The following is a 72,089-nucleotide window of genomic DNA, read 5'->3' on the forward strand; positions in this document are numbered from 1 at the left end:
TTGAGTATCAGCCAGCTTTGTGATAAAGGCAACTCAGTAAACTTCAACAAAGAAACCTGTGTTGTGATTAATAATCAAAACAACAAAGTGGTTCTGTGAGAAGAGGAAATGTGTATCTAGCTGACTTCAACTCAACTAAAGCAGAATCTGTAACTTGTCTTCTTAGTAAAGCAAGTCAAGATGAAAGTTGGCTATGGCACAAGAAGCTATCCCATTTGAACTTCAAGACCATGAATGAGCTGATAAAGAAAGAGCTAGTTAGAGGCATTCCTATGGTGGAGTTTACAAAGGATGGACTGTGTGATGCCTTCCAAAAAGGGAAGCAGATTAAAGCATCATTCAGGAAGAAACTTGATTCAGCAATTGAAGAGACTCTACAACTGCTTCACATGGATTTGTTTGGACCAGTCAATATATTATCAATCTCAAAGAAAAGATTTTGCCTAGTAATTGTAGATGATTTCTCAAAGTTCTCTTGGACATATTTCCTAAAGTCCAAAGATGAGGCTAGTGAAATCATCATCAATCACATAAGGCAAGTTAACAATCATCCTGATTTCAAAGTTAGAAGAATCAGGAGTGATAATGGAACTGAGTTCAAGAACTATGTCATAAGAGCATTTTGTGAGGAAAATGGAATCTTGCATGAGTTTTCAGCAGCAAGGACTCCATAACAGAATGGAGTAGTGAAAAGAAAGAATAGATCTCTTATTGAAGCTGCAAGGACAATGCTTGAAGAATCAAAACTACCAACATACTTCTGGGCTGAAGCTGTAAACACTGCATGCTACACTCAGAACATCTCTCTGATTAATCAAGCAAGATGCATGACACCTTATCAATTATTCAAGAACAAGAAGCCAACTCTGAACTTTCTTCATATCTTTGGCTGTAAATGCTATATTCTGAGAAATCAAACTGATCAAAATGGGAAGTTTGTTGCTAAAGCAGATGAAGGAATTTTTGTTGGATATGCTGTTGGTAAAGCATATAGAGTCTACAATCTAAGAACCAACATTGTTGTTGAATCTATACATGTTGTGTTTGATGATAAAAAGATTGAAGGACTAATAGATGGAGATTACCATGAGAGCCTCAAATTCGACAATGTTGAGATGGTCAGTGATGAAAGTGATGATGAGAGTGATCAAGAAACAGTGTCTAAGGATAATGCAGACAAATGTACTACAAATGAAGCACTTATGGTTTAGATAACCAAAAAGATACCTCTAGCTCTGGCAATGAGAGCTCTGGTGGCAACAACACTCTTGCCTTGTCTTTAACGCGGTCTTCCAACGCCTTCCACACTAAACTCAACATCCGTCGAGTTACATAACGCTTCATCCGTCGGAAGACAATCTGTATTATCCATCGGAAGACAACCTGCCTCATCCGTCGGTACTCAAAATTCACCATCCGTCGGGTTATCAAAAGGAGCAGGAAGTCAAGGAAGATCACCCATAGAAAGCACTCTAATCTCAAATCAAAGATCCACAAACTCAGGGGGAGTTTCTAGCAATCAAAACTCAATCACACATCAAGACAACATTGAGGTCTCTTCATCTAGGGCTAATCTACCTCAACCAAGAAAATGGACAAAAGATCACCCCTTTGAACTGATTATTGGTGATGTTTGTTCCAGAGTTCAAACCAGGAGAGCAACTCAAGAAGAATGTCTATACAGTAGCTTCCTGTCTAAGGAAGAACTAAAGAAGGTAGAAGAAGCCTTGTTAGATCCTGATTGGATTTTAGCTATGCAGGAGGAGCTAAACCAATTTGAAAGGAATAAAGTATGGAAGCTGGTACCCAAGCCTACAGGAAAGAATCCAATAGACACCAAATGGGTATTCAGAAACAAGATGGATGAAAATGGCATAGTAGTAAGGAACAAAGCAAGATTGGTTGCTAAAGGCTATTGTCAGCAAGAAGGAATAGATTTTGATGAAATATTTGCTCCTGTTGCAAGACTTGAAGCCATCAGAATCTTCTTAGCCTATGCAGCCCATGCCAATTTCAAGGTCTATCAAATGGATGTCAAAAGTGCCTTTTTGAATGGAGATTTGGAGGAAGAAGTGTATGTAAGTCAACGTCCTGGCTTTGAAGATCCAAATTTCCCAGAGTATGTCTATTATCTACTGAAAGCTCTTTATGGACTGAAGCAAGCACCTAGAGACTGGTATGATACTTTATCAAAGTTCCTTTTGGAAAATCACTTCACAAGAGGTACTGTAGATAAAACTTTATTTTTCAGAAATGTGAATGGCTCTAGCATACTTGTTCAAATTTATGTAGATGATATTATTTTTGGCTCTACAGATGAGAAACTTTGTAAAAAGTTTGCCAAACTGATGCAAAGCAAGTATGAAATGAGTATGATGGGAGAACTAACTTACTTTCTTGGTTTACAAGTTAAGCAAGTTAGTGATGGAATATTCATTAGTCAAACTAAATATATTTTTGATCTTTTAAAGAAGTTTGATCTAATAGATTGTACATCTGCAAAAACTCCCATGGCCACTGCAACTAAGCTTGAACTAAACACTACTGAAAAGTCTGTGGATATTTCAAGTTATAGAGGCATGGTTGACTCACTTCTGTACTTAACAGCTAGTAGGCCAGATATAATGTTTGCTACATGTTTGTGTGCTAGATTTTAGGATGATCCTAGAGAGTCTCATTTGATAGCTATTAAGAGAATCTTCAGATATCTCAAAGGAACACCAAACCTTGGCATTTGGTATCCTAGAGATTCTGGCTTTGATCTAACTGGTTATTCAGATGCAGATTATGCAGGTTGCAGAATTGATAGAAAAAGCACAACAGGAACCTGTCAATTTTTAGGAGACAAGCTTGTGTCCTGGTTTAGTAAAAAGCAAAATTCAGTTTCTACTTCTACAGCTGAAGCTGAATATATTGCTGCTGGCAGTTACTGTGCACAGATTTTATGGATGAAAAATCAATTGCTAGACTATGGTTTGCAAGTTGAAAGGATTCCTATTTTCTGTGACAACACAAGTGCAATTGCCATCACTGAAAATCCAGTGCAACATTCAAGGACAAAGCATATAGACATCAAGTACCATTTCATAAGGGAACATGTAATGAATGGTATTGTAGAGTTACATTTTGTTCCAAGTGAGAAGCAACTTGCAGATATTTTTACCAAGCCACTCGATGAATCCACCTTTTCTAGGTTGGTAAGTGAGTTAGGTATGCTTAATTACTCTTGAATTTATCTGAATTATTTTGCAAGTTGAAAAGTAGCCAGAAATTTAACTGATTTTTAGTCTTGGATGAAAATTTTGGCTAAGTCAAAATTTGCATCTCGACGGATGACCATTATCCATCGAGTTGAGTCATCCGTCGATATACAAATTGTAAATAAAAATCAATTACTTTTCTGGAGTACTTTAAAGCTCGACGGATATCAACTTATCCTCATCCGTCGAAGTGTCTAAATCTTAACCGTTAATTCCCTGAACATTATCCATCGAGTATATTTATAGTTTGTAAGCATTACACGACGGATAATGGGTGGAATTTTTACAGTTTATTTTAAAACGGCTATTTTAGACAATTTCTATTGGGTAATTTACTTCTCTTTATTATTTTTATCAGTTGATTTTGAGTAAAGTATAAAAGCTTATTTCATTCTAATCATTTTCTTTTATCATTCTCAAATTCAACTGTGTTACTTCATTCTCTCTCAAGCAAAAAAAAAATCCTCTTTCTCTTCAAGCTTTTCTTCTCTAACAATGACACCCGTAGTTAAGATCATGTCACAGACTGGGTTCATCTATGAGAATAACAACTTCACTGCCTTGGTCAATAAGGGGATTCAGCAATCTGAAGACTATCATAAGATGATGGACTTCGTGAACAACTGCAAGTTAAGTTTTGCCATGCTGGAATCACCCACAATTTATTGTGAAGTTGTTGAGGAGATGTGGACAACAACAATCTATAACTCTACTGACAAAACCATCACTCTAACCATCAAAGGTAATGATTTATGTATCAATAGTGATGTCATAAAAGCATGTTTCAAGATTCCTGATGATAATGTAACTGCACCATACACTGACACTGATATTGTCAATATGCTCAATTCCATTCATTATGCACTTCCTACTACAAAACTAAGTGAAATTAGAAGACTAGGTCTTAGGAAGGAATGGAGTTACTTGTGTGATGTAGTAACTAAAGTCTTTTCTGGGAAAATCAGTAATTTTGATTCTGTGAACATTGATAAGTGGCATTTTATACCACTTAGAACGTCTTAAAATGGCTTAAATTGGTGTCTTGAAATCAAGTATTTTGTGTATTTGATGCGTTTTTCTAGTGTTTATGCATTTCAGGGTATTAGTTGCATTTCGGGGGAGGAATCATCAAGAATAAGCCTTGGCATGTGTTCACCATTGCGAGAGGAAAGGAATGGGCAGATTACGGCAAAGAAACGGAGCAAACTTGGATTTTTTCCAGTGGAGGCCTGCGCGCCCGCGCAGCTATGCTGAGCGGCCGCGCAGGGTCGGGAATTTTGCTGAATTATTTTAGACTTCTACTTCTGTTTGGCTTCCAACTTCTATGTAATCTGAGTTTTATGGGACTATTATATAAGTAGATTTGAGACGTTTTCACAGAGAGGATTAAGAAGAAGAAGATTGTGTTTTACGCAAGAAGCGAAGGAGATAAGGAAGAAGACCGATTTAGCACACCGCAACGAAGAGGAAGCATATTTTCTTGTGATTCTTGTTTCGTTGTAACGTTGGATGCTAGTTTTCTTGCTTTGACTTATTTACTCTTGTGACGTACTCTGTTTTAATATAATTAGTTTAGTTATTATTTTCTTGTGTTTGTTTATCATGATTTCATATGAACCCATGATGGCGATAAGTTCTATTATGGGCTAATCGTGATCATGGGGTTGCAACGGATTTATTATGGAATTCTTTAGTTAATTGTTTAATACTTTAGTGTGTGATGATTGCTTGATATCTAGTATTGGTTGTGCGTATTCGTCTTATGTGCGTCGCGAACATATAAGATAGGGTGTTAATCTCTTGTGAAGCGACGGTGGATCTTGAGATTTAGAACTTGCCATGCTAGCATAGGTTCATGTACGTTGTGCATGATTAGTGGGTAACTCTAACAGTTTTATTTGCCCTATGTAATCAAAAAGGAATAACTTGTGCTTAAATCGTTGTGTTGTCAATTTCTGTAGACATATAGGGACTCAACATAATTGATGACTATTCGACTTCTATCTTAATTGTGGATGCTTGGTAGAATGGTATTAGTACAATGAAAGTTGGCTTTTATCAGTTTCGTGTTATTCGATTAATATCATCACTGTCACATGCTAAAGGTAATAACAATGGCTATAGAAGGAAGTAATAATGAAGTTGTGATCTCATGAGTGTTTTATTATTGATAAATTGAAGTGTTAGTTAAGTGGTTAATTAAGTAGTTAATTATAGTTAATATTTAATCAACAATTTTAAGTGTTATTATCTTAACATTGAGAAGTAATCATACATTGGTGAGTGAGTTTAATTAGACAATAATTTAGTCTGAGTCTCTGAGGGAACGAACTAGAAAATATTCTATATTACTTGCGAACGCGTATACTTGCATGAATATTAGCGCGTGTTTTCGCCCTAACAAACATTTCCATGCTTAACATGCTATACATGCTAGTTACAGACAAATATTACAATTTCAGTGACCTTGTTGTGTATGAGTTAGGTTTTAAACTAGGTGACTTAGCCAAAAGAGGAAAGAATATTTACTATGCTAGATTTTTTATTCTTTTGGCTAACCATCTTTGTCAAGAGATTGAACTTGAGAACCCAAACAACAAATTAGCTTGTTGGGTTCAAGAGAGAAGAATCATTGCAGACTTGAACAGAGCCAACCATCACAAGGATGTGCCAATGTTCTATTTTCCTGTAATGCTGACACCTCAGGTAAGTGAGGTAAGTTCATCCAGACCCTCAACTATTCCAATCTCTTCTATTTCTTTGACTTTAGGCATAGCTATGGCAACTATGATAATGACCAAACAGTTTCCTACCAAAGCTGCCAAAACAACTGCAATTTCTAAATCCAAATCAAAGAAAACCCCCTCTGGTATCTCTCAAAAGGTACCAGTTCAAAAATCTACCAAAACCAAAGAGCGGAGTGTGAAGGAGGGTAAGATAGGTGAGGGAAGGGGTGAACATCAAAGAAACCCCAAGGATAAGGTTGGAGAGTTGAGTGAATCCCAGCCTAGCCACACTGCAGTTTCCCAACAAACTGTAGTGCTTAAAAAGGACAAAAGCTCACTTCTAGCTGCATCCTCCCAAAAGGATGTGGCTATTGAACAAAGCTCTCATCCAAGAGAACAGGCCAAGAGGGTTAGGGACACAAGCTCACACCAAACCTACACTAGAAAGAAGAAATCCAAAACAACTGGGGATGCACAGGGCACACACTTAGTGCAAACTGGTGCTAAAGACACAGTCCTTGCACCTTCTCAAATTCAGATTGATGTGGCTCCAATAAATATGGAGTCACAGCCAAAATCTCTCATAATAGAAGCCACAGAAACACAATACTCACCAACTAACTCACTGGAAGTCGACATGATAAACACTTCAATTCCTGATTCCCCTTCTTTAACTCTGTTGGGGAAGTCAAAATCTAGTGCAAGTGAGCATCATCTTTTAGATGATTTGTTGGCTCACTTGCCAATTCTTTCTGATTCTATTGTGACATTTGTGCCTCAAATAACTTCAATCAACACAGAGTCAACAATAGTTTATCTTCCCACCTCATTCATTTCTACTCTCTCGATGGATATTGCTCATCCATCGAGTAGTGATTGTATCCCGATAGATAAGCTTGACAGCAGTTATCCATCGGATAGCTTTACCACTCACCCGACGGATATCACTTATCCGTCGAGTTTCTCTACACAACTTCAAACTTCAATAATTTCAAGTGCAGAAGATTTGGTGGTAATACAATCACTCTTAGGACTAAGAGAGGAGAGTGCATTGAGTGAGAGGCTGGGTTGCTCCCAGGCAAAAGGAGAGGAAAAGAGTGAATCTCAGCAATCCATTCATTCAGGATTGGCAAAAGTGAGTGAGAGGAGTCCCACCTTAGTAGGTGAAGGTGAGGGTGTGAGGGTGGGGAGCCAGGGTGAGACCCTGATGCAACAAAAGAGAGAATATGAGAGAAAGGCAGGTACTGGAGAAATAAGGATGAAACCAGCCATTGCTAGTGAGTCAATGATTGTGGATGATGCTGAAAAGGAAAGACAATTTCAGCAACATTACAAAGCTGTAATTGATAACATTTCCTTGGATGCTGACACTTTTACTCACCCTGTTTCAGCCTATCAACTGTTGGCTGCTCAGGGCAATGTGGAGGCAGAGCAGACTTTGAATTTAGTGCACACCACAGAATCTCTTCAAAGAGATAAAGCTGCTGTGAACAGAATGCCTTCTCAAGCTGGAGAGCTATCTGAAGAATTTGGAGTAAATTCTGATGATGATGACTCTGGTTCTTTGGATGGAAGCATGAACTTAGGGGGAGCTGAAGGCCCAAGTTCTGCTTTCAGTTTACCTAAATGGGCATGGGCAAAGGAATTTTCACCAGGGCAATTTGAGGTGTCTTTGGTAAACCAAGTAATAGCTATTCAGCAGGCCCTTCAGGAAGCTTCAGATGCTGGTACCAAGGCTGTTCTTCAAGCTCACCTAGACTCTTTACATTTAATGAAGATCCAACATTCAAGACAGAATCTCAGTGTGGATGAATTGAAAAAGGAGATAGCTGACTTAAAGACATATAACTCTGAGAAGCTGGATTCAATAATGCCATATGGTACCATGCATGATCTATTACTAAGATTAAGGAGAGAATCAGATTCTGACAAGAAGATAGCCAAGCTGGAGAATAGAGTTCAGGTTATTGAGAATTCAGTGGCTCTACTTCTTCAAAATCAACAGACTCAGACAAATCTTCTTATGCAACTGGCTAAAGCACAAGGCCTAACTCCTCCACTTGATGATAACAAAAAGGGGGAGAGAGAATCAAGTAAGGGGGAGAAAGGACCAACTGAGGGGGAGAAACTTCTAGTTCAAATCAGCAAAGTAATTGTACCTTCAATTACTATCTCCAAGCCACCAGTTGCAGATGGTATAGATCTTATAAATGCAGCAGCAGCAAATTTGAAAGATGCTGATAAAGGAGAGTTGACTCTGATCAACTGGAAAAAGATTGATGAGGAAATACAGAAAAAGTCTCAATTAGTCAAGGAACCAGATCAGTCAGCCATCCATCACTCTCATGTCAAGCCAATCAATGTGAATGAGATGAGCATGAACTATCTGGAGAAAGGACAATCTTCCTGCATCAAGACTACAAAGGCTGAGATAATTCTTAAACCAATGGAAAACTATCCAAAGTTATCTTTTAAGAACCCTATGGATTTTATGTATGAGACACCTAAGCCTGATGAAAAGAAGCTTCTGTCAAGATCTATTCTCCTCTACAAAGATCCAGCTGATTCAACCTCAAGAAAGAGAATTGCAAAGATATTCAGAAATGGGAAGGAAATTTGTGTGGTAGCTGGACATCCACAATTTGCTCATGCAAAAGAAGAAGAAAAATCCAGATTGAAGAAGGAAAAGAGGCAAGCTGCTCTAGATGCAAAGAAGTCTAAACAAAAGAAAGAACAGTTTGCTATCTTGGCCAAGCTACATGCTGTGAATTCTTCTCAACAAATTCCCTCTCAACCATCTCAAGCTACTGAATCAGAGAAGAAGATTGAAAAACAGAAGAAATCCCCAAGAAAGAAAGAACTGGCTAAAAGAACAAAAAGAAAGTTGGATGTTGTTGACAAGGAATTGGAAGATCAATTTCCAAAGGAATCCACTCAAGCTGAAACTCAAGCATCAAAGCCTTCTGTGGTGTTTGAAGACATAAGGGTGGTGGACCCCTACAGGAACATACATGGAGAGCCTATTGTGCCAAAGGATGAGCCAATAGAGTGGGATAAATTACCAATTCCTGACTTCAACTTGCCAATTCTTACTAAGCCAAGAAGGAAAAAATCAAGGGAAGTCAAGAAAGTGAAGCTGTCACCTCTCAAATCCAAGTCAGTAGTCAAAGCTCAACCCAAGGTCAACAGGGGAGACTACTTGTACTTTTGTGACATCAAAGAATTCTCAGATCTAAACCTTTATCTGGAGGAGCTGGATGAGGTAAGGGCAATTGATGAATACAGAAACCTACCTGAAAGGTTGGTGTTCAAGTACAAAGGGGGAAGGGAGATTCAGTGGCCTCTTCATAGGATACTTCAAGAAAGCCAAGCTGTGTTGATCAAAGTCTATTCATCCTTCAAGAAAAACTTTGGGTTCAATGTAACTGCAAGAAGATTAGTATTGAAGAATATTGAAGAGCTAAGGAGTGTTAGAGCCAAAGATGCACTACCCAAAACTCTTATCATCCCATACACAGGGAGAAGAGTGCATCTAAGGCCCTACTGGCTGATGGAATTCATGGATGACAAGGGTGTGAGAAGATTCTTCAAATTAGAAGACCAATTGAGTATCTCTAGCAATGAGACTCTCTTGGAAATGCAAGAAATGTTAGATCTCTCAAAATCTGATGAATTAGAATTCCACAGACAGCTCCAGAATCAAATTGAAGAAAATAACAGAAAGCTTGGAAGAAGATCCAGACCTTCAAGAATCTAGAAAAATCTGCTCAGACTAGAGGAGCATCTTGAACTGACTGTGAGCTAAACCTTGTACATTTTTGTTTAAATTGAAGCACTTTCAGTTTTATCTACTTATCTTTAAAGATATATGTTTAGGATGTTTTGTTATCATCAAGTATCTCTTAATTTATGGCTACAATTCCAGTAGAAATAAATTGGGGGAGATTGTTGTGAATATGTTGTGTACTTGATGATTACCTAAACAAAACATCTAAGTAGATTTTACTTAGTGAAATAATGTAGCACTCGACGGATAAGAATTATAGTCCCGACGGATAACTCATTATAGTCCCGACGGATGATTAACTTATTATCCATCGAGTGAGTAGCTTATGTAATAATAAGTTTGTAGCACAATGTTGTATGCACCTTTGTATAGAATCTGGAGTAGCATATAAGTCATGTTGACTTTAACTAGATATGCAGAATAGGTTGATTAACTGTACATAAGCAATGTCTTGTAATTCTGTTTAAGTGAAATGAAGTCAAGTGCCAAAATAGCTACCAACGGATGATTAACAAAGCTTCGACGGATGACCAAAATAGCTACCAACGGATGCTTAACAAAGCTTCGACGGATGATCAAATGACTATCAACGGATGTTTAACATAGCAGTCGACGGATGATCAATTAAGTCATCGACGGATGATCTGAAAGTCGACAGATGATCATATCAAGATTCAAACATCAGTTGAACAGTGAAAGCTGACACACAGCCGTTGAGTTGGATACAAGTACACTGTGGAAGCCCATTAACTGGGTAATAGAGGACGAAAAGCAGCAAAGATCAAGACTGTTAGATTTTATACTTGTTCAGTTCTTTTGACTTTGTAATCTTGGTAATATATAAACCAAGAGAGTAGCAAATAGAAAAATAACTGAGACATCTAAGAAACAACAACAGAGAAATCTTTGTAAGCACTATCTTTAGCATTTCCTGTGTTCTTAGCAGTTCTATTTGTGTAAGCAGCTGTGAGCATTTCTGCACACAGAGTCCTCTCGATATATTAAATATGTCTCTGGTGGAATTGTTTAAATCCACCAGAAAGTTTTTAAAGACTCTTGTTTTTAATTACTTATGTTTTGATTCATTCAAGTTTACATTCCGCATTGTGCTAATCAAAACAAATATATCCATAATCGAGTTGAACATTTTTATTTCAAGAAAAAGGTTCAAGAATTCCATTCAACCCCCCTTCTGTAATTCTTGCTATATTGTTAAGGGACTAACAATCATTATCGACCGACACGTCACTAGGACGCAATACTTCATTTAAATATTCATTTCACACAATCATACATATTTCACATTTTATATACTTTAAATCCTTATTAGGACGGCTTCCGTTCTACCTGACGGCCCGACAACACAGCTTAACTCCTAAGCTGACTCTTTAAATTGGAACGCTTTTACTTACGCTCCTAGATTCTAATATACAGTAACGACAATTAACCATCACTTAATCACAAAATCATAATCACTTCACATAAATCATATTTTATTGACTTAATTACGTCACAAACTTCTCAGTCGTCACAATCTACCCTCCTTAAAAGGATTCTGTCCCCAAAATCTAGTCTAGGCAAATAGACGGGGATACTTTTCTTTCATTTCACTTTCTAATTCCCAAGTTGATTCTCCTACTAGTGGATTTCTCCACAACACTCTAACTAGAGGTATAACTTTATTTCTAAGTGTCCTCTCCTTTCGGTCTAAGATTCGAACTTGTTGTTCCACATAAGACAAATTCGGTTGAATTTCCACTAGTTCCAATTCGATCACATGGCTCGCATCAGCATTATACTTCTTCAGAAGAGATACATGGAATACATTGTGTAGATGTTACATTTGCGGAGGTAGCGCTAATTCATATGCCACCTTCCCAACTCGTCACAGTACCTCGAATGGTCCAATATACCTAGGACTCAATTTCCCATTCTTCACGAATCGAGTTAAACCTTTCCAAGGAGATATCTTTAGCAAGACTTTGTCTCCAGATTCAAATTGCACATCTTTTCGTTCTCGATTTGCATACTTCGTTTGTCGATCTTGAGCTGCAACTAATCTTTTTCGAATCATTTCTACCTTTTCCTTTGTTTATTGAACTAGCTCTGGGCCAATTAATTTGTGCTCGCCAACCTCATCCCAATATGTAGGGGACCTACATTTTCTTCCATACAACGCTTCATAAGGCAGCATGCCAATACTCGCGTGATAACTGTTGTTGTAGGAAAACTCAATTAACGGCAAATGATCGTCCCAATTTCCTTTAAAATCTATTGCACAGGTTCGCAACATATCTTCAATCGTCTGAATTGTCCTTTCACTTTGTCCGTCAGTCTATGGATGATATGCCGTACTCATTCTCATCTTAGTTCCCAAATGATCATGGAATTGTCTCCAAAATCTCGAGTTAAACCTTGGATCTCTATCGGACACGATAGATACAGGGACTCCGTGACTCATCACAATCTCATCCAAATATAATTTGACCAACTTTTCCAACGAAAATCTTTCATTTATCGACAAGAAATGTGCTGACTTCATCACCCGATCGATTACCACCCAAATCGCATCATGATTGGACTTGGTTTTAGGTAATCCTACCACGAAATCCATCGCTATATGTTCTCATTTCCATTCTGGTATATCCAGTGGCTGAAGCAATCCTCTTGGCCTCTGATGTTACGCTTTGACTATTTGACACGTATAACACTTACTTATCCATTTCGTAATTTCCTTTTTCATGCTTGGCCACCAATAATTTTCTTTTAAATCCTGGTACATTTTCGTACTTCCACGGTGAATTGAAAATCTCGAGTTATGCGCTTCTTACAAAATCTCGTGCTTTAGTTCCACGACATTAGGTATCCAAATACGTGAGTTAAAAAGGTATATTCCTTTTCCATCCTTTTGAGCTTTAATTCTTTTCCTGTCAACTTATCCTTTTCACGACTCATCACTTGCTCTTGACATCATCAAATCTTTTCCAAAATTTCGGGTTGAAATGACATCGCATATATAGCTTCACCTCCAAATTCTGGAGTCTGCACTTCTATTTCCATATTTTCAAAATCCTTGATCAATTCTTCCGATGACATTAACATATTTAACCTTTCCTTGCGACTTGGAGCGTCTCCTACCACATCTGCCTTTCCAGGATGATAGTTCATCGCACAATCATAATCTTTGATCAATTCTAACCACCTTCTTTCTCTCATATTCAATTCCTTTTGAGTGAAGATATAATTTAAACTCTTATGATCTGTATAAATCTCGCACTTTTCCCCTTATAAATAATGCCTCCAAATCTTAAGGGCAAACACAATTGCTGCCAATTCCAAATCATGCGTTGGATACTTTTGCTCGTGCGGCTTAAGTTGCCTTGACGCATATGCTATTACCTTCCCGTGTTGCATTAACACACATCCAAGTCCTTTATACGAAGCATCACTGAATATTACAAATCCTCCTTTTTTATCAGGTAACACCAACACTGGGGCAGTTACCAGTCTCTTCTTTAACTCTTGAAAGCTTTCCTCGCACTTTTCCGTCCATATAAACTTCTCGTTCTTCCTTGTCAACTTTGTTAATGGAACAACAATCTTAGAGAAATCTTGCACAAACCTTTTGGTAGTATCCGGCTAATACCAAAAAACTTCAGACTTCCGTAGGAGTCTTGGGCCTTTCCTAATTCATTACAGCTTCTATCTTGGCTGGGTCCACTTTGATTTCTTCTTTATTAACTACATGACCAACAAATTGCACTTCCTTTAGCCAAAATTCACACTTCGAAAACTTAGCGTATAGCTTCTCTTTCCTCAGAGTTTCCAAAAAAATCCTCAAATGCTCCTTATGATCTTCTTCCATCTTGGAGTAAATCAGTATATCGTCAATAAACACAATAATGAACTTATCCAAATATTGCTTGAACACTCTGTTCATAAGATCTACAAATGCGGCTGGCGCATTCGTCAAACCAAATGCCATTACCAAAAACTTGTAGTGTCCATATCTCGTTCGAAACGCGGTCTTGGGTATATCTTCTGCTTTAATCTTTAATTGATGATACTAAGATTTTAAATTAATCTTGGAGAAATACGAAGTTCCTTTTAACTGATCGAACAAGTCATCGATTCGCGGTAGAGGGTACTTATTCTTAATCGTCAACTTATTCAATTCGCGATAATCAATGCACAACCTCATACTTCCATCTTTTTTCTTTACAAACAACACCGGTGTGCCCCACGGGGATACACTCATCCGAATTACTCCTTTATCCAACAATTCTTGCAACTGAGCGACCAGTTCCTTCATCTGGACTACCGCCATACGATAGGGAGCTTTCGATACTGGTTCCGTTCCAGGAGCCAAATCAATCGTAAACTCGATCTCTCTATCTGGAGGTAGTCCAGGCAATTCATCAGGAGATACATCCAGAAAATCTCTTACTATTGGGATATCTTCTATCCTCACAGATTCTTTCTCCACATCCATAACATGAGCCAAATAAACTTCGCATCCCTGACGTATTAATCTCCTCGTCTTGATCGCCGTTAGGAATTTCTTCTCTTGCCTCTTTCCTTTAAATATCATTTCCTCACCATCCTTAGTTCTTAACTTCACCTTCTTACTTTTACATTCTATTTGCGCCTCATGGTTTGACAACCAATCCATTCCTAGTATAACCTCAAACTCTCCTAACTTAAAGGGAATTAAGTCAACAGAAAAGTGTCGACCTTCTATAATCACATCACAATCGGGACAAATCTTATTAACAATAACTTTCTCTTGATTTGCTACCTTTATAATCAAATTAGGTTCCAGAGGGTACGCAACACAATTTAACTTATCAAGAATACTTTCAGGGATAAAAGATCTAGTTGCTCCAGAATCCATCAATACTTTTACTTCTACTGAGTTAATAACAAGCATACCTGCCATCACATCCACATCTTGCACCGTATCTTTCATTGTCATATTAAAGGTCCTAGCTCTGGGTTGAGCTGATGGTGCTGGGAGAGATGGCGGTCCAGCAATCCTAAGAACATTGGCCTTTTGAACAGGCTCCTTGTAATTCCTTGCCATATGGCCCACCTTTTCACACTTAAAACAAGCCAAGTATGGCTTCCTTGCTCCATTAGGACATTATGAAGAATAATACCCTTTTTGTTGCACTTAAAATAGGTCACATCCAACTTATTACACCTTCCCAGGTGTCTCTTCCCATAATTCTTGCACTCTTGAATCTGAGGTCTGTTATCCTTCCCCGGTTGTCCTGCTTTCTGGAAACGGTTCTTCTGAGCTCCGTTACCGGGTTTAAACTTCTGAAACTTTTGGTGCTGACCTCCACCATTCCTTCCAAACTTTCCTCTAAACTTCGAGCTTCCTTGCTCTTGCTCCGAGCTTTCAAATTTCCTTTTCCTTCCTTCATTTTCTCTCCTTGCAGCTTCACGCTCACCTTCCACTATCATTGCCTTTTAAACCAAGGCAGCATAATTCTTGATCTCCAACAACGCTACTTGACTCCTAATCCATGGCTTAAGTCCCTGTTGGAAACTTTTAGCCTTCTTTGTCTCCGTATTTACATACTCAGGTACGAACCTAGACAGCTCCAAAAATTTCACTTCATACTTCGCTACCGACATATCTTTTTGTCTAAGGTCCAGAAATTTCATCTCCAACTGATCTTGCATATAACTCGACAAATACTTCTCCAGAAACATCTCAGTGAACTTCTCCCATGTTAAGTCCTTCCCTTCCAACAACGCTTTCGAAGATTCCCACCAGAAACTCGCTTCATCCTTCAGATAATAACTCGCATACTAGGCTTTCTTGTCGTCCTTAACTTTTGCTAACTCAGAAGCTTTTTCCATTTCTCTTAACCACGAATGTGCTTTAATCGAGTTTGGAAAACCTAAGAATTCTGGGGGATGAACAGATTAAAAGTGTTTGAAGTTTCCATCTTTAGGGGCCACAGGTTGTTGCAAAAGCTGAGCAAGTCTGCTCATCATGGTAGTTTATGGGTTTACTTCTGGGTTTTGGGTTGGTATTTCTTCTTCTTGGTGATCTGGTGAGTTGGCCATTTCTTACAAACCTGATCGAGCAATTATTTAGCAATACGATAGCATGGCATATATACAACAACATTTTATTATGAAATCTTTTTGCGGGTTCTAAGTTTTACCCAATTTTGCACATGCGATCCTATTACTACATAATTCTCATATCATTGTTGATTTATCATGGCACAGAATAGGGTATTACGAATTTTAAACATGGTTGTACGGAAACATGATATTTAGAACAGTTTGTGAGATATTTAGGGTGCACAATGGAAAATAAGATAATGGATTTATTTAAGCAAAGGGGTACATAAAGAAAAGTCTGGTTACCATAAGTTCTGAAATAAGGTACAATAATATAGCAGGGTTAAACAGAGGAAAAACTGGAAAATATCCCCCTATCTACCCCTAACTTCTAACAACCACTTCTACAATGTTCCGAAATACAACAAAATAAATGAAAAAGGGATCCCAGCATCTGACCAAGTATCCCAAAGCCTACTGGTACTGAAAAACAACAACTACGGGCTCAACCAACAGTCCCGCGTAACAGCTAGTCATCCAGAATCTCTCTCAGCACAACCAACATCCAGCGAATGATCTTATTCAGCCTCTGGGCCTCAGCATCAGCATCACTAGTAGATGGTCCCTCATCCAATCTCCTTCGGGCAACCAGCTCCACCATCTTAACCCGAACTCGCCACTCATCATCCATAACTGAAGTGCTATGCCTAGTCTCTCGAGCTAGCCTATCCATCAAAGCTCCCAACTCAGGAATACGGAAGTAAACAAAGTCTCAGTCCTGGGCTAACTTGCCACCAACACTGACAGGTACAGTCTTAGGCATCTCAGACTCTGGCTCAGGGGCAGGGGTCTCTGATTCTGGCCTCAAGCGTGAAATCTGCATAGGGATCTCACTACTCTCAGAGGGATCATCCTCTGGGTCTGAACTAACATACACAGGCTCCTCTGGAGAGGGTGGAATGGGGTCCACTGGGGTACCGGTCAAACTAATCTCGGAATCTGAATCATTACCACTACTGGGATCCTGAGAGAAAACACAAAAAAACAACCAAGAAACAACGTTAGGGTTAAATAAAGCTTCCAGCTAACTCACACCCTAACTCTAGTTTCCACTTTAACTAATACACACTTTCCTTAGACTATACCTAATAGTCTAACTCAACTCTATATGAGTCGAACTCTCTCGCGATATAATATACCCAAAATACCCCTTTTTAATCCTAACTTATCTTAGGGACTAGATCCTGTAGCTCTGATACCAACTTGTGACGTCCTCAATCTCGGGGTTAGGAAATGAGGACCCACACACCCTTAATCTAATAATTAAATAAGCATAAACCCCGATTAGCTACTAACAGGATCAAATAGGATAAAATATGAGACAAGATTACAACTACCAATCATAAAATATAACTTACAACCCCAAAATAATATTAAATAAACATAATCGATTCCGGCTTGCAAACGACAGATAACCCATTGTATCTTTACATCCTTCTGGCTAAGCGCTTTCTCACTCAAAACACCAGTACCTGCTCTGGCAACCGGAAGCCCTCAACACGGTAGGGACCACCAGGTACGCTCTTACGAGCAGTGCGCCTAAGCCTAGCCATCTTCTTTCTTAACTGCCATGGTTAGATTAAAGCAAAACATATGAGTATAAAACTCAGCAAGTAACTATAAAACAGTTCTACGATATAAAATCCATAATATACTTTACCAATCTCAGGGCATTCTACTTTATTTGTTCTAGGTGGCAGATTTCCATCTTTTCAGGTTATGAAAGGGATATGAAGAAAAAAATGTGGGGCTTTCAAGGAATAAGGCTCGAAGCAGTGTGAAAGCCGACATTCATCACAAATCATTAAAGGATCAAAACAGATCTTTCAGAAAAGAAAACAATGATATCTCACTATATGGAACCAATTATATGATCAACAAATTAAAATCAGGGTTCACGAGCTTTAAGCTTCACAATATCACAATCAACTCTTTTCAAAGCAATATAAACCATTTTCATTTTTTTTCAAAGAATCAATTACTGAGTAGGAAGTTTCAATTCCTCTTTAAAATCAATATAGAACCCTTGATTGGACCACTTTATCCTTTCATTTCTTTATAATACGGGTGATCAGCCCGTACCGACCTCCATCCGGTCTTTAAGGTACCATACGACATAATTTCAGCCTTAAACTGGACTAGCCCCGCTAGCCTCTTACAATGACTGGACTAGTCCCACTAGCCTCTTACGTCCAATCCAATCCATCAGGAATTCGTTTGGAAAACCTTGAGTTGGAAAAAGTAGGTTTTCTAAATTCATTTTATCATTACCAAGAATATGAAATCATTCGGACTATTTCAAGTCGAAACTCATTCTTAGATTCAATTTCATGAATTCAAAGTTAAGGAAATGAATCAAGAATAAACAAGATGAAATTCTAGGGGTTTAAAATCAATGATAACAAGGTACTTAAGTTTAAAGAATCAGACTGTTCCAAGTATCAATAGGGGATATGGTGATCGAAGAATATGGCATCATTACAAGGGGTTCGTAAAGGTAATTATAGGGTTTATAACAGTTCATGGCATAACAAATAAGTTGAACAGAACAGATAGGTTACCAAAGGGTTGAATCAATAAGCTTATTAGTAACAGTTTTACAAGATCAAAGATAGGGTATCTCAAATCGATATCAGGGGTTCATCATTTTAGCAGTTCAATACTCTACATGGTATGAACAACATTCTCTCTATAACCATTTACACAAGTAATTAGAGTTACTTGCCTGAATTCGCTTTCCTGTTTCACAAAGGTTGAACTACTGCCACCTAGTATACCTTTCCTTTTCCTAGCCCGAATGCTCTCACGTTCTGAATCTACAATCAAAACCAGAACCTCAATTAGTTTCTCAACTCTCCTTCTCGGAACGTTCACTCAATACGATAGCTCGATTATACTTATGACTCGAACTATACGAGTATAGCTTATATACACACATGCACACATGCACATATCACATAACACATTCTTCTTCTCATAGCCTTTATATCTCTCTATATATACTCGATCACCAACTTATACTTTCTAAATCTTGACTATTCTCCAAATCAAACATTTATAACTCATACGAACACATAATTTCATTTATAGCTAATTACTTACGACCATAGTTATCACTTATAGCTTTTAAAATCAATCAACTCAATTTCACTTTTTCTTTTATCCTTAATTCTAACCAAAACAACAATCCTGAAAGAGATGTGTCCTAAGTTCAATCATGTATGATGATTTAGGAATAACTTTTATGTAATCTGTTTTGATTTCATTGATATTAATAAAAGACTTATTTTGGTTTTATTGCGGGCTTTATCTATTTAAGTGTTTAAATAAGATATACCATAGTTTAGAGTAAAACTTTTTATGGATTATGATGAGATCATAATAATGAGACCTAAAAGATGATAACTCTAAACTTAAATATTTCCTGGTCGTAAGATTACTAACTGGTAATTAGTAATCCGTAAAGATCGGTACATACTATGTCTGCTTCATTTTGAAGGATGTCTGTTCTCATAGACATTTGTGTGGTGACACTATAGCTAGTATATAGGTGCTTATTACAGAATAAGTTCAATGAACATGACTCACACAGCTGAACAACTGATGGAGTTCACTCACGTGTCAGCAGTTGTTCAGATAGTGATAGTTGTACAAGTATCCTTAGACTTGAGGTCATCATAGTCATCTTGTGTACACTGAACTATGCTTAGGTTTAATTCTTAGTCTCCAGGGACAATTATAAGGGCTCTACTGGGTATATGAATTTGTACACGAAGATAGTGTATGATCAATAAAGGATCTACCCCTTCCAGTGAAGGAAGACAATGTTCAATGTTGATCCACTTATGCTAGTTCAGGAATCTCTAGCCAGAGTGGATGAAATTAGAAAGGAGTTTCTAATTTACATTAAATAGAACTAAGCATAGTGAATGGGAAAGCAAATGATTAAATAAGATAGGCTTGACACAAGTTCCATGCCTTGTATTTAATCGTGACATTGCAGGGTAGAAGGAATTGATTGTACGGTAACTATTCACTGATTCTAAGCAGTGAATTCGTATTATCCGGATATTCGTGATATGCTGAGAAGTATCCCTCACGATGTAGAATAAATATGATTAATTTATTAATTAATCATATTTAATGAATTAGAGAATTTATATAAATAATGATAAAATAGTTTTATTATTATTTATTTCTACTACCGGCTTAATATTGAACCTACAGGGTCACACCATAAAAGAGAATCATTTAATGGTGGAGGAATTAATTAATAATGGCTGGTAATTATTTATTTGTGAAATAAATAATTAATTAGCAGATTTAATAATTGATTAAATGAGATTTAATTAATTCTTAATATTATTAATTAAGAATTTAATTTTGGAAATTAAATAAAGTGAGAGAATTATTTTTCTAAAGTGTTTAGAAAAGGGATTAATGATTAAAAGGTGTTTTAATTATTAGTTAATTAGTTAATAAGAATAATCAATTAAAGGGTTAATAATAATAATATTTTATGGAAAATTTTCAGCTGAAATTTTGCCTATAAATATACTATTATAAACCCTATTTGCCTCAACCCAAATAATTAACCCTAATTCTAAAGTAGAACAAGAGGGAGACAACTAATTCTCTCAACCTTTTCCTCCTCCATCACATTGTACTCTTGGTGGATACCGGTGGAGTGCTTCACACTTGAGGAGCAGCTGCTAGAGATTTCCGTTCATCGTTCTTGGATCGCTATTAAAGACCTCCATCTTTCCTTTAACGTAAAGCTTCTTAAGGTAAACATACTGAACTACGAATTAAATATTATTTTTCGCATGGATCCTGCGGAGGGTTTCAGTTTTTTTTTAAGATTTAAATTTACGTTTTCGTTACGTTTATGTGCTAAAAACCCTTCAATGGCATCAGAGCTCCTTGCGAAAAGTTTTTAATTCGTTTATGTGTTTAACTATTTTCGATATATGAGCATGTACGTGATTCGCCATGATTTGATGTTGATATAATATGCTTATATATGTATGATTTTGAATATATGATATTCATGTGAGTTGTATAATCATAAGATGATTATGTAATATGTATATATACTGATATATACATGATTTATGTTTGTTCTAATTATGAGAATCATATTAGATACGATTCTGAATTAGCTGCTGCAAATTTGCTGAAATCTGGGTCTGGTGTCCGATTTACGCAAACGAATACTCTATTCCATAGGTAAACAAGCTTCTGAACAAAACTGATAGCTAAAGCTATCAGCGACTCGTCTGTAAGGCGTTTGACGTCATTTACTGCCCGTAAACAGTGATTCTTCTTTTTCTGATTTAATTCTGATTTTTCTGATTTTTGTCATATTTTCTTTTATGATTAGATCATGGATAATATGATATGTTAAGTTCATATTATGTGTTTTAACATGCTTTTATGTGTTATATGAGCATGGTGGATGGTTATGGCCTTTCGACCTTAGTGTAATGGTTTTGGTTTTGGTTTTAAATACGACTTGCATGTCGTCAATCTTTGTAATCATAAATCTCAAATGTAACTCAAGTTATTCTTGTAAGTTCATTAGATTAGTTTTACTTTCAATATAGGTAATGTAATTGAAGACTCAAGAAGGCTATCCAATGGAGGTGATACAAAGAAGAAGACGAGGCATACAAGAAGTCTAAACAAAGAAGAAGACTTATGTAATAAGTAGTTGTATTTATTTCCATCACCATATTAGATTGACCTTGATCTTTATCATGAGCTTGATAAAGATCACATAGGATGGGGCCATAACCAAACACATTTACTTTATTGCACTTTACATTTACTTGTTTATTTAATTTTATATATGAGATTTATGCATGTGTTTACCATGCGATGATAGATTTAGGTGAACTTAAATCAATATAAGGCGTGCTCTAGAAAATCTAGAATAGAAATCGTTTCTTGCCTTAACAATAATATTATGAATACAATCATGAGATTCTTGTGTTTATGAAACACGTAATTAAATATGAATTTTCAATATTGAGAGAAAGGATGATTCTGTCAAAAGCAGATTTATATCTGTAAGAAAGGGGTATTAAGTGACGCCTCTTGACAATGCTCCCCCAGATCTGGGAATCATCTGATTATCGATTATTAATTTGAAATATTTAATGTAAAAGGAAGAATCTCTTTATAATATGATTATGATTGTAACATAATATAATCCCTCTAGAATTAAATAATATCAAGTAGTAATTGTCCAATGACACAACAGGCTTGTGTCGGTCATAGCCTTCCAACATGGTAGAAAGTGGTTCTTATTTTTAAATCATTGTCATTTCGTGCTACAGCCGAGGGCTTTGATTTCGAAATAAGAAATACTTGTCTATTACATAGAGATGTGTACATTGAGTTAGAATCTAAACGTCGTTACGTGCTACAGCCGTGGGCCGTTGGAGACTGATTCAATTGTACGAAATATTGGGTTAGACTTGACTTAGAATATTGAGTTTGTCGTGCGACAGCCGTGACTCAATTATTCAAGAGGCTAGAGTTTTATTAGGGAATAACATAAGATGTAATTGACAAGAGTTGTCTGCCTATTGAACATCACATGACGTTTCGTGCTACAGCTGATGTTGTGTGATGGAATGTAGGATTCCTATTCCCACTAGCATTATGAATGCTTAATTTTCACTTAGGGGTTGTATAAATTAGATAAAATAGTGGGAGCCACTTATGAATAAAGACCCGATTCATATAGTGTCTTGAAATGAAATTGAATATTTGCTAAGTGTTGTTATGTGTTCATCATTTACAGATTTACTATATTCGTTATGTCTTCTCCACTATCACTCTAGAGTATACTAGATGCTCACAAGTTGACTGGTCCTTATTTTGCTGACTGGCTTCGAAACTTGAGAATTGTTCTCAGGGTTAAGAAGCTGGAATATGTGCTTGACTCACCTAAGCCTACTGAACCTGCTAGCGATGCACATAATGATAAACATGTTGTGTATCGTAAGTGGATAGATGATGTAAATGTTGCTCAATGCATCATGCTAGCTTCCATGAAGATTGAGCTACAGAAGCAACATGAGCATATAGATGCTCACACTATCCTTATGCATCTACAAGAGTTGTATGATGTGGCAGGGAGGACAACTCGATATGAGATATCGAAGGAACTGTTCGGTTGTAGGATGTCTGAGGGATCATCTGTGAATGACCATGTACTTAAGATGATCAATTTGATTGAACGTCTTGGACAACTTGGTTTTGCCATGGATGGAGAGCTGAGCCAAGACTTGGTCTTGCAATCACTTCCGAGTTTGTTCTCGCAGTTTGTTGTGAACTTTCACATGAATAAGCTGGATGTCAGCCTGCCTGAACTCCACAACATGTTGAAGACTGCGGAATCGAATTTTCCCCCCTAAGAAGAGTTCTGTTCTTCTAATTGGTGAAGGTTCCAATCCTAAGAAAAGGAAGAAGAACCCTTCCAAGAAGAAGAAAGTAGGTGAGAAAAAACCGGTTCCACCAAAAGCTGAATACCCCAAGAGCAAAGCTGTTTGCTTTCACTGTAACAAGGTGGGGCACTAGAAGAGGAACTGCATGGGTTACCTTGCAGAATTGAAGAAGAAGAAGGGTAGTGAGACTACCGCTTCTGATTCAGGTATGTTCATAATCGAAGTTAATATGTCACTAAGTCAAATTTCTACTTGGGTATTAGATACTGCCTGTGATTCTCATATTTGTAATTCGTTGCAGAGACTAAGGAGAAGTAGGACTCTTGAAGAAGAGGAGGTGATTCTACGGATGGTAAATGGAGCAAGAGTTGCTGCTGAAGCTGTAGGATCATTTCATTTACATATGCCTACGGGGAAGACTATTGTTCGAAATAATTATTATTTTGTTCCCTCGATTATGAGGAATATTATTTCTATTCCATGTTAGACTTGGCTGGATTTTCGTTTGTTATTCAGAATAATAAATGTTCAATTCTTAGAGATAACGTTCTTTATGGAAGTGGTATTTTAGACAATGGTCTGTATGTATGTGACGTAGAGCATAATTTACTACAAATTGAACATACTAATAAAAGAAAAAGAGATGATGAAAATCTCACTTTCTTGTGGCACTGCGGACTTGGTCATATTAGTGAAAATAGACTGCAGACATTGCTTAAGGAAGGGTTACTTGACCCCTTTGATTTTGAATCATATCCTACATGCGAGTCTTGTCTATTGGGTAAAATGACCAAATCTCCATTTATTGGACATGGAGAGAGGGCTGCAGATTTGCTAGGATTGGTACACAGAGATGTATGTGGACCAATGTCTACGCAAGCCACAGGTGGATTTTTATACTTCATTGCTTTCATAGATGATCGATCTAGATTCAGATATGTGTATTTGATGAAACACAAGTCTGAAGCCTTTGAAAAGTTCAAAGAATATAAGTATGAAGTGGAGAAACAAACCAAACATAGTATTATAACTCTTCGATCAGATCGAGGTGGTGAATACTTGAATGGAGAATTTCTAGCTTATCTCAAAGAAAATGGTATAGTCTCCCAGTGGACTCCTCCATATACTCCATAGTTGAATGGGGTATCTGAAAGGAGAAATCGAACTTTGTTAGACATGGTTCAGTCCATGATGAGCTATGCGAATCTTCCAGTATTCCTGTGGGGTTATGCATTGGAAACCTCAGCTTATTTACTGAATAAGGTGCCTTCCAAATCTGTTCCTCAAACTGCATATGAGATATGGAAAGAAAGGAAACCGAGTCTTAAACATGTTAAGATTTGGGGATGTCTAGCTTATGTCAAGAAAGTTGATCCAGATAAGCTGGAATCTCAATCTGTAAAATGTAATTTTGTGGGATATCCTAAAGAGACTTTAGGGTATTACTTTTACACCGATCATCGGGTGTTTGTCTCCAGACATGCTACCTTCTTGGAAAAGCATTTTATCCTTGAAGGAAACAGTGAGAGCAAAATTGAAATTGATGAAGTTCAAGAAGCATAAACTACTACGGATCAAGTGGAAACACCTGTTCAGACTGAACAACCTTCTGTGGAACAGCCCATTCGTAGGTCAGGGAGAGTGTCTCTCCAACCTGAGAGGTATTATGGCCTTGTCATTGAGAATGACAATGAGTTGCCAATCATTGATGATGACGACCCTGTGACCTATAATGAGGCTATGAGTAGTGTTGACTCAGAGAAATGGCATAGTGCCATGAAATTCGAAATGGAATCTATGTATACCAACCAAGTATGGACTCTGGTTGAGGCGCCTGAAGGTGTTAAGCCTATTGGGTGCAAGTGGGTATACAAAAGAAAGATTGGAGCAGATGGGCAGGTGGAGACCTATAAGGCCAGGCTCGTGGCAAAAGGATTCAGACAAAGGCAAGGGATTGACTTTGATGAAATTTTTTTGCATGTAGCCCTGTTAAAATTAATTCGGATTTTTCTTGCGATTGCTGCTTACTACGACTATGAGATCTGGCAAATGGACGTGAAAATGGCCTTCCTCAATGGGAAACTTGAAGAGGAAGTGTATATGACACAGTCAGAGGGTTTTCTTTCCAAGGGAAATGAACACCTAGTGTGTAAGCTGCTGCGAACCATGTATGGTTTAAAGCAAGCTTCTCGTAGATGGAACATCCGTTTTGATGAGACAATCAAAGAGTTTGGTTTTATCAAAAACATAGATGAACCATGTGTCTACAAAAAGGTTAGTGGGAGCGTGGTAACATTTCTTGTATTGTATTGAAAGAGGAGACGTCAAAAGAGTTGACACACATAACAACGTAGTAGACCAACTCACAAAGCCACTTTCTTAAAGTCACTTTGATCGTCATAAAGACAAGATGGGTATTAGATACCACAGTGATTGGCTTTAGTACAAGTGGGAGATTGAAAGAGATATGTCCTAAGTTCAATCATGTATGATGATTTAGGAATAACTTTTATGTAATCTGTTTTGATTTCATTGATATTAATAAAAGACTTATTTTGGTTTTATTACGGGCTTTATCTATTTAAGTGTTTAAATAAGATATACCATAGTTTAGAGTAAAGCTTTTTATGGATTATGATGAGATCATAATAATGAGACCTAAAAGATGATAACTCTAAACTTAAATATTTCCTGGTCGTAGGATTACTAACTGGTAATTAGTAATCCGCAAAGATCGGTACATACTATGCTTGCTTCATTATGAAGGATGTCTGTTCTCATAGACATTTGTGTGGTGACACTATAGCTAGTATATAGATGCTTATTATAGAATAAGTTTACTGAACATGACTCACACAGCTGAACAACTGATGGAGTTCACTCACGTATCAGCAGTTGTTCACATAGTGATAGTTGTATAAGTATCCTTAGGATTGAGGTCATCATAGTCATCTTGTGTACACTAAACTATGCTTTGGTTTAGTTCTTAGTCTCCAGAGACAATTATAAGGGCTCTACTGGGTATATGAATTTATACACGAAGATAGTGTATGATCAATAAAGGATCTACCCCTTCCAGTGAAGGAAGAGAATGTTCAATAATGATCCACTTATGCTAGTTCAGGAATCTCTGGCCAGAGTGAATGAAATTAGAAAGGAGTTTCTAATTTACATTAAATAGAAGTAAGCATAGTGAATGGGAAAGCAAATGATTAAATAAGATAGGCTTGACACAAGTTCCATGCCTTGTATTTAATCGTGACATTGCAGGGTAGAAGGAATTGATTGTACGGTAACTACTCACTGAATAGGTTCTTGGTATTCTAAGCAGTGAATTCGTATTATCCGGATAGTCGCGATATGCTCAGAAGTATCTCTCACGATGTAGAATAAATATGATTAATTTATTAATTAACTATATTTAATGAATTAGAGAATTTATATAAATAATGATAAAATAGTTTTATTATTATTTATTTCTACTACCGACTTAATATTGAACCTACAGGGTCACACCATAAAAGAGAATCATTTAATGGTTGTGGAATTAATTAATAATGGCTGGTAATTATTTATTTGTGAAATAAATAATTAATTAGAAGATTTAATAATTGATTAAATGAGATTTAATTAATTCTTAATATTATTAATTAAGAATTTAATTTTGGAAATTAAATAAAGTGAGAGAATTATTTTTCTAAAGTGTTTAGAAAAGGGATTAATGATTAAAAGGTGTTTTAATTATTAGTTAATTGGTTAATAAGAATAATCAATTAAAGGATTAATAATAATAATATTTTATGAAATATTTTCAGCTAAAAATTTTCCTATAAATATACTATTATAAACCCTATTTGCCTCAACCCAAATAATTAACCCTAATTCTAAAGTAGAACAAGAGGGAGGCAACTAATTCTCTCAAACTCTTCCTCCTCCATTACATTGTACTCTTGGTGGATACCGGTGGAGTGCTTCACACTTGAGGAGCAGCTGCTAGGGATTTCCGTTCATCGTTCTTGGATCGCTATTAAAGACCTCCATCTTTCCATTAACGTAAAGCTTCTTAAGGTAAACATACTGAACTACAAATTTAATATTATTTTTCGCATGGATCCGGCGGAGGGTTTCATTTTTTTTTAATTTAAATTTACATTTTTGTTGCAATTATGTGCTAAAAACCCTTCAAATCCAACAAGCAAAATCAAAGATTTTCACATATAAACACTCAATCATTCTTTCAATTACCAAAAATCAAGTTTTGACCTTTATTTCCTATGGCCTATTCAGGCTTAACACTTATCACAATCAAGAATCAAACATGCAAAGTCCTTATTTGACATGCATCAAGTATATCATCCCAAACTAGTTTAATTTCATTCTTACAACTCATTTAAACTTATAATTTAAACATAATCATGGATGATCACTCAATTTAACACTTAATTAAACTTAATCGAGTAGAAACATTCATAATTTCCAAGAATCACAACATGCATGCATCAATTTGGACTATAACTCCTTCTAATTACTCTAAAATTTATAAAACAATCATCAATAGATCATTTGCACCAAGAAAACAACATGATTTTCCAAAAAAACAAGAACCATTCGACCTCTTCTAAGAATCCTCACATGCAAACTCAATTTTAAACTTTTGCATCTTTAATCACACTAATCTCTTAACATTAAGCTAGATTAACATTTATAATCAGCAAGAATCAACTCATCAACTTATAAACTACAAAACCATTCGGCCTTTCAAAAAAAACCACATGCATACACAAAATAATTGATTATATACTAGAGCTCAGTGGTTAACATCATTGCTCACCACCGGTGGCGGTGGCATCACGGTGGTGCCCCCATTCGGGGGTTTCCAACCTTCAACCACCGATTTTCTCAGGTGATTACACACATGCAAGCACTCATCTTCACTTTAAATCATTCAAGAACCAAAACCCTTTTGTTTTCATGAAAACCAAATTCAAAACCACCAAATCCAACTTTGGTTTTTCTCAAAAACTTGAAGATAGTGACATGCATGTATGTACATAGGTAGATATCACAAAATCTCACACAATCATGGTTCTATAACCGAAAAAGAGTGAAGAACAAGTGAGAGATTGAAGAGAGAGTGTACCGAGAGAGAGAGAGAGAGAGAGAGAGAGAGAGAGAGAGAGAGAGAGAGAGAGAGAGAGAGAGAGAGAAATCCCGAGAGGGATGAAGAAATGAGTGAAAAAGAAAGAGAAGAGAGAAGCTCGGGTAAAAAGAAAAGAAAATAGGAGGTGGGTGAGATTATGTACTACCAAGGGAGGGGTAGTATGGTAATTAGGTATCTCATTTCTAATTCACTTTTTAATCTTAAAAGAAAACGAATTTGATTTGCAAATGTCTCTCTCGGAAAAGATGAATTTGATACGAATGATAATTTTAAAATGTGAATCTCAAAATTAGCTTTCCAACCATTACTCATAATAAGATTTTGAGCGTACAGTTGATTTATATGATTTTTACAAGTTTGTGCTACTAATAACATTTTATCACATAAAAATCAATTTAAAATGCAACAATCACCAAATAAATCCGTCCATCATTTTTAGAAGGTCTGCAGGATTATTACGAAGATAACAAAACAAATCTCATGAAGTTATCTTACTTAGATAATTTTATAAAAATGTGGGAAGGTTAAATAAACCTTTATTTAAATCAAATAATTCCCTTAAATCCATAAAAATATCAACAGATCACGTAATCATGCGTACAGACAGGCAAACACATATATGAATACATCATAACTCATGTCTGATCATAGAAATTATCCTTCTTTAATATTATTCCCTTTTTACGCGTTCCGGGTCACGTTCTGCCTGACGGCCCAATGCTCAGCGTTTCAATTACGCTTCTCATTATCATTATCGACCGACACGTCACTAGGATACAATACTTCATTTAAATATTCATTTCACACAATCATACATCTTTCACATTTTATATACTTTAAATCCTTATTAGGACGGGTTCCGTTCTACCTGACGGCCCGACTACACAGCTTAACTCCTAAGCTGACTCTTTAAATTGGAACGCTTTTACTTACGCTCCTAGATTCTAATATACAGTAACGATAATTAACAATCACTTAATCACATAAATCATATTTTATTGACTTAATTACGTCACAAACTTCTCAGTCGTCACATGTTGTGCCTACGTGCCGGATATATATATATATATATATATATATACAATCGTGTATATATGTGTGTTTGTAATGGCGTGATGTGGGTGTAATCTGTATGTGTGCGTTGGTGTGAGTTTGTGTGTGCGTCGTGGTGTGTGTGTTATATGTATATATATGTGTTGTGTGTGTGTTTAGTTCCCTGTATCTGTGTTCAGTCTGTGTGTGTGGCTGCGTTGTTTTCCGATTGTTCATGTGCTTCTGTTTTACTGTGGTGTTGGTGCGCGTGCTTGCACGCGATTTTTTTAGGAGTTCTTTAAATTATTTAATTATTGTATTTTTCTGCAGGATTAACTTTGAGTAATATCCGTGATATAATTTATTCGCGCGGGAATAACTATTTTAATCGGTGAAATTCGCGTTGGAAATCCAAATTTAATCGGATACCCGCGATTTTTGCCACCGCCGGCGATGAGCCTCGGCGAGCCGACGGTGGACTGTGATGACGTGGTTTTGAGTCCTAATATAAATAAATAATAATTTATAATTTCTACTTTTCAAAAATAAAAGTAGTAGTTAAATATTCAGTTTCAAGGTTGCTGAATTGTGTGATTGGTTTGATTAGGATTGATCGATTGTTGGGTTGCTTGTTGATTTTGACGTCAAATTATTTCGACGGGTAGTCCGATAAACGAAGGAGACGCTGCTCTATTTTCAGAAAATTAATTCCAAAAATACAAGAACGTATCCTGCAGATTATCGGGAATATTAATCGAACGCATAACTATATAATTATATGTATTTTATGAACTCTAATTGCGTGTCATGATGAAATATTTTGTAAGATATTCAAACACCCTGATTTACTAAAACGATGCTTATATGTATTTTACAGAATTAAATCACAAACCGAGTTTTGAATATGTGGACCCTGGTTGCTTCGTGTATTATAATATGTGTATAATTACGAGTTAGGGATTGGATATTGAATGGATAGGTTTGTTAGCTAGGATATGTCAAGCATAACTGGATGTCTAACATAGAGTAGTTCGACTCTGTAGGTGCTAGTCGAAGGATTCGAGAAATGACGTTGGACCAAAGATAACCTAGTGATTAGTCGAAAAGTGCAACGAGGTTCCAAATGAATGACCCGAGCGTTGAAGTCGGATCCAGGATAGTCTGCCAATTAGGTCATAAGCCGAACGTCCGAGTCAATCTGAAATCAGTCAGTGATAGTTGAAAAGCTCTGCAAGGCAAGTACCCCTGACCATACTCTTATGGTTCAGTATATATGAATGAAATGTTGTTTTGTTGTCAAACAGGAACATAAAAGTTTTAAGTTACGTATCCCCTGTATTGAAAATATTGTTTAAATAGGTTTTTCGGGAAAAGTAACTTCTGAAAAGTACCTATCTCTAAAATGTGATTAATAATGGAAAAGAGGTTTTGAATAGTGTGTTATGACAAAATTGATTTTAACAAGAGATAGGTAAAAGTGATTTTGAAACTGGATAAAACGAATCATATATTGGATAACGTTGCGTAAGTGGCTAATTCGGTTGCGCCCATTACATAACCAATTAGTCCAACATAGTTTATCAGAGACCTAGCTAGTCTCTGCAGATCCGGTTATTTTGTATGAAAGCCCGATCAGCTTTCCTAGATATTTTGTGTGATAGCCCGGTCAACTATCCTATATAATTTATATGGAGGCCTGATCAGCCATCCCTAGATAACGTCCAATACATATCTGATTGTGGTTTTGTGGTTCCAGTAGTTGAACAAGCAATTGAAGTTCCAGTAACGGAACAAATGGTTTTGGGTCCCCGTAACGAGATAAATGGTTTTATGGTTCCTGTAATGGAACGGAAGATTTGTAAATGAAAATAGCATGCTAAAAATTGAACTTGGTATTTATGAACAACACACGACTGATGTTATTTTTTACAGAGCATGCTAGTTTTGATATCCAGTTTATATATATTTTACTTATTTTCTAACAAGTTATAAATTATGTTCCTATAACTGCTTTACTTTAAATCATTTTACTTGTTATTCATATAGTGGTACTACTGAGCAAATGATTGCTCACCCTTGCAGAATATTTTATATATGTATTGTAGATGCCTAGGAGATTCTTCCGTGATAGTCAGGGCAGAGTTCCAGTTCCTTCCGTGCCAAGCTCCTCTGAGGTAGTTATGTTAGACCAAAGTTGGTATGTTGAGTTGCTGTATTAAGATAGTATTGTCAGGATTGTCTCTAGTAAGTTGGTTTTGTGATGATTGTAACCTAAATCATACTTAAACCTGGAAACAGTCTTGGTAGAGGGGTCGTGGTTATGTATAATTAGTGATTTGGAATATATTATGTTTAATATTTTTGTTATTGGTGACGTCAACTCCTGACCTCATGGTTGTGGTCATCACAGTTGGTATCAGAGCTACAGGTTTGAGTCCATGATTTAGGTTAGGAGTAGAGTTAAAAGAGCGTAGGAAGGTTGATATAAAGGTAGAAGTCAGCAACTCAATCAGAGGAGCGAGTCTAAGAATTCAGTCGAGGGTTTCTAAGGCGAAACCCTGACGTCTGTTGAGAATTGGCTGGAACTGCCCTAGCTTAGAGTATGTCTCCTTCATATACTTATTATTGGTAGGTCCGATAGATATTTCTGGCTTTCCTCTCGAGAAAATAAGTCTGATTGAGAGAATTCAGCTTCTAAGCGGACCCTTGATATGTCAGCTGAAGAGACACCAATGTTATTTCTAAATATCACATTTTCTATGTCAAGGAATGTTACTGGACCGAGTGTGTGACCTCGGTGAGTTCAGATAGTATGATATTAGTCGGTGGCTGCTATGACAGCCAAGTTTCATGAAGTATGGGGATCAGTACAATTGTATAATCCTGAACCTTTCACGCTTTTCTTGAAACACATTGTGTTTCCAAAGTAATTGTTTACCTTTTTATAAGTTGTTTGTTTTCCTGTAAGAAAGTCAAAGCCCAAAGCAAGCAACTTAGAATTCTGTTGATTCCATTATAAATCAGTTTTTCTCCCTCCCTATTTGTGATTTTTTTTAAACATTGTTTCTTCCCTCAGAGATTCTATCGGTTGACTGGGGCAAAAAATGTATATGATTTGACTATTTGTCTGTGTGACAAAGGGTCTGATGGGACGCCACCGATGTATATGTTGCGAGATATGCTGTACTAAGACTGACCATCTTATGTACTTTTATGGTTGCTCACAGTCGTACCTATGTCTTCTTCTCTTGTCCTCCCTGTATCATTAATTCCTTGACTCTGAAATTTCATTTGAAGTCCCGAGGCAATGAATTGTCAATAGCTTTTGTAATTAGACAGTCCTGGTTATTGAAAGTAAACAAGAGTTGACTGTCAAGAGGAATAAAAGATTTACATCGGGTTGCTACTTCAGAAAGGAAAATAGTAGAGAGGATTCATGATTCGATATTGAAGGTTGCAGCTTTAGAAAGGTTAACTCCGTGGAAGATGGGTCAATTGTAAGAGAGAAGAAGTCATCTTGGGAGGGATGGTTGATTAAAACTCAGACTAGTGAGTTAGCCAAATCTGCGATTCCTAAGTTTAACTTGATTTACCAGTTTACCCTTTTTGGGTGGTGCCTAGCCCGTCTAGCTTTGCGGTAGATGGAATTTGTTAATATTGTATTTTTAATGGTGCTGGAAGGTTGCTCACTTGTTGTTATATTGAGAGGGCATGCTATAATGTTTAGTACCTTTACATTCCATTTTTCTGCGTTGTTATTGATTTTGCTACTGTTACCGTTGCTATTGTTGCTAGTGTTGCTAATCTAGATATCTTTTATAAATGGATCCTAAAAATAAAGACATGGACACTTTGATTGGGCAACATTTTCCTGACATAGGTGCACCATTTGAACGGTGATATTTTTATTATACATTCTCGTTATGTTTTTGAATAAATTTCCTGTTATATTTCAGGAAAATGCCACCCAAGAAAGCTACCTAGTCTAAAGAAAATAGTAGTAGATTAGCGGAGGGTCCAGTTATAAACAAAATTCTAGACTTGTTGCGCCAGCAGCAACAACAACAGTTGCAGTTAATCCAACAGATTCAGCAGCAACAACATCAACAAGGAGGGCAAAACCAAACTACTAGTTTTAAATCCTTCCAGCCTGTTAAGTGTGACGCCCTCCAAACCCAAGTCAGAGGTTTGGGGCACACAACACACACCAAAATATATAAACCTGTATATAAAGTATTATATGCATTGACCCTTCATTACACAACCACGAATCGCAATAGGTTAAAGTATGAAAACAAGCCTCAACCTTAACTTTTATTTCATCGCACCAAATCCCAATTAGTTCAACTTACAATTGATAATGATATCGTTCTTACAATCTTGCATAATTCATCTACAATATAAAGCTCCTGCTAGCTCGATCCAACTTAACCTGGAATCCTAGCTCGCACATTGGACTGGGAATCCTCGTTATCAACAAATTTCCTTTTCAACTGTTGAAAACATAAAAAAGTTTCGCAAGAGTGAGCTAACTAGCTCAGCAAGTCATAATAGCGACAATTGAGGTTAAACGATAATAAATTGAAATGATTCAGAAGAATCAAGTTTCTGAATAAGCAATGATTAGAATTGGATATTCATTTATTTATTTTTCATTTGAAAAACCAAGGATAGGCTGTTGATCAGTCACACACTAACCCCGAGTAAGGCTTCCAGCTTTGCTCTATATACTGGATCCAAGGCACACAATGGCCTATTATGACAACGAATCTGGTCCGACCACGAATTTGGTCCACATTTATAAAACCATCCAATTCTAAAATAATTCAATATGATAACCAATGTAATTCAATAAGATGAATCATAAACAACATTATCTTGAAGCATAGGGTGATTCACAATACCATGAAGGTATAACAAGGAATTCAAAAAGATTGGTTTTCAATCAAGAAAATAATCAGAAAGTAGAAGACCAAGGGTTCAAGGGTTCCAAGGATTGGTCTTCTGTTAAAAAAGGAATAAAGGTTGGAATGTCAAGCAATTCAATATCAGAAATCAGTATGTGATAGATATGTACTTGTGGAGTAGTATCGTATGTGTTTGGCTCGTAGCTGAGAATTCAACAATCAGTGGTATATGAAGAATAAGGTTTATGGCTCAAGATCAATAAGAATCAGGGTTCAAGGTTGAATAGCTTAAAGCGCTTGCAATATAAAACAAGAGTTAATTTGAATAATAGCAACATGTTATGAGAAAGTTCGAAAATATTTGCAATATATCTTAAAGAAAGGTTCAAAAGTACTTGTCTTATCACAGATGATTTCCAACTTTACTTGTACTCATCTAATAGTTTTACTCATCAACCACGTTCCTTCTCTTTCTATGCCTTGCTTCTATTTATCAATCATTTGCCTTCTCTTTTTACGCTTCGATTCTATTTATAGATCACTGGTTTCCTTTTCTATGCCTCGCTGACTCAGGTAGGCATAACAAGAATCTATCAATTAGTCATACTCATATTATTCTAATCTTCACATAGACGTCATAAGCTTTTATCTACCCTTCGTTTCACCCAAATCTGATTTACGGATTGAAATTTATGACTAAAATAACCAAATAATAATCACATAGGCATATAACACATCACTCAGATAACACGTAGCACATAGCATGAAAGATATTCGATCAAAATAATTATTCAAAGAAGATTCGGGGTCAAAATAATTTTCCAGGTATTTATTACGAATTTTTGAACATTTTTCGGAATTAAAACGGGTCTCTGAATTATTTTATAATTAAATAATAGAGTTCGAATGTAACACCCCCAAATCCGGGGTCGGGGATCCGGGCTGTCACGAGTTCCATTTCCCTTAATAACACCCAATCTTAATAAATAATCAACTACTCTGTACTATGACCCCACAATAAACACACACACCACAAGTTATAGTCTCAGAGATGAATATCCAAAAATAATCACAAGTCATTTTATTCCACAATTATATGCCAATACACCTTAAAAGGGTTTCTAAATAAATTTACATTTCTTTGCCATTATTACAATTCATAAATATACATAAATCTGGTACATTAAAAGTTGAAGCCTAGCCTATTGGTAATTCCTACCTCAGCTACAGCGACATCAATGCCTATAGGAAACTGCGGAACGTTTTCTATCCGCTCGCGAATTGGGAGCTTGGTCCTGTTCATCTTTTCTATCTGTTGTTGTGTGATGAAAGAAGAAATCAAGGGTGAGCAACAATCCCACCAAAATAATATGTATAATGATTTACAGTATATGAGCCTTCTCATAGTACTCATGAAAGTCTTGGTCAAAAGAAATGAACCAAGTTTGATATCTTAATGCGATGAAGTCGCAAAATATTCAGTATATATACATATATACTTTTCAAAATCTTGGAAGTCCTCTTCCATGTATAATATACACAGAGTTCCAGTTTATAACTGTATAAAACTATCGTTGCAAGGTGATCTCATATATCTAACCTTGTCTCAACATTTTTCTGAAAATCTTTGACATACATAAGATAATCATTTACTAGATATAAGTTTAAAAGATGAAGTTACAAGATACTCCAATATACTTATATCTTTTCCAAATACTACTTGAGCTACCACCGTTCAAGTTATAATTAGTTTCAAAAGTTCATCACATAGATGAGACTACAAGACCAGATTTGAATAGATTAAATCTTTAAAATATCATCAAAATAAAATAAAGTTACGAGATACTTCATTTGATACAAACATCATTTTGAAAACTTGACCCTGCCAACACTCAACAATCGCCCAACCGTAGCCTTTCTATCGAAGTGCTCTGGGTAGTGTTGCAGAAATATCCAATTGGATGATGAACTCATTACGGGAGTTTGCCGCGCCAGGAAGACCACTTACGATGATCAGTCGTAGTAGTGCAACCCCACCATTTTCTACATGTAGAGGAGAACCTGTCGGATTTACTTGTCAACCGAACACTGAACTCTTAAGGAATGGACCGCCTTAGCGGAACTTCCAGGCCATTTGGGCCAATATAATAAGGTTGTGCCGGCGCCACTCGACCACTTATGCCACTCCTAGTTCAGATGAAATCCATGACTCTGAAACGTAAAGCTCATTACCCCTTTCCCCAAGTAGAAACTTGTTGATACGGCTCCATCAAGAAGTCGTATCTAGCTGGAAAGGAGAACTCACCGATATTTCCCAGGCGATGCCTGTTAATGGATTAACTTGTTCCAAGAATTTTACTTCCCGAGTGTTGGGTAAGTAATCAATTCATTTATCAAAACAGCAACCTTGTTGCGAATATAAAACACACCACAGAGTCGGATCCCTCAGGTTTTGAGCGAGTATTTAAATCCCCTTCGAAAGGAGGATCTTAAATATAAAAATGAGTTTTGGGATCCGCTCTAACTTTTAAAAATCATTTTGAAGACTCGCAAAATATTTTTAAGAATGTTTGGAGTGATGCTGATTTAACAAAATAAATCAGTCCCAATATATTAGAAAATATCTGAATATTATTATTTAAATAATATTCCCATAAAGAATAATCTTTATAAAAATAATTGAAGTAGAAGTTTTAAAACTTATACTTGAAATGAATATTAAATAATCAAAGATATACCTATACGAAAGTACTATCTTTATTTGAATAATCAAAAGTGAGTTTGATTATCGACACCTTATTCTTTAATAAAATAAAGAATATATCTCAGCAATTAATCGGAGTCATAGATCCTCAAATGAATATTCAAATAATATTCAATAAATAAAATAAGCTGAGTCATAAGCCCTCGAATGAATATTCGAAATAATATTCAATAAATAAATAAGCCGAGTCATAAGCCCTCGAATGAATATTCGAAATAATATTCAATAAATAAATAAGCCGAGTCATAAGCCCTCGAATGAATATTCAAAATAATATTCATTAAATAATATAAAGTTATCGAATAAACCTTATTCGATTAATAGTTTTGAAAACTATAACCATATATATATAAATATATATATATATAATCTACTCGGGATCCTCGACTCCCGGTTTTAGAAAATGTTTTCACCTTTGGGTCCCTATACTAGGGGTATATGCAAATTACCGCTATTCTCTAGCATAAGTATTATCAACTGAACCGACAGATATATATGGAAAGAATACGAAACAGGCATGCATATATATACCATATCAGCATGCTTCAATATATCGCAAAATTTGTTAATTAACCAACATGCATCTATCACAAGATAATGCATATACATATATACATAACAACAACAGTATAACGGGTAGAAAACTTGCCTGAGTGCTCCGGGTTAGACTTAAGCGTAGAGTGGGTCCGATAACCTATGAACAACAACATAAGTCGGAATTAAACTCCGGTCGCTTAAGAAACTAGACTTTAACCATTTAGAGTCCTAACGTTCGCTTTCGCGCTTAACGATTTAATTAAGTCGCTCGAGTACCCTCGGTTCCACCATTTTTAATAAATTAACCATTAAGAATTTTAAAGCGATTCTTTCGCGAGTACCTTACCAACTGCATAATCCACTTTACATAAATGTTTCATACCCCAAATAGTCATTTAAAGTCCTTAACCAAGGTTTCAAAGTAAGGCAAGGGGTAATGGTTCGGTCGCGAAACGCCGTTACTTAAAACGGTCGTTTCTTCTAAACCGTACATCGGATTCAAATGAACCACATATCAAAACGAAGCTCGTAACATGAACTATCTAATCATGGCAATGGTAAAAATCTAACAGGGAGTTCTCGGGTCCTGATGTTAAAAGCAAAAACAGTCTAAAGTAAATCGGATATTACGACGGCTATGTTTACGCGATTTCCCAAATTTTTACCATTCCAAATCATATCAATCCAACTACTAATCAACAACAACTTAAGATACACATCAATGCTACTGATTTCAGTCATAATAAGCTCAAGGATCTCAATCCAATCATATATTATAACATCTCCAAATTCAACTAAACTACTTAACAATTAATCTCGAATCATGCTTATCATTCAAATTACTACTCATCCATCCAAACCATCTCCAAACTTCAACATTCAAACTTATTACTAAAGGGTGTGAAGATTTATACCTTTCTTGGAGGGTAGAAAGTTACTAGGAAGCCTTATGGAGCCTCCTACAAGCTTGACCTTTCCAAAGAAATCAAGAACACAAAGTTAGGCTTTAAAGTTTCTAAAAGTCCTATTGAAAGAACTGTAAAAATGAGGGTCTTACCATGCTAATTTGGACGAGACTTGTGAACAAGAGTTTTAGGCCATGTCAATACCTTTCCAACAAGCTATAGAACACAATATTTGAGTGAGTATTGAAGGAGATATGGCAGTTTAAAGTTGGTGGGTTTGTTTTGGCCGAGAGCTTTTGCTATTGGAAGCAAAAGTCAACTTCTAATTTTTGTGTTTTATGATATTTGCTTGGTTGCTTCTCCTTTTTGCCTTGGAAAATGTTTTAGCTTTTTACCATGGTAAATTTTACATGGCTTAAAATCAACCAACAAAACAAAACCCCTTGTCATGCTTATGTCATCTTGCTTGTGTCATCTATTTGCCACATGTCTTTGTCTTGTGGTTTGATGATGTCATAATACCTTGGATTCTTGTACAAGCTTATCTCTTGGTTGCGTATTTGTTCTATGGTTCGCTTAAATTTCGTTCTCGATACCCGTTTGAGGGATCATATCCGGGATCTCATTATTTGAGCTTCCCCAAATCTTTCCTAATATTTTATAATCCTTTAATGATCCTCATTTATAATCCTTGAATTAAAATCCTTTCAATCATGTTACCTTATACTCAATTCTATCGGTATCTGGTGGATTTTCGGGAAAAATCAAAGTGTTCGAATTCGAATTCTGACGACCTTTACATACATTCATTTAATTTGTGGAATACTAATACGATCTTAGAATTTCCATAACAGTACTCCTATATAGCGTGGTCTGATAATTTTTCTTAATCAGCATAGTCGGCAAAAGTTACTATTCATCAAGGTTTCAAAAATTCCAAAAATTGGGGTTATTACATCGAACACCCGAATCTGATTTTAAAATAATTTTATAATAATTATCGAGCCTTGAAAATATTTTAAAATAATATTTTAAAGCTCTAAACTATTTTCCAGAATTTTTAAACCAACAAAATAAATAATTAAATCTAATTCTTAAATCAATTAAAATTAATTAATAATTAATCAAATTAATTAATCAATTAATAATAAATTAATTGATTAATTAAAATAATTAAAAACTAATTAAAATTAATTAATAAAATAATTTTGATTTATTTTTGAATAAATAAATAAACTAAAACAATTTTCGGAATTTAAAATAATTAAAATTGATTTTCTGAAATTAAATAAAATGGAAATATGATTTTTGGAATTTTTGAAAACAGGAATCTGAAATTTAAAAGGTTTGCAAAATATAGGGGGCTAAACTACAATTTGCACCCCCTTCTTCCTCGTTCGCCGTCTTTTGTCGTCGTTCGCCGGCCGGTCGCCATTAACGGGGACCGCCGAGCTTTCCGGCGACCTGTCACATGTCCAGAACTCGACCAAATTACTAGCATCCATTGTATTCACCTCAAGGAACACGTTCGTGCAAGAATTTTATGCAATAATCACGCGGTTCGACCGGAATATGCACCCGAAGTTTCCGCCGCCGCTCTGGTGAATTTTACGATCAAGGCTTTTTCAGAATCGTCTGTTTAATCTGTTTATACCAATTGATTCATCTTTGGACGATCTACAAATATGTGCAATCAATTTCAAACAATAACCCTAAACACAGAAATACCCAATTTCCAATGAAGAACATTCAGCCTATAAACCCTAATTTCAATTTCCAGAATCAAACATCATTTTCTCTATGTTATTGAACTATATTTTTGACATATAATATACCAAATTGACTAGAAAAATATTATCTACACGATGGAATCATCAAATCATATCAATAATATCAAGAATATTTTTTCATAATTTAGTCTTTAATAAATTCGAAATAAAATAATTTAATAAGAAAAATACCTTGATTTATGCACAAAAATAGATGGTTGATTCATAAAGGTATTTTTGAGAGCTTCGTTTTGATATATTGCACGCTTGAATCGGAGTTCGATAACGCCTTCATTCGTGCGTTTGATTTTGAAGAACGCGACATGAATTCGACATTTTCTCTGTTTTTTACGGGGTTTTAGTGACTGATTATGATTATACGAATAAAATTAAATGATAAAAGGGCTATATATATTTTTGGAATATTGGCTCATTTTGGATCGTTTTGGATCGTTAAATTAGTTACTTAGCAAAAATGATCCGATTTGATACCCGTACTGGATAATTATCCAAACCGGGCTTCTTATAAAACACTTTATACGAAAATTGTTGCCCAGTAAAGATACAATTGTTTAAGGGGGGTTGGATACAATTGTATAAATGTTTCGAATAAGTTATAAAATATAACATGTTTTATATATATCTGATAAAAACTGTTACAAAACTCTCTCAAGAAATACTGATGTTCTTGAGAGCTGCTAGGTCGAATGATACTCGAGATCGATACACTATGTGATGACCTAAATTGTGTTTATATACTATACAGCTACAACTAAACAATCTAAGATATGCATTATCAAAAGCTAACTGAAACTGATACATATCTTCAACTGAATAGATAAAGTCCTATAACTCAGACGTAAAAGATATCTACTCCACAATACAAGGAACATAACAAATCTTCTAAGCTGGCTCTCTTTAAATACTAATGACATCCAAATGCTCATGATGTGTCAAATCCTGACGACACATCAAATACTGATGACACCCGAACAACCAGATCCCGAGCTTCTTTTGATCATTGAGAATTCAATATGTAACAATATCCCCCAATTTATGCTTAATGTAATGAAGCACAAATTCCATTCTCAATGATGCCAAAACCAATCTACAAAATGTACAAGGAGTAAAGCTTACTTCAGTATCTTCAGATAACTGAAAGTTGTTTCCAGAAAGTTTTTCAATCTTTATTCCCCTTGTCTCGTAGGACTTTAACAAGCTTTTTCTTTAACTCTCTCTTCTCTCCAGTGTCTTCTCCAAGCTGATAGATGGCTGATCTCAACTTAGAAATTGACATTTTATTTATCTCAAGATCACCAATCAACATGAAACTTAAACTGACATCTTCATGATCGGGACTGAAGGATAACTGAGGACTGTTGAGAATTTTTTTTAGCACTGCAGCTCCCTTTTTCATCTTCATTTCTTGACCAGTATAAGTTCTGTACTCAGGAACATAATCACCATTGTATTTATCATCTTTTATCATGACTCTTCTTCTGATGACTTCAAGTATCATAAAAGACCAATTTCTAGTGACATTGTTCTCAACTCTAAGAAGATAGTGAATATATTTCAATTCTATCACAGTCTTCATTAAGAGTTGCTGCAAAGAAAAGATTTTTACTTTACCATCTCTGAAAAAGTAAAGAATCTCTTATATGCCATCATTATCATTTATCTTTCTATAAACGATCTTCACAGCTTCAACTTTCTCAAAATGTGAAGGAGAAATTCTTTCACCAAGATTCTATGTCAGAGTATTTGTATCCAGCAGATTAGATCTAAAAATCTCCATATCAGAATGACCAATGCCTCCTCTGGTTCGAGATTTGACAAGTTTCAGTTTTTCATTGTATTCCACCCAAGAAGGTTTCTTGATGGACTTATCAACATCTTCCTATTCTGAAATAGAATCTCTTAAACCAGCTGACACAAATTCAACATGCTTGAACCCTTTAGGATAATCAAATGTATATATGTCTTTCCATTTTCTATCATTCTTGCTGAGAGGAGCATAACTTGTAGACAGATCATGAATCTTCCCTTTTGCTTTATGCCATAGTTCTCTCTTTGATTTTAAAACTCTCTGCACATAATCTTTGCATGCTTGATCAGCTTTCCTTCTATCAACCTTTTCTTTTTCATCAACCTCTGAAATATGAGGAGTGACTACTGTAGTAAGGGTTGACTCATTTAGTGCTTCGATTACTTTTTCATTAGAGTCAAAATCAGTAATCAGGTTCATAGCATCAGGATCTGCTTTTACCTCAGTATTTATATCTGCATCAGGATTTACATTCTGATTTGTTGTATAAGCTTGATCAATGTCAGTGGCTGATATTTTCTTCCTTTGTATAATCAACTCTTCTGGCTTCTGAACTTCTTCATCTCCTTCATGTCCTTGTAGAGGAACATAACCTTCTCTGGATAGAAAATTCAGAAAAGTAGAGTTAAATGCAGTCACTTGACTTGATTTAGAAGTTCTTCCTCTTCTTCCTCTGCCTCTAGCTCTTGTAGATCTCCCACCTCTTTTTCCTCTTCCTTTAGAAGTGTTAGCTTCAGCTTCAATTTGAGCCATTAACTCATTTTGTTGCATAACTGCTTCTTTAGGTGTTAGATCAGGAAATCCTTCAGTTATATACCCAAGTGCACTCCTAGCATTCTTTTGCTCAAACCTCTTATCTTTGTAGTACAAGACAATCTATTCACCTGTTTCCTTATGCATTTAAGGAAATAATAATCCCTTAGCATCTGCTAAATTAGAGATTGGAACGTCATCATCCTTAGGAGCACCAACAGTAGTCTTGTGCTTGGCTTTATGAGCACCAGTAGACTTCCTTTGTCCTGAAGAACCAGTCTTCTTGGAATGTTGAGGTTGTTGACCAGTAGAAGCAATTCGAACACCTATAACTGGATTCTTATTCCTATCACCATCATCATCAATATCCTTATCCTTTTTCTGAATAGAGTCTGGTGTATATTTTGTAGCAACTATCTTCTCCCCCTTTTTGGCATCAGTATTTGAAAGAAGAGAAAACAAAGCATCCAGTTTGTCACCTATAGAAGAGACCTTATCTTCTAAGGATGAAAGTCTAGAGGCCATGCTGTGTTGAGAGTCAACAACATCTAGGATAGTATTTTTCACACTTTTGAATTCAGCTGAGGTAGGTGTGTGAAGCATAAATCCATCAATTTTCTCCTTGACAACAGCATGAGACTTCTTCATTTCATCAAGGACATAGTGAATTCCTTTAACAGAAATAGTGGAGGCCTTAAGATGCAACTTCATATCAAGAGTTTGAATTTCATCATAGGCACGATGAATATGTTGCAGACCAACAGCAGATGAGATAAAAGTATTTGCAAGTTTCTATTTATAATTCTATTCTGTCTGTCGAAAATGCTCAGCATCAATATTGTAATAAGAAGGATTTTTATTGAAGTGCAAAGAAGAACCAACATTGGACTTCTTAGATGCATCAATCGCAGTCTTAAGCTGAGCTGTGTTAGAATCATCCAAATCACTATCATTATCAGAATCAGACAACCTATCAGAAGAATTTCCAGAATCAGGCAAAATTGCCTCGCCTTTATCCAAATCCTTTGCAAGAGATGCATGTGGCTGATGAGATCCTGAAACAGAACATGGTAACACATAAATCTCTCTATTCTTTTCAAGTGATCTTATCACTTCTCATACAATATATTACTTTCAAGAGTAATATTATTCTCACAGAAGAAACTTTATAAGCAAAAAAAAGTTATAAGATTCTTGTCTCAAAGCTACCTCTCCTTTTTCCAGTACAGGAGACTGCCACTCAAAAAAAAAATTCTTTATATGATATTTTCACACAGTCTCACAGAAAGGCTCAATCACATATTTAGCAAAGAAATAAGAGATGGCTGAGAAGAGTTGTATGCTTGTCATATAAGTAGAGGTAATTTTAAAGAAGAGACTATTTATAATCATAAGAACATGAGAATATATGAGGAAGTTAGCAATACCTGAAGGTGAATCCTCAAGTGGAAGTGAGGATAGTGGAGGAACATCAGGATGCTTTTGCAAACTAGCAATCAGTAGGGGATCATTAATAGTGACTAGTTCAGTTGAAGGATGAATCTCAGTAGGAGCTGTTGTAACATCGGGATTTGATTTGTCAGGAGAAGGTGAGAGACCAGCATCAGTACTTTGAACTGATGTTTCTTGTGGAGACGGAGAAATGTGATACAGCTTATGATAGGAACTACAAGTGTAAATCGAATGCCAACTACTATCATAATGAAAACAAGGATTTTGTGGTTTATAAAATACTGATCTACCCCTAACATCAGACTCAGGAATATCATTTTTCATTTTCTTACTCCTCCTACAATCAATAGCAAGATGATTAGTATTTCCACAGTTAAAAAAAGTTTTTCTAGGAGCATTTGGAACAACCTTATAATCAGAATCCTTAGAAATACCTTGCTTACCATTCCTGTTTCTTTTAGGACTTTTTACTTGAGGTTTGTCAGTAACCTCAGATAGTTTCTTTTTCAATTATCTTGCTGACAAAAGTCCTATGTTCTTTTCTTTCTTAACAATCTTAATGGTTTCCTTGCTTTCCTTTCTTTGAGATTTATTACTTACCAAATTTTCTTGTGATACTGATGTTGAACCCTTTTCAAAGATGGATCTGGGTTCATCAACTTCTGTAGAGATAAACTTAACAGGATTTTTAAGGGAATTTTTTTTTCAGTGTCAACATCTTTAACTCCATCTTTATAGCCTAGGCATTCTTTCCAGTGTTTCTTTGAGATCATCTCATGAACCTTTTTGCCTGAATCAGTCCAGGCTTTAAGGGTTTTTCTCACATTTTCTAAATCCTTTTCTAACATACTGTATCTAGCCTCAAGGATTTGTACTGTATGTTTAGCTCTGTCACATTCTTTCTTCAAAGATTTATTAAGTCAAACTCTAACTGTACATTCCTAGATTTTAAGATCTCAATTTCAGTTACAAGTCTATCATTTTCAAGAGTCTTATTCTTAAGATTACCATGCAGAGATTTAAGAATAGATTTCAACTCAGATATATCTTCAGTAACAAAAGAGAATAAAGAAGTTGGTATAGAAAATTTATTTTTTTCATCCCTTTTAATATGACCAGTGATTGCTTTTTTAGAAATTTGAAAAATAGGAAGTAATTCATCATCATCAAAAATAGCATTAGGGCATAGAAAATTGAAAATTAGTTGAAGAAATCAAGTATACCCTATCACTCCTGATGCATCTGCTCTCCTAGCAATTATTAAGTGTAGTATTATATTACCATAATCAAAATTACTAGAGTAAAGAAGAGAGTACCCAATTTTTAGAGAAGTGGATGGAAGAGCATCAAAATTTGTTGTCTTATTCAAGAAACACCTACTGATGCAATCAAAGAAAAAATTCCATTCTCTTTTCAGTTTAGTCCTTGCCAGTTTTCCAATGGTTGTGATTTCTCCTTGATAGCCTAAAGTCCTTAGCATATCAAACAGCTGCTCAGTGATATGACTATCAAGAGCACCATCAAGGGCAGGAAATCTCAAGGCTTGAAGCAGAATATCAGCATCAACTTCATATCTTTGGCCCTCATACTCAAAAGAAAAGCCAGTGTTTGTTGAATTTACCAAAGCTGTATTCCATACCTGCATGACAGCCATGTATGACACCTTGACAGGATTCATAAGAGCATACCCAATTGTACATTGAAGTAGAAAATCCTGAATATCATGAAAATATAATGGTAACTGCTGATATGTAAGCAGAGCTAAGTAATTGTTAGTGCCAAACGTATTTCCATGAATGATTGTGGTTTGGCTGAAAAGTAGTGAAACTTCAGACGGTGTCATGATGTGTATAGCTTGTGAGAGAGAATATAAGTGAGATGTACACAATGAAACTATGTATATGATGAATTGTGTCACAGAATTTCTTCTGGTTTTATAACTTTACTACTCTGGAGTATGTATAACACATTCATATGAAGAAGGTAATTTAGTGAATTTGACTTTGGACAGGTAACAATTACTGGGTAATAGAATTTGACGGTGGAGTAAATTGCGGAAGTAAAGACAAAATACATACAGATATATCAAGACACAACTGTAAAAATTTGTTTATCAGATAATCCACCACTAACCATTAATTAAGTGAGACACTTAATTGCAATAATAAAACTACTCAGAAATTAATTATTACTAATAGTCTGAATTAGAACATGTTGACCTATCATCAATAATTGAGACCTCTTTTCTGTTAGGATTTGGAAAACTCAGAATATGTCGATTCGAATTCAACAGTTGTTTGTCAAAGCATCACAAATTATTAGCAAACCACAATTTTAATCAAAACAATCATCAAGATATATATTTTAAGTGAATGATGTAAAGATTAACAGGCTTCAATAAGAACATTCACATGCATACATAGCGAAATAAGCATAGACTAAATCTTGCGATCAAAAGAAATTTCATTAATATATCAGAAGAGTATATTTCATGAAATTCGTGGATTACATGCAAAAGAAGTTACAAGATAGTCCTAGTCTAAGAAGATGAAGATCAACAACCTAGGTCTAAGAAGCCTGACAAAGCTGATGGTGAAGAGAAACGGATGGAGGATGTTCAATGCTTCTTCCTACTTTCAACAAAGAGAACAACAAGACAAATAATTTTCTCCTGCTGTTGAAGATTGTGGAGGCGAAATTCTCTTTGGAAAAATAGATAATCATTTTTTATGACGTCTGGAAGTTGAATCCAGATATCGTGTGGAATTTCGTTGATGGGATATGGAGTTTGGATTCCATTTGGAAAAATTGTCACAATATTTGTGCCATAGCAGTAGAACCAGCTGGAGTTCGCCATTATTTGTGAGAAATGAAAATGAAAAGATGTGTTTGAGTATGAGAAGATGTGATTTGACTGAAGGATGAATGGTCATTTAAATAACTGATAGAGAGACAGAGAAGGAATATCAAGAGACCAGGGATTTGATTAATAATTAACCGAAGAGTTAACTTAATGAATTAACCAAAAATCTTATTAAGGTGTATCTCCCTAAACTGATTTGTTATTATGACAATGATATATTTATTCATACATGTACAGTTAGAAAATAAATTTACTTAATTTATCATGCATATAATAAAATATATCAAATATTCCTGGCTTAATATCTAAAATAGCATTTAGGACATATCAAGATTTAATCAATATACATTAGGATGTGATCAAATATAAATTGAAAAGAATTTATTTATCCCAACTAACCATACCAAGTTCATTTACAAGCTTTGTAAATGTTGCTTTAGGTAATGGCTTTGTGAAGATATCAGCCAGCTGCTGATCAGTAGGAACAAAATGAAGCTCTATGGTTCCTTCCATGACATGCTCTCTTATGAAGTGATATCTGATACTGATGTGTTTAGTAAGAGAGTGTTGCACTGGATTTCCTGTCATAGCAATAGCACTTTGATTATCACAATAAATAGGAATTTTTGAAAATGATAATTCATAGTCCATGAGCTGATTTCTCATCCATAATAGTTGAGCACAACAACTCCCAGCTGCAATATATTCAGCCTCAGCAGCTGAAGTAGAAATAGATTTCTGCTTCTTGCTAAACCATGAGATTAATCTGCCTCCCAAAAACTGATAGCTTCTTGATGTACTTTTTCTGTCTATTTTGAATCCAGCAAAATCAGCATCTGAATAACCACATAATGCAAAATCAGCTTCCCTTGCATACCAGAGTCCAACTGAAAAAGTACCCTTGAGGTATCTGAAAATTCTCTGTACTGCAATTAGATGTGGCTCCCTTGGATTTGCCTGAAATCTTGCACACAAACAAGTGGCAAACATAATGTCTGGCCTACTAGAAGTTAGGTATAAAAGTGAACCAATCATACCTCTGTAGCTTGTGACATCAACTGTTGTACCTTCATGAGGATCAAGTTTTGTAGCAGTTGCCATAGGAGTACTTGCAGTTGCACTTTCTTGCATATTAAACCTCTTCAGTAGATTCTTTGTGTAATTGGACTGATTAATATAGATGCCATTATCAGTCTGTTTAATTTGCAAGCCTAGGAAATAGCTCATCTCTCCCATCATACTCATCTGATATCTTGATTGCATCAACTTTTAAAACTTATCACACAGTGTTTGATTAGTTGATCCAAAAATCATATCATCCACATAAATTTGAACTAAAAGCAGTTCTTTACCTTTATTCAAATAAAATAAGGTTTTATCTATTGTACCTCTTTTGAATCCACTTTCAAGTAGAAACTGAGCAAGGGTTTCATACCATGCTCTAGGTGTTTGCTTCAGTCCATAGAGTGCTTTATCAAGTCTGTAAACATAGTTAGGATGTTTAGAATCCATAAATCCTGGTGGTTGTTCAACATAGACTTCCTCTTCAAGTTCTCCATTTAGAAATTTACTCTTGACATCCATCTGGAAGACTTTAAACTTCTTGTGTGCAGCATATGCCAAGAAGATTCTGATTGCTTCCAGCCTAGCAACAGGAGCAAATGTCTCATCATAGTCAATACCTTCCTGTTGGGAATAACCTTTAGCCACCAATCTTGCCTTGTTTCTGATGATTGTTCCATTAGAATCAGTATTATTTCTAAAGACCCACTTTGTGCCTAGAATTGACATGTTCTTAGGTCTAGGCACCAGCTTCCATACTTCATTTATTTCGAACTCATTCAATTCTTCTTGCATAGCCATGACCCAATCCGTATCCTTGAGTGCAACTTCTACTTTATTTGGCTCTTCTTTTGAAAGTAGATTATGATATAAACATTCATTCTGAGTTGCACTTCTTGTCTTTACACCTTCATCTGGATTTCTAATGATCAGATCAGGAGTATGATCTTTAGTCTATTTTCTGGCACTGGGAAGTGTCCTTCTGGAGCTAGATGCCCCCTGAATTGTATGCCTCATCAAATGTATTTGAGGCTACCCCTGAATCTGTTATGTTATCTCCTGATGAGATATTGGGACTTGACTCATGTTCATCTGATGTTGAATCAGCATTGGATTCTGAGAGATTAGATTGAGAAGAACCTTGAGATGATTCTTCAGTGTTAGTACCATCAGCTGACCCTTGTTGTTGCTCCCCCTCAACATGTGCAGGTTCATTAGTACAATGATTATCTTCAGAATCTGAAGGAGTGTCAGGATTTGGATCATCAGGATTTGACAGTTCATTATAGTTTGATCTAGATTCTAACAATGCATTTTCATTTGCAAAGAATAGACTTTCATGAGTGTCTTCTGCAAAATCAGGAATCTTCTTATCATCAAAAGATACATTTATGGAGAAAACTACAACGTTTGTTCTCGGATTGAAGACTCTGTATGCTCTTGATGGTGAGTATCCAACAAAAATTCCTTCATCAGCTTTTGATTCAAACTTTCCTAGCTGATTAGTATGAGTTCTCAAAACAAAGAACTTACATCTAAATACATGAAGATGTTTGAGACTGGGCTTCTTTTCTTTCGGCATTTGATAAGGAGTAACACCATGTATGTTTATCAGAGTGATATTCTGAGTATAACATGTTATGTTTACTGCTTCAGCCCAGAAGTAAGTGGGTAGTTTTACTTCTTCTAGCAGAGTTCTGCCATCTTCAATAAAAGTTTTGTTCTTCCTCTCAATAACACCATTTTGTTGAGGTATACCAGGAGCTGAGAATTGTTGTTCTATGCCTTTATACTTGCAGAATTCCTCCATTTTTTAATTCTTGAATTCAGTGCCATTATCACTTTTAAGAGTTTTCACTTTATGAGTGGATCCATTTTCAATTTGCCTTATGTGGTCCAGAAGAATTTCTGGAGTTTCATCCTGTGTAGAAAATAAACCCAAGTATATCTAGTGAAATTATCAATAATTACGAGTGTGTACCTTTTCTTGTTGATGGACATTATGTTCACTGGTCCAAAGAGGTCCAAGTGTAGCATGTGATATGACTCAGAAATAGAGAATTCTATTTTGCTTTTGATAGATACTCTTCTTTGTTTGGACTTTTGGCAAGCATCACAAAGACCATTCGATGAGTATAGCATATTTGGTAATCCTCTTACAAGCTCCTTTTTGGCAAGTTCATTGATTGAATTGAAGTTAAGATGTGAGAGCTTCTTGTACCAGTTCCAGCTCTCATCTATTGATGCCTTAGAGATAAGGCAAGTAGCTTTCTTTTCAAGAATTTCATGTAGCCTTGCTTCATATATGTTGCCATGTATGTATCCTATCAAGAAAATTTTCTTTGATTTGTTATGAACAACTTCACAGTGTGAGTCATTAAATACCACATGATAACCTCTGTCAGTAATTTGACTAATGCTCAAAAGATTATGCTTCAGTCCATCCACCAGAGCTACATTCTCCATTACTACCTTTCCAATTATCAAGTTTCCATATCCCAGAGTGTGTCCTACATTTCCATCTCCATAAGATACATCTGGGCCAACCTTCTTCTCAAATTCTGACAGCAGGGATTTTTTTCCAGTCATGTGTCCTGAACATCCACTATCCAAGACAAGTTTATTTTTCTTGTTACCCTGCAATCAGAAGAATAATTAATTAGAAGGATTTTTAAGGACCCATACTTGTTGGGACCTCTTTTGGACAACTTAAGCCTTTGTGTGTCAGGAGTACTTCTGACGGTTTTTCCTTTATCAGGATTTCTTTTGTCAGAAGCATGTTTAGTAGATCTAAAAGAATTAAGAACATAATAAACTTTATTAAATTTAGGCAAAGGTTCATAATAGTTATGATACAACTTATGATAGGAACTACAAGTATAAATCGAATGCCAACTACTACCATAATTAAAACAAGGATTTTGTGGTTTATAAAATACTGATCTACCCCTAACATCAAACTCAGGAATAGCAATTTTCATTTTCTTACTCCTCCTGCAATCAATGGAAAGATGATTAGTATTTCCACAGTTAAAACAAGTTTTTCTAGGAGCATTTGGAACAACCTTATAATCAGAATCCTTAGAAATACCTTGCTTACCATTCCTGTTTCTTTTAGGACTTTTTACTTGAGGTTTGTCAGTAACCTCAGATAATTTCTTTTTTAATTGTCTTGCTGACAAAAGTCCTATGTTCTTTTCTTTCTTAACAGTCTTAATGGTTTCCTTGCTTTCCTTTCTTTGAGATTTATTACTTACCAAATTTTCTTGTGATACTGATGTTGAACCCTTTTCAAAGATGGATTTGGGTTCTTCAGCTTCTATAGAGATAAACTTAACAGGAGTTTTAAGGGAAATTTTATTTTCAGTGTCAACATCTTTAACTCCATCTTTATAGCCTAGGCATTCTTTCCAGTTTTTCTTTGAGATCATCTCATGAACCTTTTAGCCTGAATCATTCTAGGCTTTAAGGGTTTTTCTCTCATTTTCTAAATCCTTTTCTAACATACTGTATCTAGCCTCAAGGATCTGTATTGTATATTTAGCTCTCTCACATTCTTTCTTCCAATCAATCTGATTTATTAAGTCAGACTCTAACTATACATTCCTAGATTTTAAGATCGCAATCTCAGTTACAAGTCTATCATTTTCTAGAGTCTTATTCTTAAAATTACCATGCAGAGATTTAAGAATAGATTTCAACTCAGATATATCTTCAGTATCAACAGAGAAGAAAGAAGTTCGTACCTTAGACTCAGAGGAAGAAAGATCATCAAGGCTTGCCATCAGTGCATAGCATGTGTCTTCATTTTCAGAATCAGAGGAGTCCATCAAATTCTTGCTTGATGAGATCAGGGCTTTGTTCTTCCCTTTATCATGCTTTGTTTTCTTGTACTCTGTAGCAAAGTGACCAGGTTCATCATAGTTGTAGCACTTGATCTTTGTCCTGTCTACCTTTCCAGCTTTAGAGTCATTTCCATCTCTTCTTCCAGTTGACTTCCTTTCACCTCCAGTGAACTTCTTTCTGAAGCTTCTATTGTTCTTAGACTTCCTAAATTGCATCATCTTGAAGCCCTTAACCAACAATGCAGCCATTTGCATGACATCAGAATCTGTCATGTTCTCATCAGTTTCAGAATTAGTATCATCATTAGGATTTGATGATGAATCATCAGTATCTGATTCTGGCAAACTGTTCTTCTTTCTTACAACTCCAACAGACTTTTCTTTTGAAGCTTTATCATCTACTTTTAAAGCAATTGATTTTTCTTTGTTGCTTTTCCTCTCCTTCCTTTGCCGGATTTCTAAATCATGAGTTCTCAGCATGCCATAGACTTCATCCAGAGTAATTATTTCCAAATTATACTGATATCGTATGACTGAAGTCTGAGTCTCCCATTCTTCACTCAAGGCTCTCAGAAACTTGGTGTTTGAATCCTCTAGATCATACACCTTTCCCACCAAAGACAGATTGTTGAGCAGGGTCAGAAATTTGTCATAAATGTCAGTGAGACTTTCATCAGGCTTGGCCTGAAAGTGTTCATATTCTTGAATCAGAACAGCCCTTATGTTCTTCTTGATAGCCATGGTTCCTTGACATTGAATTTCAAGAGCATCCCAGATTTCTTTGGCAGTCTTGTAGGCTATAACCCTGTTTGACATCACAGAATCAAGACTATTATGAAAAATGTTTCTTACCTTTGCATCTTTCAACACAACTACTTTCTCTTCAGATGTTAACTCACTCTTCTCCTTTAGCTGATAGTGTTCAGCAATAGTAGGAGTTGCAGGAACCAATTTTTTTGGCATGTAGGGTCCATCATTAATCACGTCAAGATAATCTGGATCTGTAGCGTCTAGGTGCATGAGCATCTTCACCTTCCATGTAGGATATTCAGTCTTTTTCAGAATGGGAATTTTAATACTTTTATACTTGTTCAAAGACATGTTTAGATCATTTCTGATTGTAAGTTTATCAGTGAGCTCTTATACTAATTGTTGCCCAGTAAAGATACAATTATTTATGGGGGTTGGATACAATTGTATAATGTTTCGAACAAGTAATAAAATATAACGGCTTTTATATATATCTGATAAAAACTGTTACAAAACTCTCTCAAGAAATACAAATGTTCTTGAGAGCTGATAGGTCGAATGATACTTGAGATCGATACACTATATGATGACCTAAACTGTGTTTATATACTACACAACTAACACTAAACAATCTAAGATATGCATTATCAAAAGCTAACTGAAACTGATACATATCTTCAACTGAATAGATAAAGTCCTATAACTCAGACGTAATAGATATTTACTCCCCAATATAAGGAACTGAACAAATCTTCTAAGCTGACTGTCTTCAAATACCGATGACATCCAAATGCTGATGATGTGTGAAATCCTGACGACACATCTAATACTGATGACACCCGAACAGCCAGATCCTGAGATTCTTCTGATCATTGAGAATTCAATGTGTAATAAAAAGAATGTAATAATACCATGTCTTTCGAGAATACGGGTTTTGATGATTCACTAAAATGATTATCTTATCAAAAATCTTGTACCGAGCCACGCACGGGTCAAACTGTAATCCGGATTGAAAAAGTAAAAAAAACGAAAAATGTCCAGAATTACCAGATTAGGTTAGGAAGGAGTTTTAGGAAGAGTTTCGGGTTGTAAAAACCTAAAAATGGTTGAAGTCGGACGATTCCCGGCTTTATAAAATAGTTTTATAATTATTTAAAAAATAATTAATAAATTCATAAATTAATATAAAATCATATAATAGTCCAAAAATTACCAGAAAAATACCGTAATTATCTATATTTTATTCTAGTCATAATAAAATTAACATACTTATACTTTACCATATATAAGCATCCACATATCCACACCAATCATCAGACAATTCACCAAAAATCACATAATAATCACATAAAAATTTATTGATAAAAATAATTACATGCAATATCCCGGATATTACATTAAGCCCCCAGAGTTCAAGGGCGAAGTGGATCCCGTTGTTGCCAGAAATTGGCTTAAGGAAATGGAAAAAGGCATTTACCCTCACACAAGTAAGTGATGATCTTAAGACCGATTATGCGAGCTACTTTCTTAAAAATGAAGCAAATTATTGGTGGGAATCCACTCATGCGTTGGAAGGAGAAGGCCCTGTTTCTTGGACGAGATTTACAGAATTAATCTTGGAGAAGTATTTTCCCGATGGTCTAAGGAATTAGTTGGAAGTCGAGTTTTTAGAACTGAAACAAGGTGAAAGAAGTGTGTTGGAGTATGAGGCCAAGTTTGCAGAATTGGCCCGATTGGTTCCTCAGTATGTAAGTACGGAGATTCAGAAAGCAAGAAGGTTTCAACAAGGGTTGAAGCCTGAAATTTATAGAGGAGTTGTGGCCCTGCAACTCAAGACATACTCCTCTATGGTTCAGGCCGCCCTGGTAATGGAAAGTGACCAGAAGTTGGCTGTTAAGGAAGAGAGTGATAAGAAAAGTAAGTCTGTAGGTGTTATGGACAAGGAAGACCAAGGATAATCCAGTCATGAATTTCAGAATCGATTTGGCCGAAATAGGAGTAAAAGACACAAGAGACAAAGTTTCTCCCAGATTAAGTCCGATACTATCTCAGTTGCTTCTACTCCAGCTCAGTCAGTCAAGTCAGCAGTGGATTGCAAGTCCTGTGACAGGAGACACAGTGGTTCATGCAAAAAGAATGTGCAATGTTTCAAGTGTGGTCATAAGGGTCATTATGCATCAGAATGCAATCCAGAAAATCCAGGAGTTACATGTTATAATTGTGGAATAGTTGGGCATATTGCAAGGAGTTGTAGAACGGTTACTCAAGGTATTACATTTCAAGGGCCAACATCCAGCACAACTAGAGGCAGAACTTTCAAAAGAACCAAGAGATCGAGCATTTAGAATTTGGACGTGGTTGCAGTTGTTCTGACACCCGTCGAGCTAGAAGAGTTCGATGTGATTTTAGGAACGGGTTGGTTGTCTTGTAGTAAGGAAATGAGTGGTTTTTAGAAGAAGCGACTTGTAAAGTGTACAGAAGCCAATAGTAAGGTAAGTTTCTAAGTGCAGAAGTAATATAAGAAGTTCTTCCAATCATACACGAAAAGGAGTAATAAGCTAAGGATATAAGATAGATCCACTATGTGTACAGATACAAAGAAGAAAATACTTAATCTGGAGGAAGTTTGAGTAATAAATAAATGCCCTGGAGTCTCTGGAGGCCAGTGGAATGAAATAATTAGTTCGATAATTATAAAGTTATTAGAAAGGGAAGTGAGCATACCAGATATAGTCCCTTGGGGTGCACCAGTGATGTTGTTGGAGAAGAAGGATAAAATTATGAGGTTGTGTACTGATTATCGGGAGTTTAACAAAATGACAAATCAGAATAGGTAACCCTATTAAGAATTGATTACCCATGTGACCTAATTCAAGGAGTGTGTTATTTCTCGGGATTGACTTAAGATCCAGCCTGAGGACATATCAATGATTTCGATTAGAATGAGTTATGAGCATTGCAAGTTCTGGTGATATTCTGTAGAGTAACAAGTGTATCAGTTGTCTATAAGGATTTAAGGAACATGGTGTATATGGAGTACTGGGATAAGCAAATTGTATTATTGATAACATCCTCAGCTATTCAAGGATTAAGAAAGTTTGCGTAGAACGGCCAAGGATTTCCCCACAAAGATTAGAAGGGAAGAAACTATATGTTAAGATTTCAAGGTATGAAATTTGGCTGAGATTAACAAGAGATTCCGATTATTTCATTAAAAAAAACCACCTAAGCAAAGTCGGTGTGGTAATAGATTCCTTGTGCAAAAAGAAAGGATTGAACATAACTAAGATCACTGAAGAGTTAATAAGAAAATTGGAAAGAGTGGAAGTTGAAGTTCAAATACCTGAAGGTGATAAAAAGTGAATATATGAGATTACTTTCCAGCCTTAACTGATGGAAATGAGTAAGAAGTGTTCGAATGTTTGGAAATTAAGTTAAAAGTGAGTACCACCTATCATCCGTAGACGAAGGGCCAAACTAAAAAGATGATTCAGACAATATAAGATATGTTGAGAGTATATATTTTGGATATAAAAGGAAACTGAGGTAATAACCTACCATTGATTGAGTTTTCTATGTTAATAGTTATCATGCTAGTAGGGGAATGCTACCTTGCGAAGCCCTGTGCGGACATAAGTGTGGGTTCCCCTCTATTTTGAGAAAGTGGGAGTAGAGATGCTGTTAGGTCCTGAACTAATTCAGCACACCGAGTATGTAGCGATGTTGATTTGGGGAAAAGTTGAAGCAGCTCGGGATAGACAAAGAAAGAAGGCGGACTTGCATTAAAAGAGTGCGGATATAGAAATAGGATCATTGGTGTTGAAAAAAGTTTCACCTTGAAAGAGATTGGCTAGGTATGAATAGAGGGGACAAGTTGTCCTAAATATAATGAACTATTTGAGTATTGATAAAGATAGGTAAAGTTGCCCATGAGTTGATGTTGTCGCCGCAGTTGTAGTATATATATATAATGTGGTCCACATGTCAATATTAAGGCAATATGTATCTGATTCGAACAAAGTCGTTGATTAGGAGCTAATGGGCTTTTATCCAAATTTATTCTGCGTGAAGTGATCGACTCAAATCCTAGATCGTTATGAGCGAGTCCTTAAGAATGAGTTTATATCTATAGTAAGTACGCTTTGTATAAATCCACGAGTAGAAGAGTCTACTTAGAAGTTAGAGTCAGATATACTTGACAAATATCCTCATTTGTTTAATTAAATCAGATTCCGGGGACATAATTTTTTTAAGGGGCAGGATGTAACGACTCGTATATTTTTAGTATTATTTAAATATGTAATTATTGAATAATTAAATGAATAAAATATGTATATGGGTTCTGCCAGCGGGTTATTATTTTTTTATTATGTATATGTGAGTACTAGTGTATGGGATTGAATTGTGTGGTTAATTATTGAATTGTATGACTTTGTTTCACTTTTAAAAGTAATTTTATTACAGTTTTATTTCTCATAAATATGTGGATTGTCTCTAAAATTGTTTTTATGGTTTTATAATTACAATAATTATTTTTGGGATTTTATAAAATTTAGAAATCAATATTTCGTCAATTATTTAACCCTAAATGATTTTCTGATTGTATTTAACTGTAAATTTAGTATTAAATTCAGAAATGCTTCAAAAATTATGAAACTCATATTTATTTAAGTTTGGAATATTCCAAAAAATTTAAAATAATTTTGGAATTTTTTGGGATTAATTTCACCCGCACGTTGATTCGTTTAATTGATAAAAGCGGGTATAAATTGTATTTCAGAAATTGTTGTAAAATTATAAATATTATGTTTTTATTTACTTCGGGATATTTATAATATTTTAAGACTATTTTCGTGATTTTATAAATTCGATTTAAGTGTAGCTCAGTTCGTTAATTGTTAAATGCAGGTACGAGTTGCGTTTCAAAAATGCTTTAAAAATTATGAAAATTTTATTTTATTAGTTTCGGGATTTTTAGAAAATTTGAAAACTATTTTTAACAATTTTCGAGTTATATTTGTTTGCACCTTGGTTCGTTAAGTATCGCAGCGACACAGAAATCAGCTTGCGCAACTGGGGTATGGGTCGGGTTTTCGTGAATTCGGGGCACGTGTTCAATTCTCCACTTTTACCTTCTACGTGTCATGGCTGGGAATAAAAAAAATAACAAAAACAACAGAAAACTTCTCTCCCCCTTTCCACCACCGCGGTTTCACCCCCTCCCCTTCCCTGATCTTTTTGTCGCCGCCTCTCTCTTCGCTCCCTCTCGATTCTCTCACTCTTTATATTTTATTTTCATTTATCTCCTTTTTCTCCCTGATCTCTCTTTATCATCCCCTGTTTTGTTCGGTGCCGCCGCCGTCGTGCTTTTCCGGTGAGTGGTCGCCGACTGTGATTCGGTGGTGTTGTGACTGCGTGCCTGCATATATATATATATATATATATATATATATATATATATATAATCATGTATATATGTGTGTTTGTAATTGCGTGTTGTGGGTGTAATCTATGTGTGTGCGTTGGTGTGAGTTTGTGTTGCGTCGTGGTGTGCGTTATGTGTATATATATGTGTTGTGTGAGTGTTTAGTTCCCTGTATCTGTGTTCAGTCTGTGTGTGTGGCTGCGTTGTTTTCCGATTGTTCATGTGCTTCTGTTTTACTGTGGTGTTGGTACGCGTGCTTGCACGCGATTGTTTTGGGAGTTCTTTAAATTACTTAATTATTGTATTTTTCTGCAGGAATAACTTTGAGTAATATCCGTGATATAATTTATTCGCGTGGGGATAACTATTTTAATCGGTGAAATTCGCGCTGGAAATCCAAATTAAATCGGATACCCGCGATTTTTGCCGCCGTCTGCGATGAGCCTCGGCGAGCCGACGGTGGACTGTGATGACGCGGTTCTGAGTCCTAATATAAATAAATAATAATTTATAATTTCTACTTTTCAAAATAAAAGTAGTAGTTAAATATTCGGTTTCTAGGTTGTTGGATTGTGTGATTGGTTTGATTAGGATTGATCGATTGTTGGGTTGCTTGTTGATTTTGACGTCGAATTCTTTCGACGGGTAGTCCGATAAATGAAGGAAATGCTGCCCTATTTTTGAGAAATTAATTCCAAAAATACGCGAACGTATCTTGCAGATTATCGGGAATATCAATCGAACGCATAGCTATATAATTATAAGTATTTTATGAACTCTAATTGCGTGTCGTGGTGAAATGTTTTGTAAGATATTCGACCACCCTGATTTACTAAAACGATGCTTATATGTATTTTACAGAATTAAATCACAAACCGAGTTTTGAGTATGTGGACCCTGGTTGCTTCGTGTATTATAATATGTGTATTATTACGAGTCGGGCATTGGATATTGAATGGATAGGTTTGTTAGCTAGGATATGTCAAGCATAACTGGATGTCTAACATAGAATAGTTCACCTCTATAGGTGCTAGTCGAAGGATTCGAGAATTGACGTTGGACCAAAGATAACCTAGTGATCAGTCGACAAGCGCAGCGAGGTTCCAAACGAAGGACCCGAGCGTTGATGTCAGATCCAGGATAGTCTGCCAATTAGGTCATAAGCCGAACGTCCGAGTCAATCCGAAATCAGTCAGTGATACTTGAAAAGCTCTGCAAGGCAAGTACCCCTGACCATACTCTTATGGTTCAGTATATATGAATGAAATGTTGTTTTGTTGTCGAACAGGAACATAAAAGTTTTAAATTACGTATCCCTTATTTTGAAAATGTTGTTTAAATAGGTTTTTGGGGAAAAGTAACTTCTGAAAAGTACCTATCTCTAAAATGTAATTAATAATGAAAAGAGGTTTTGAATAGTGTGATGTGACAGAATTGATTTTAACAAGAGATAGGTAAAAGTGATTTTGAAACTGGATAAAACGAATCAGATATTGGATAACGTTGCGTAAGTGGCTAATTCTGTTGCGCGCATTACATAACCGATTAGTCCAGCATAGTTAATCAAAGACCTAGCTAGTCTCTGCGGATCCGGTTATTTTGTATGAAAGCCCGATCAGCTTTCCTAGACATTTTGTGTGATAGCCCGGCCAACTATCCTAGATAATTTGTGTGGAGGCCTGATCATCCATCCCTAGATAACGTCTAATACATATCTGATTGTGGTTTTGTGGTTCCAGTAATGAAACAAGCGATTGAGTTTCCAGTAACGGAACAAATGGTGTTGGGTCCACGTAACGGGACAAATGGTTTTATGGTTCCTGTAATAGAACGAAAGATTTGGAAATGAAAATAGCATGCTAAAAATTGAACTCTGGTATTTATGAACAGCACACGACTGATGTTATTGTTTTACAGAGCGTGCTAGTTTTGATATCCAGTTTATACATGTTTTACTTGTTTTCTAACAAGTTATTAATTATGATCCTATAACTGATTTACTTTAAATCATTTTAATTGTTATTCATATAGTGGTATTGCTGAGCAAATGATTGCTCACCCTTGCAGAATATTTTATATATGTATTGCAGATACCTAGGAGATTCTTTCGTGATAGTCAGAGAAGAGTTCCAGTTCCTTCCCTGCTAGGCTCCTCTGAGGTAGTTGTGTTAGACCAAAGTTGGTCTATTGAGTTGTTGTATTAAGATAGTATTGTCAGGATTGTCTCTAGTAAGTTGGTTTTGCGATGATTGTAACCTAAATCATAATTAAACCTGGAAAAGGTCTTGGTAGAGGTGTAACGACCGAGAAAATTACGCTTGTATTATATTATAATAAAGATATTTATGTGTATTATCATGTGATTAAATGTGTTGAGTCGTTAAACCCTAATTGCTATGTGCTACGTGTCGTCTGTTTTGATCAGAATGTGATTCAGATATTTATTGAGTATTTTATCGTAAGTTATATATTTTATATCAAAATCCGTATAGCTCAAACAGTGTTTTAAAAGCCCGTATTTTAAATAAAATCATTGGCCCTATTTTGCCAAAAATGACCTATATCATATTGCTATTCTGAACCCCTAGACGTTTTACAAATCTACCTTTTTCGCGAAAGATGACTTTTCCGGACCCCTTCGGGTACCAAAAGCCCCATAAAAATCACATTTTTATTTTTATATGATCATGAAATTATTATGCATCATTTTTCTTTGCATTTTTGTAATATTCATAATTTTTGGGAATTTTTAGCAATTATTTTGTATTTATTGGATATTTAAAAATTCATTATTAATACCCAAAAATTATAAAAATTGGGGCCAAATATTTTTATTAGGTGTGTAATTAGCCCTTTAATTTTATTTAGTGATATTATTTTCAGTATTATAAATAGCTGAATTAATATTAATTTTTAGTTAATTAATTATTAAAAATTAGTTTAATTAAATTAGAAAGTGTTGGTGACAAGTGTGTTCTTAGAAGAGGGAGAAGATCAATCCATGATTTTGGGAGATTCACTAATCCATTGAAAAAACTCGAGTAACCGATACAATCCTTGTGAAGAGACGAATCTATTGATATTAATATCAACAACTGATGTTCATTTAATGTAACACCCCCAAATCCGGGGTCGGGGATCCCGGTTGTCACGAGTTCCATTTCCCTTAATAACACCCAATCTTAATAATTAATCAACTACTCTGTACTGTGACCCCACAATAAACACACACACCACACGTTATAGTCTCAGAGATGAACATCCAAAAATAATCACAAGTCATTTTATTCCACAATTATCTGCCAATACACCTTAAAAGGTTTTCTGAATAAATTTACATTTCTTTGCCATTATTACAATTCATAAATATACATAATCTGATACATCAAAAGTTGAAAGCCTAGCCTATTGGTAGTTCCTACCTCAGCTACGGCGGCATCAGTGCTTCTAGAAAACTGCGGAACGTCTCCTAACCTCTTGCGAATCGGGAGCTTGGTCCAGTTCATCTTGTCTATCTGATTTGTGTGATGAAAGAAGAAAGCAAGGGTGAGCAGCAAGCCCACCAAAATAATATGTATAATGATTAACAATATATGAGCCTTCTCATAGTACTCATGAAAGTCTTGGTCAAAAAAAATGAACCAAGTTGATATCTTAATGCGATGAAGTCGCAAAATATTCAGTATATATATATATACATATATACTTTTCAAAATATTGGAAGTCCTCTTCCATGCACAATATACACAAAGTCCCAGTGTATAACTGTATAAAAAAAAATATCGTTGCAAGGTGATCTCATATATCTAACCTTGTCTCAACGTTTTTCTGAAAATCTTTGTCATTCATAAGACAATTATTAATTAGATATAAGTTTAAAAGATGAAGTTACAAGATACCCCAATATACTTATATCTTTCCCAAATACTACTTGAACTACCACCGTTCAAGTTATAATTAGCTTCAAAAGTTCATCACATAGATGAGACTACAAGACCAGATTTGAATAGATTAAATCTTTAAAATATCATCAAAATAAAATGAAGTTATGAGATACTTCATTTGATGCAAACATCATTTTGAAAACTTGACCCTGCCAACACTCAACAATCGCCCAACCGTGGCATTTCTATCGAAGTGCTCTGGGTAGTGTTGCAGAAATATCCAATTGGATGATGAACTCATTACGGGAGTTTTCCGCGCCAGGAAGACCACTTACGATGATCAGTCGTAGTAGTGCAACCCCACCATTTTCTACATGTAGAGGAGAACCTGTCGGATTTACTTGTCAACCGAACACTGAACTCCTAAGGAATGAACCGCCTTAGCGGAACTTCCAGGCCATTTGGGCCAATAAAATAAGGCTGGGCCGGCGCTACTCGGCCACTTACGCCACTCCTAGTTCAGATGAAATCCATGACTCTGAAACGTAAAGCTCGTCCCCACTTTCCCCAAGTAGAAACTTGTTGATGCGGCTCCACCAAGAGGTCGTATCTATTTGGAAAGGAGAACTCACCGATATTTCCCAGGCGATGCCTGTTAATGGATTAACTTGTTCCAAGAATTTTACTTCCCGAGTGTTGGGTAAGTAATCAATTCATTTATCAAAACAGCAACCTTGTTGCGAATATAAAACACACCACAGAGCCGGATCCCTCAGGTTTTGAGCGAGTATTTAAATCCCCTTCGAAAGGAGGATCTTAAATATATAAAAAAATGAGTTTTGGGATCCGCTCTAACTTTTAAAAATCATTTTGAAGATTCGCAAAACATTTTTAAGAATGTTTGGAGTGAAGCTGATTTAATGAAGTAAATCAGTCCCCAGAATATTTAGAAAATGTCTGAATATTATTATTTAAATAATATTCCCATAAAGAATAATCTTTATAAAAATAATTGAAGTAGAAGTATTAAAACTTATACTTGAAATGAATAGCAAATAATCAAAGATATACTTATACGAAAGTAATATCTTTATTTGAATAATCAAAAATAAGTTTGATTATCGACACCTTATTCTTTAATACAATAAAGAATATTATTAAGTAATAAGCGGAGTCATAATACCTCGAATGAATACTATAAATAATATTCATAAAATAAAGGAGTCATACATCCTCAAATGAATATCCAAGTAATATTCAATAATAATATAAACGGAGTCATAAGCCCTCGAATGAATATTCAAATAATATTCAATAATAAATAAAGTTTAAAGTTATCGAATAAACCTTATTCGATTAATAGTTTGGAAAACTATAACCATATATATATATATATCCATATCCATATATATACAAAATCTACTCAGGATCCTCGACTCCCGGTTTTAGAAAATATTTTCACCTTTGGGTCCCTATACTAAGGGTATATGCAAGATACCGCTATCCTCTAGCATAGGCATTATCAACTGAACCAACAGATATATATTTCAAGAATATGAAACAGGCATGCATATGTACCATATCACATGCTACAATATATCGCAAGAATTTGCTAAATAACCAACATGCATCTATCGCAAGATAATGCATATACAAGTGTATACATCACAACAACAGTATAACGGATAGAATACTTGCCTGAGCGACTGGGGGGTTACGAATGGCTCGGGACGAGTCTGGTAACCTATAAACAACAAGTAAGTTGGAATTAAACCAAAGTCACTTGTAAATCTATACTTTAACTAACTTAGACTCTAACGCTTATTCTGCGCTTACTGATTCTCTTAAGTCACTCGAGTACCCTCGGCTCCACCATTTTTAATAATTTAACCTTTACGAGTTTTAATGCGATTCCTTCGCGAGTGTCTTACCAACTGCCTAACACACTTACCATAAATGTTTCATACATTAATTAACCCTTTTTGGTCTTTAACCTATGTTTCAAAGTAAGGCGAGGGGAAAAGTTTCGTTCGCGAAACGCCGTTACTTAAAACGGTCTTTTCTCCTAAACCGTGCATCGGAATCGAACGAACTACATATCAAAACGAAGCTCGTAACATGATCTATCTAAACATGGCAGTGGTCATAATCTAGCAGGGGGTCCTCGGGTCCTAATGTTATGCACAAAACAGTCTAAAGAAAATCGGACGTTACGACGGCTATGTTTACGCGATTACCAATATTTATACCACTCCAATTCTTTACCAATTCACTACAAACCACCCAACCATCATCAATACATCAAACACAACTTATATCAAGGCAAAGTCAGTCCATAATCTCAAGGTTTTCCAACTTATTCAACCGCAAACATGATCTACTAATCATAACTTAAGATTCATTAACCATTAACCAAGATTCATATCCAAAATCACCACAAATCCAACCAAACTATCTAACATACATGGATCTTGCTATACATACATGGATATTTCTATATATACATTAATCCATCCATAAACTCATCAAAACTCAAAGTTCAAACTATAAGTTAAAGGTGAAAGTTGTTTATACCTCCTTGAAGCTTCCTAACACAACCCAAGAGCTTTGAATGCCTAAAAGAACCTTGATCCTTGCTTGTATAACCTTAATCTTGTGATTTAACAATGCTTGGAACTTGATTTTTGAAATTCTTGCCCTTGAAAAAGATGAAAAGCCGAGAGCAAGATGATGAGAATGAAATGATTTTGTGTTTTTTGATTTGTTTGGCTTAGCTTGGTTGTTTTTTTGTTTTGTTTTTGGTTAATTACCTTAATAACCTTATATTTGTGTGGTTATAAACCAACCACACCTCCTCCTTCCCTATGTCATGCTTACATCACATTGCTATGTCATCCTCCCTTCCTTGTCCTCTTCTCATTGGTTGGGTGACATCACTTCCTCTAATCCCTTTGCTTAACTTCCTAATTGTTTGCCTAATGACCGCTGATCTGTTATACGGTTCGCTTAACTTTCGTTTTCGTTTATCGTTTGAGGGATCATACCCGGGATCTTATTACTTAGGTTCCCTTAACCTTTCTCAATATATTATATTCCTTTTATGATCCTCTCCTATAATCCTTTAATTTAAATCCTTTTTATCCTGTTACCTTATACTCAATTCTCTCCGTATCTAGTGGATTTCCGGGAAAAATCAAAGTGTTCGGATTTGGATTCTGACGATCTTTACATACACTTATATCCCATATAAAGTACTAATAAAATCTCAGAATATCAATAACAGAACCCCTACATAGTGTGGCATGAAAAGTTTTCTCATTCAGCAAAAACACTATTCATAAGGGTTTCAAAAATTTCTCAAAAATTGGGGTTATTACATTTAATCTCAAAATCAATTTTTATGTTCTTGGCATGAATTTCGGTTTTTGATTGTGAAGAATCGTTTGATTATTTGGTTGATGCAGTTAGTTTTGTTGTAGTCCTAGGAGTGATTAAGTATTTTTATTTTAATTTTATAACCCCTAAATCGATGTGCCGAGCTCATGGGTTTTAGTGTTTTTGATTTGTTTTTTTTAGAATTTTAGATGTTTTTTATTAATATGAAGTGTTGGGAATGATTATAGCAGTCTGTAGCTTTGATTTGGTGTATGTTTTGTGAATTTTGGTTCACGATTGGGTAAGAAACGATTCTCCGAGGAGGTTCATCGGAAAAAATGGAGTTTTGGCCGGAGAACGGGATGGAGTGGTCGTCGGTTGAGATGGAGAGGGTGGTTGTACGGTGAGAGAAGAAAGGAACGATGTTGCAGCTTAAACGAGTCAAAATCATTATGTTTTGGCCGGGGTTTAGGCTCGCCGGAAAGCTCGCCGGAACCGGCCACCGTCGCCGGGTTTCGGGCTGTTTTTGAGGACCCGGGTTCGACCCAGTTTCAACCCGGAATTCGAACCGGGTTTGATCTTCAAAACCCGATTTCCATTCCCTGTTTTCTGTTTCTGGATTTTTAATTAATTAATTATATTTTATAAAATCAAAAATCAGTTTTAAAAATTCTAAAAATTAAATAAAAATCAGTTTTAAATTCTGAAAAATATTATTAATAATTTCAGAATTATTTTAATAATTTAGAAATTCGAAATTAGTTATTTAATTGATTATTTAATTATTTATCTAATTATTTATTAGTTATTTATTAATTAATAATTGGGTAGTTAATTAATAAATAAGGATTAAAAATAATTGAATAATATGATTAAACATTCGATAATTAGTTTATAATATGAATAACTCGTACCTCTTCGAGTAAGTGAACGATAAGTTGGATTATAATTATTATTATTATTATTATTTGAATGATAGTTAATTATTCGAGGAATATCGTAAAAATTATTTGAATCGAATAATTAAATACAGATGATCGATTTAATCGTATAAGTGGTAATAAATTATAATTATCAGTAATAATAAGTTGATAGGTATACGAGGAATGCGAGTAGCTCGTATTTCTACGAGTAGTTGATTGTTGAGTTAGATTATGTTGTGAATAATAATTACTTATTCGATGAATAACGTAACCGTTAGTTGCATCGATTATTTATTTGTAGATAATTGATCTAATCAAGTAAGTGACAATAATTTGTAAATAATTATAATTAATCCTAATAATTAGGGAATAATTATTTTAAAATATAATAAGTATTAAATAATTATTTTAAAATATGATTAAGGATTATTTAATTATAATTAATTATTTATAATTAATTATTAATTAATTAAATCTTGTTTAATTCATAATAATTAAACCGTTAGTCCGATTTGAGTGAAACGAAGACCCCTAGATTCATAAAAATAAAAAGAATCCAATAAAAATAATTGTAAATCATAATTTTTCCGAAAGAAAGTCGTATTGTGATAGTTAAAGGTTTATAGGCCCTAGTATAGGTAGAATCGAGTCAAATAAATCCCGAAAAATTATAAATAAAACCAAATAGGGTTAGTTAATATGGGTATGAGTCTAGTAACGATTCTAAAAAATAATTATGAGGTTAAAATCAATTATGTGCCTTATGTGCTATGTGCTTTACATGATTATATGAACCTTATTTGTTATATAATTCTACATATTTATATACACGAGTCAGATAGAAACGCATGGGTAGATTATTAGGGTTACGTGGTATCAATTTGAGATACACGTATGTAGTAAGTTATCTAAACCACTACCTTTCCAGGATTGATTCAGTATCAGCAAGGCAGATCAAGTAGGAGATCGAAGGCGGTGAGTTGAACCAGGTTAAGTACGCGCCAGGCAAGTTTTTCCCCTATTCTATGTTCAGAATAGTGAAATATACCCCACTTTCCATATCAATTACACCTTGATAATTCTTGTTCATATACACTGATACACAATTGTTGATTCTTGTTTCTATTTCAGTTTGATTCTTGATTTCTCCCACTTTATTGAATCCTCTATTCATATTCCAATATTTTCACCCTTGTTACATATATTATGATATATCCTAATGTTGGGATACATCGAATGCATTCCGATTGTTTCGGATGCTCAGCTTTGGACTGGATTGTTACAATACGGACTGGGTTTTAGCCAGACCATTAACTAATAGGCCATAGTTGCCTGAGTACTCCCTATGTTGGTTGGGTCTATGTAGTTGGGTATAGATCCGCACTGTATCCTGACTGATCAGCAGGTTATAGTGCATAGTTAGTTCTTGTTTCCAGTCCCATTCATTTGGCACTCACTAGTAATGGCACTTTATTATTCCATACAGATACACATGGTTATTCAAACCATCAGAATTCGATTCATTTATTTTCTCTCTTTACCACATATATTGTTGCAGGCTTGTTGAGCAATTTTTAGCTCACCCCCTTTTATTGTTATTCCTATTTATTTTTCAGTCAAGGTAGAGAATGAAACTCATCAGAACCCGCATAGTCAAGAAGCGAGTCAAGCAGCGGGACCCTCTTATACCAAGAGTGTTCATCCCTATCCCAGAAGAAAGCTTTGAGTTACCAGATCAGGTGTAGCATGATAAGTAGTAGTGTTGGTTTGAATAAAAGTTGTTTGATGAGAAATGTAGATAAAATAAAGTTTTGTAATAAAGAGAGTTCTTGAGACAGATTATTTTTGAACTGGTTTGTAATAAAGTTAGTGTGTTGTTCTTGTTTTCAACTCTTAACCTTAAAAGATCCTGAGTAGCAGTAGTTCGAGGTAATTATTATACTTATATTCCGCTTATGCAGGTTTAGTGAGTAGTTAAGATTAATAATGCCCTAAATCTATACCCCAGATTTGGAGGGTGTTACAGTTGGCATCAGAGCATAGGTTTTGACCCTTGAAAACAAGAACATTAGAGTTAATATAAGATAGGAAGATCATATAAGATAGAAGTAAGAATGTTAGGGTTGTTTGTTTATGTGATTAGAAGTTATGAGTTTTAGGATTGTGATTTGATTGTTTTTGTGTTATTATTGTCATGTATATTAGATGGCTTCTTCGTCGTCATCTGCGGAGCGGACCGAGTCAGACCCAGTAGCAGCACCAGTACTAGCCCCAGCATCATTGCAGGTATTCCCTCCATTACCACCACCTCCACCTCTACCACAGGTTCCAGCACCAGATCAGTTGCCTTCCCCAGAGGTAACAGATTTTATTGATTACTTTCCGTATTTTGAGCCGAAGATACCTGACTTTCCACCTTTGGAGTTTCCGATGTTTGATGTTCCTGATATGGTTGACATTCCAAAGTGGGAGGACTTGGAGCCACAGGTTCCCGTGCCACAACCTGAGATTCCAGAGATTCCCCAGATGGAGCCAGAGTTAGAGCCACCTGTATATGCACCCCAGGAGCAGCCTGTTTGGTTTCCTGCACCACTAGCTACCTATGCCCCTGTGCCCGGGGTATACCAGTTTCCGCAGCAAGAGTTTATGGATGAGGTAGTGGTGGATCAGCCATTACCATTGCCTTCTCGAGGTTCCTGTACAGATCTTCGTGAGCCTCGCACGGTTCCATATCAGCGGTACCAGTCAGAGAGAGGAGAGGGTCAGATGGCAGGATCAGTGTAGGGAGATTCTTGGGTTGTTTGAGATACTGGAGGACGGTCTAGTTCGAGCACTCCGACCAGACTACATCTTGAGAGAGAGACTACGCCAGATCCATAGGGCTGGTTCTCAGGAGCTTACTAACTTGAGGCAGCAGGACATACGTATAGAGGCAGCATATCGTAGGGCGATGAGACTCACAGAGGTAGTATTAGAGGCTTTGCAGGAGGAGCTGAGCCGTGTGTCACCTGGATTCTGATCTCAGCGGACAGTGGAGTTTTTTATCTTGTATATTATCTATAGATAGATGCAGCGTAGTATTGTATGACTAGTTTGTATGAGTGTAGCTACTAGTTTTGACTAATAGCAGTAGCAGGATGACTGACATATTATAGACTTGTGTATCAAGCATTGACACCTGCAGCTGGTGTCCTACCTATCTATACTATACTATTATAAGCGAAACATGGTTTCGTTTGGTCGGTTGGTTACCACCTTCCTAAAATGGTTGTTAACACTTTCCAAAACAAAGTTAAAGTAAATATATTTTATTTAAAAAAGTTAAATCATGTATTTGATATAATTACAAACTCTTTGAATGATAATCCTACTTGATTTCTAATCGCACTCAACTTTTTTTTACCTTTTTCGTAGGGAACCAAACACTTCCAAAATTATTTTAATAATTCAAATTTAAAAATAACAATTTATTAAAAAATCAAGAACAAATTAAAAAAAAAATATCAAATCAATCGGATACACCAAATCAACCGCATACACTACTCCGATAAGCGTCCACGGTTTCGAGGACTTTTTATTACTTTAACTATTTAGAATTTGAATCTATCAATAACACGATATATAAATTATTAACGTTGTCTTGAATTTCAATAAAATATATTTATTATCTGCTATAATTTAATTTTATATAATAAAAAATAATTAAATAATAAAAATTATAATCAGCCCGTGCGTTGCACGGGTTATAGGCTAGTATATATATAAGATGAACCTTTTCACGTTTTCTTTATTTTATTTTTCCAGTCACTTAAGCATTTACATTTATTTTACTGTTTTACCGTTATATATTTTAAAATGTTGTTTTATTTACAATCATGTTGTACCCTTTATGTTTTCAGAATTTTTATATTATTTTAAAATGATTTATTTAAACATCACACTGTTTTTACTCACTTATTTTAGATATTTAATAAATTGTATTCTTTCCCCATATTAACTGTTTTAATGTTGTTTTAATATTATAAAGACTGTTTCTATTCCATATCACCTGTTTAGTAAATTGTTATTAAAAGAACCAATTGTTTTATTATCAGAAATATGGCACCCAAAAGAAAAGCAAGACCCGACTCGTCTAATGGAAATACCGAGGGCCAGAACGATAACAATCATATGGATCAGATGTTTCATCTTATGTAACAGCAGATGCTGATGATGCAGTAACAGATGCAGCAGCAACAACAGCAGTTTCAACAACAAATTCTATAGCAAGCCGCTCATCCAGAACATCAAGTACCACCAGCAGCACCTGTAGTTACTTTCAAGCAATTTCAGTCGGTAAAGCCTCCGGAATTTTCCAGTTCCACAGATCCTACAAAGGCGAGAGCTTGGCTGAAGGAGAAGGAAAAGGCTTTTACGTTGGTTAAAGTTGAGGAAGAATAGAAGACAGATTTTGCCAGCTACTATTTGAAAGGCGAGGCCAATTACTGGTGGGAATCAAAGAAAGCTTTGGAAGGAGAAGGTGTGGTGACCTGGGATAGATTCACTGATCTTTTCCTGGAGAAATATTTTCTTGGCTACATGAAGAATCAGATGGAGATTAAATTCCTGGAACTGAAACAATACAATTTATCGGTCACGGATTATGAAACCCAGTTCACTGAATTGGCCAGATTCGTTCCTGAGCAAGTAGATACGGATGAAAAGCGGGCCAAGAGATTTCATCAGGGCCTGAAGCCATGGATTCGCAGCAGGGTAGTAGTATTTGAGCTAAGGACTTATACGGCTGTTGTTCAGAAGGCCATGATCATTGAAGGTGAGAGTGAAGCAGCTCAGAAAGAGTAGGGACCAGGAAATTCCCAGAACCGTTTCAATAGAAGGCCGAGATTTCAAACCCGGGGAAAAGTAAATGCCAGGAGACCAGAACAGGGCAACCAGAGGACGGGTAACCGACTTCCAGCCCCAAATCAGCAGAAACTTATTCAACCTTTTATACCTGATTGCAGAACATGTGGTAAGAAGCATACTGGGATTTGTACAAAGCCAAATGTCACGTGTTTCAAGTGTAAGCAAAAGGGTCACTATTCTGGAGAATGTCCGATGGGAAAGACAGAGATCACTTATTTCCAGTACGGAAGAAAAGGACATATTGCCAAGGACTGCAGAGGAGTTGCAATGGCCGCTAGCATTCCAAGGGTTTTAGCATTACCTCCACCACTACTACCACCACAAAATCAGCCCAGAGCAAGGACTTTCAACATGTCAATGAAAGAAGCAGTAAAGAGTCCGAATGTGGTTGCAGGTACGCTTTCTGTGAATTCCGTAAATGCTCAAGTATTGATTGATTCAGGAGCTATGAAATCTTTTATTTCTGAAGATTTTATTTCTAAGATAGATTGTGAGGTTCAGTGGTTAGATGAAGTGCTAGTCATAAAATTAGAAAATGATGATCAGGTTATGGTAGATCGAGTATGTCCAGATTG

Source organism: Apium graveolens, chromosome 9 (assembly GCF_009905375.1).
Source record: "Apium graveolens cultivar Ventura chromosome 9, ASM990537v1, whole genome shotgun sequence".
In the NCBI taxonomy this organism is placed as follows: Eukaryota; Viridiplantae; Streptophyta; class Magnoliopsida; order Apiales; family Apiaceae; genus Apium; species Apium graveolens.